Source organism: Schistocerca serialis, chromosome 3 (assembly GCF_023864345.2).
Source record: "Schistocerca serialis cubense isolate TAMUIC-IGC-003099 chromosome 3, iqSchSeri2.2, whole genome shotgun sequence".
Lineage (NCBI taxonomy): Eukaryota > Metazoa > Arthropoda > Insecta > Orthoptera > Acrididae > Schistocerca > Schistocerca serialis.
The window spans coordinates 831,349,512-831,421,600 of NC_064640.1; the positions used below are offsets into that span (position 1 = coordinate 831,349,512).

General features: G+C 37.8%; 1 protein-coding gene across 1 annotated transcript; it reads right to left on the reverse strand.

Moving 5' to 3' along the window:
- Nucleotides 1–3,799: 3,799 nt before the first annotated feature.
- LOC126470817 (coatomer subunit zeta-1) lies at nt 3,800–28,283 on the reverse strand. The gene is made up of 5 exons (XM_050098829.1): nt 28,032–28,283; nt 22,269–22,514; nt 16,467–16,600; nt 4,428–4,518; nt 3,800–4,142 (listed from the first exon to the last, which is right to left on the reverse strand). The coding sequence occupies exons 1-5, from the start codon at nt 28,047–28,049 to the stop codon at nt 4,095–4,097; spliced, it is 537 nt and encodes a 178-aa protein (XP_049954786.1). The 5' UTR covers nt 28,050–28,283; the 3' UTR covers nt 3,800–4,094.
- Nucleotides 28,284–72,089: the final 43,806 nt, after the last annotated feature.

Genomic DNA, 72,089 nt, shown 5'->3' on the forward strand with positions numbered 1-72,089 from the left:
TACCAGCTCTAGAGTGGTGCTTTATCTTTCCTTTAACTTTTTACAAACTCACTGACCCAAGGAGTTGTGTTACACAAGCAGCCTCTAAGAGTTAATGCATCACTTTATGATTGTAGCATTTCATTTATTGAGGACTGCTGAAAAAGATTAATGTCCACTGTCTTCCTGACCACCACAACTGCCTTGAAGTGTTTAGCTTCTTCCACATGGCCGATAAGTACCATTTTCCCCATGTTGCACAGAGTGAAAAACATCCTGGGGGCTATGATGCCCTCAAACTTCTGGTCATTCAGCCATGCAGCACTGAATTTCACCTTGCCTGGTTTCACCATGATCTTTGATCTGAATACTGCAAGAGCTGCCACAGGACTTACGAAGGAATGTTGTTTGTTTCAATGCTCCCACAGCAAGCAAAAGCTTGTGCATCTTCGAAGATGAGTTGAAACATGACGGACGGACAAACAGTGATTGCTATGAAGGGGAATACCCCCAGTGTTTCAGAGAGCCTTGCACCAGTAAAAGATAAGGAAAATTAGAGCTCGTACTGAGGCGTTCAGTCATTTTTCCCTTGCATGATCCGCGAGTGGGACAGAGGGGGGGGAAATATGACTTTGGTGCAAATTGTGCCCTCCACCCATACTGAAATGAGATTTTGGCAAATGATAGCACAGAAAGAGGAGAATATATTGCCATATGATAAACATGTGGAACTTTCTCATCTACCTCAATATACAAGGAACTGAAGACTTTTCCAATGGAATGATGTAACTTTTAAAGTCTTCGATAGCTGGTGGAATGAGAATTAGTGTGACTTTGCAACAAGATAAGTGAAGAAATTAAACATTTATATTTATACAAAGAAAGTGATTTTCCATAAGCTTTAGACCTGAACTGTCCTCAGTTTCTCATTTAATAAACCACTGTTTCAGGATTCTGTCACAACTGCTGCTACATTCAGATATTAGCAAGGTGATATTGTGCAAACTCTACTTCATTTTGCCAAAAGCAGCAATACTTTAACATGACAACTTGAGAAGTGTAGATGTTACTTGAAATTCGCCATTGATGAATGAGTGACAGCAAGTTTTAGTTGCTCCAAGTATAATGAAGAGGCTGGACCAATCACCACATCGAAAAACTTAAACAAATGTAATGTAAAATAACTTGTTTGTGAAAACTGTTGAATGACCATTACAAAAACAAGAATGTAAGAAATAGAGCATAAAAAGAGATGACTGAAACATTTCTAGACAGAAATGAAATTTCAGAAAAAAATCTTTGTTTGTGTGACCATATTGTCCATAGCTGCCTTACAATAACTAATGGTATTTTAAAACCATCTTTGCAACTACAGTATGAGAAACAACAGTGGCAAACAAAATTTAAAAATAGTGTTGGTAGATGGTGTTTCCTGATGTGATCGAATCAGACACAACATACCATAAGTAAGATCAATATATTTTGCAACAACCTCTTTTTACATGTAGGAAGCAAGTCAGAAAGTAAATGCGTTTCATTAGAGCATTGATGATATTTTATTTAAAAACTTGGTGGCAAAATTTTTCTTGTAGTTCAAAGATGGTTTGAAAGTACCTTCAATAATTTCAGAAATAAGCTCAGAACAATGTAGGCCTCTTAAAAGAAATGAAAAAGGGACAGAGATGAAATATATAAACCAACATTACAGTGAGCACCAATAAAATTTTGCTTGTACTATGTTCATTACTGTAGGCTATTACCCACTGTGTTACATATATTATTATATAGGTACAACCACTGGCAATTACCACAAGTTTCTTCCTAGCGTCATCCATAATTTCTCTCGTACACATAAACTACTTTCGAAGTCCGAACATGTACTAGAATAAATAAAACACTCATAAAATGCTGCACTGTACAGTGTACTTGTGGCGAGATACAGTCGCAACACCTGTAAAGTGTCACCCGTGGCCTCTGGCCTGTCGAGCATGCACCACAGTCCTGGGTCCATGGACAAATCACAGAAATCCACCAATTTACGCCACACACAAATGGGGCCAGCCAGTGGGCAAATTGGAAAGACCAGATCCGACGTGTGGAGCTTCCAAGTTAGTGGAAAATGATGGTTCTCAGATCGGTAGGCCCGATCTGTCATGTATGCCTGAGGTTTTCGGCCGTCACAGAAATCCATTCGTGTGTGGCTACCTATTCGTACCAACAGTCATGAGCCACCGGCAGTGTGAGGTTTAACAGAGACTATGGTGACCAATTAGTGCAACAGATGGTCTGTGCGAACACTTTGAGATCCAAACAAACCACCCCCTGCACTTCCCTCCCACTCTCGTCGGCAGCTGCTCAGCTAGCAGCAAGCAGTGGTGGTGGCACTGACTGCAAGCTGAGGGGAGGAGTGAGAGCTTTTCAAATTTCTCTAATACATTTTAAATGCCCTGATTTCCAGAACTTGTGGTAACCCTGGATATAAATTTCTTCACGGTTCACACAGTGTTGCCATGCTTTTCACAGATGTGCAAGATAAGTGAATGTACGGACATGAGCATGTATAAATGACCCCATAGGACTGTGTTTGTGGCTATCTGAGGGTTTTACGCATGATGCAGCTGTGTATAGGGACAAACAATCATCATTTAAAAGAGCAGTAACTGGTAGGTAACACTAAACACAAATGCAAACAAAATAGACCTATACAGTTTAATCATATGTTCAGTGACCAGAAAGTGGAATGAAAAACACATTACCTCTTCCAACATAAATCTTATGCAACCATAACAAACGTAAAAATTAACGTAATTCAGGGTTACACAAAATGGTACAAACAATCTTTTTCTTTCCCTTCTTACCACCAACAAATGGAACAGGAAAATCGGGTACATAGTCTATCATGAGGATGATAGTTTTTAATTATCCATCCTGTAATTAAAACTGTAATTTATATCCAATGAAACAATTATTTTAGTATGATACTACACAATGACTGACAGAAAAAGTACGGTACTAACATTTCCACAATGGTATATCAGTAAATTAGATTTGTATTTTGTCTTTTTTCCCATAAGGGCCAGTGAATGATAAACCACAAATCCAAACACATTACCACTTGCACCTATCATACAATATTCTGGGAATAATTTCATTGAAGAAATGAAATTACCAAATTTTACTTCTGATACTTCCAAATTACGCACTTTCTTCAATCAAATTTCATCTTGCCTATAGAGAAATAAAAAATACAAGATCTATCTCTTTTCTCCCCCACATTTTACTATTCTTCATGAGGTGCCTTACAGACACATTTTCAGAATGGAAATTTCTCACTAGTATCTACACAACACTGACGAAACTGTTCTACAACCACTGGAACTTAAAGGTGAACAATGTTCTTATTATAACAAACATTCTTTATCACAAATGTTGACACAAACATGACTTTTTTCAATGTGTTTCATCTGATTAATTCTTCTATGCTGCTTCACATTGCACTGTAATACTGTTGTGTACTACTAGTTATTTCACATCAAAATGGACATCACATACTCTGTCTTGAAAGCAAGTATAATGCAACTGACTCATATGATTACACAAAAAAGCAGCCCTAGCCAAAGTACTGAAAATGTGGATGGTGTATGCCATAAAACACACAATAAAATGTTACAGCTATCCAATGGGATTGCTTCATAACATCTGGGCATTAAACAAAACATGAATGGTATACAATGAATGCAAAATAAAATGTTGCAAACTTAACTGGAGTAAAACACTGAGTGAGAAGGCCAAGGGGAGGATAACATCTATAAAAAATATGTTTGAGGTAATGTCTATTTAATAAGGACCTTTCAGGGAAGGGAATGGCTGTTCAGAAAAAAAGTGTACATGAGCAACAAGTCACTCCAATTACAAGGCACCAACACTTTCAACATTACATGTTTCATCCACAAAACACCAAATGTTTGTTCACTGCAGCAAGTCCATCTCACTTCTACAAACATATACTTTTCATAGACTGTCAATCGTTTAATGCACAATCCCACTGCCTGTACACTTTCAATTTTCCTCTAATCACTTTTCATACTGGCTCTGCCAGCCTATGTCAGCCTCCATCATTTTAGAATGGGCCATTTGAACTGTTCTTTCGCTGACTGGAAGACCTGCAAGAAGTGATACAAAGCACAGTTTAACAAGTGGAAATATGTCTTCAGATTTATAGCTCAAAATTATAGACAACCGTGTATGCAATTCTTATACATGAACAATGAATAAATCTCCATCACAGCTAATTATGTGTCAATAACCAGCCAGAAATGGCAACAGAAATTCAAAGCGACTGATGGTACTGAACCTGCAAGTTGGCAGTGACACCACTTTGTCTGACACTTACACTGCCTCATAAAGAAGAAAGGTAATTTATAACTTAACTGAAAATTCAGATTTACCTGAGAGACAGTCTGATCACCAAGAGGAATGTCATCCACTCTCAAAGCAACTCTTGAAACAAGGGCAGATGGATCTGCTTCCATAATAATCCTGTACAGATTGAAACAATATACATAAATAAATCAGTCATTAAATATGTCAACATTTAAATGAAGCTGCTCTTAAAATAATAGCATGAAAACTTCCATCTGACTGTTGTATTAACATAAAAAAATGTTAAATTACTGCATTGGCTGAGCAGAAACAACTTTGTGCTGACGTATCACAGGACATGCTGGACTCTACAAACAGTGACTCACACTTCGTCAACACCATAATCACTGGTGACAAGTCCCGGGCGTATGAGTCTGACCTGGAAATCAAATCCAAGTCATCACAATGGAAGCATTCCTTGTCACTAAGACCAAAGAAGGCCTGTCAAGTGCACAGCAACGTCCAAGTCATGCTGACTGCTTTCTTTGACTCCTGCAGTTTGGTATACCATGTGTACACACCACAGAGCCAGCCTGCAGTTTGGTACACCATGCTTACACACCACAGAGCCAACCACCAAAGAATACTACAGGGATGTTTTGTCATTTACATGATGCTGTATGGTGCAAGACAACACACTTGTGGTCAACAGGAAACTGGCACTTCCATCACAACAATGCTCCCGCACATTCCTCACACTTTGTTCGACTTTTCTGATGAAAAATCAGATTCCTGTGCTTCAACAGGCTCCTTACGCTCCTGATACGGCCCCCTGAAACTTCTAGCTGTCCCCCAAACTCAAGAGGCCATTGGAAGGAACACAATGTGAGACAAGAGAACATTATGACAACAATGAAAGCTGAGCAAAACTACATTCTGAAACAGGTTTTTTTGGTATGCTTCCAACGATGGCAGCACCACTGGTAGAAATGTGTGGAGTGCTAAGGGAATTATTTTGAGGGTGATTAGGTGTCCAATGCTACAGGTAAGTCAGTAATTGGTACACATGGAAAGACAACACTGATTTTAATCTGACAATGGCACATGCCATGTGGGGGATCATGAATGTACTGATAATGGTTTGGTTTCAACATCATCCACCAACAGGTAGTGTAGTGGCATAGCTATGAGAGTGCCATCTGTATCTACCCTTTAATAAGGAATGCTCACAGCCAGAAGGCTCCGTGTGGTGCGGACGTGTGAAGCAAGCAGGCAACCATGCCAGAGACACACTCATGTTACCTACGGCCAACTGACAGTTTGAAAGAGGTCAAATTATGGCCTTCTATGTGGCAGAATGGTCCTTTCAGTCAACTGTCACACAAATTGGATATGCTGCATCAGTTGTGCAATGATGCTGGTATCAGTGATCACATGAACATTCTCATACCTGTAGACGAGGTTCTGGGATGTCCATGCAGCACAGATGCCTTTCAGGGTCATCTTATTGCAAGGGCAGCAGTGGCAGATCGCACAACTACCACAGCACAGGTAACTGGGCTTGCGAGCCCAGATATGTCAACACGAGGAGGAGACTAGTGTTTAACATCTCACTGACAACGAGGCCATTAGAGACTGAGCACAAGTTTGGATTAGGGAAGGATGGGGAAGGAAATCAGCCATGCCCTTTTGAAGGAACCATTCTAGTGTTAGCCCAAACAATTCAGGGAAATCACTGAAAACCTAAATCAAGATGTTCGGATGTGCACCATCATCCTCCAGAATGCGAATCCAGTGTCCTAACCACTGTGCCACCACGTTTGGTACACGTGAACACAAACTGTTGCATACCAGATATTAGCAGTAGGGCTACAGGCACGCACACCTCTAGCCCATCTTCAGCTCACGCCACAGCATCGATGTGCTTGGCTTGACTGGTGCCCTCAGACAATGACTTGGAATGTGGACTGGCACACTGTGGTCTTTAGTGGTGAAAGCAGATTCCGCCCGCACAAAAGTGATGGTCGTTTGTGTGTATGATGTAGACCTCGTAAGTGCTCTCTCGTAGAGTGCATTTGTCCAAGACACAATGTCTCCACCTCAGGCCTTATGGTCTGGGGTGCGATAAGCTACAACTCTCATTCACCTTTAGTGTTTCTGGAGGGGAAGCTAACCAGCACTCGGCATGTGCAGAATGTTGTTAAACCTGGTCTTGCAACAAGAAGGTGATGTGTTGTTCCTACATGATAACATTTGCCCACATACTGCCCGTGAAACTCAAGGTGCTCTGCAAGACATGCAGCAACTTCCCTGGCCAACACTATCTCCAGACTTGTCTCCAATTGAGCATGTGTGGGATACGAAAGGATGAGAGTTGACTTGTGCGACTCGTCAACCAACAACTCTTACAGAACTCTGTTAAAAGGTCAAGCAGGTGTGCCACAATGTATCCCAGGATAGTATTCACAATCTGTATGAGCGACTGGATGCCCAAGTCAGTACCTGCACTGCTGCCTGCAGAGGCTACACCGTGTATTAATGTGGGTGTTTCAGCATGGGTCAATACCCGGTACCACAGAACCACAGGTGCTATTGATCTGTAAATGTAATCATTTCATGTACTCGACACATACTGCTGCAACACTAAATCTCTAGTGAATCTGAAACCTCTAAAAGGGTGTACTAATTTTTTTCTGGCAGTGTATGTAGCCTATGTCAGCTTGAGTGTTTATTACAATATTGTGCAAAAATTTGAACAAAATCGGTCAAGAACTTTTTGAGCATTTTGCTAACACTTCCCTCGTGTGTTTTATATGTATATATACATTTGTGTACCACATATATTAAAGCAATATGTAGCCCATGTCTATCAGAAAATGTATTAGAGTATCGTGTAAAAAATTTGAAATAAATCAGTCCTGATTTTCCATTGTTTGAAATAAATAAGTCTAGAACATTTGAGATTTTTGGTAAGAATGTTAAACTACAAATTGTCTTTATACAGTAGTACAGAAGTATCGATAGGTCAACATACCAACATTTGAATTTTGGTTTTTGTATTCCACCCCCCACCCCCGTTAAAAAGCTGTAACGAGCATTCAAAGTTCTTAATTAACATAATAAATCGTGCAATTTGACTCCGACATGCTATTCTTTTATTTGTTCTACCCAACGCACAATGCATCACACAGCATGTCTTTAAATTCAAACCATCAACATATGAATCTCAGGACACAATAAAATCTCATGAGATTCGCATGTTTGATATGCACTGTGAGGAAACATTGCAAATTCTGAGTAGTATTACTTTTTTCTCTTCTCACATCACTGTAATACGGAAACACTACACACATCTGTGCTAGTTCATGTGTTTTATTCTAAAGTAAAAGGTATAACTGTGCACCACCCTTTTATTATGTTATGCTGAGTATTTATTATTAGTATGTTATTTTTGTGATTAAAGAACCATTCATGTATGAAATACAATAAATAAATAATAAATCACTGTTATGTTTTATTTTTGGGCATCAATATTTTAATTTTCTTGTAAATCTTTGGGATAACTTGACTGAATGTAACAAGTATAATGAACTGCTATACAAGATTGACAGAAAGAGCAATACAGTCATAGAGAATCAAACATTGTTGGTGCATGCGAGTTTGCCTGAACACAGAGATAGTAGCGGGTCTGTGCCATGTCAGAATATAAAGTATGCCATATATTGCAGAACACACAACTTTCATATACTGTATGGACTGTACTGCATGAAGAATGTATTAGAATGATTCAAATGGTGCGAGCTCTTTGAAATGCTACGGGCTATACTGACAACATATACACAAGAAAGTTGGGATTACTGCTTCACTAAGCTGAATTCGCTGGTACGAATTGAACAGCATGAGTTTTATAATTTTTATTTGCAAGATGATAAGTGATCCCTCAGGTTTTCTTGGTGTGATAAATTAGTGGTGTGCTTCCCAGGTATATAGCCAAGTTGTTGTTTGCACATTTTAAATGGATTAAGACAGTGAAAGCGCTTATAGCAATATTTTCATGCAAACAAAACCGTGAATGTTGACAGCCAGACCGCAAGTTGGTGGAGGTCACCCATCTGGCAAAGACAGACAAACTTCATATTCATATTTTGCTAGTTGATGTGATTCCACACACTTTCTAATCTGTGAACTTGACAATAAGAATTTTGTCATAGCAGAAATATTTGTTGTGGCTTAAATACCGACATTAATTAACTACAAGACTAGTTTCTTCTGACCGGCCTATTCATCAGAGTTGATGGACGAACGCTACTGCCATTAAACGGATTATACACAAATCAAGAGGATGTAATGTCAATGGACCTGCTACAACTTCAGAACCACCACTGATCTGTTGTTGACTCAGAACGGCATTATCCATCAGGCACAGACAACACTACAGTTCCGCATCACCATAAAGCCTTCCCTCTGCAAAGACTCTGAAAGCAGTTCAAATAATTTATATGGTAATTTTATTTTCACTGACTTCATCAAATGTTTCTCAATAAATTTATTTCCACTGTAACTCAAGTACCTATGTTCTAATTTTCCCAATACAACTGTTTGCTGACTTTACCTTCCTTTGTGTCAAAGGACGTGTTTCAACGTGTGTGTTCTGTGATGTTAAGGAAATTTGCATAGTTATATGTTTTATTTTGTGAAATGTGAGCGAGCTGCAGTGTCCACCATTATGGTTCTGACTCCAACCAGATGGAATAAAGTAGGTTACTTCCCATTGGTGTAAGGTCTAAAGAAAGAGAAAAGTTTGAAATCTGCAGTTGTATGATGTGAACTTATGTTTATGTCCTGGAACTCTTCACACTGCAACATTCCCAAAGTTGAGAGCGAGCTTGTTTCCTTTTTAGTTCTCTTTGGGCAATGTGACATGCTTGGCTTACTTAATGAAGATATTCACAGGATTTTCATAAATTGGGGGTTTTGTTTACCAACTGCAAATGTGACTTTTACAGAACTTTGATATCGAAATAGTTTTCCAGCTCTCAAGTGATTAAATGTTACTTCACTTAGCAAATTCACAATCGAAATTGGACAGTTTACTTCACATACAGTTTCCTAGTGACAGTATCATATTAGGAGTGCCATGTCACGGAAACTAAAAATTACATTATTTCCTTACATAAGACTATTGAGTAACAACACTTTGAAGTTTAATCTCAAAAGCGCTAATTTTGTAACAACTGTCAGATGTTTTGTACAGTACTCTGGAACTGGGATTCCTTTGAAACTTAAAATTATTCCATTCCAAGTGGGAGATGTACTCACATTATATTTTTGAGAAAACTGAAAAGCTAGTTCACTATACCTATAAGGTACGGTTATACACTGGTGTGTGTATTTAAGGTAAGTATGAGAATGAAAAAAACAAAAATGTAATTAAAGAAATAAAAACAACTTCTGTGGAGCCAGGTGCAAGTAAGGTTTCTACAAACTTGTTGCACCTGCTAAACATTATATACTGTATCAAAATATAATGCACAAGATTAGAATGTTATTTTTCTGGAATCAGATGTGCCAATGGCTTTATTAATCAGCAATACACAGAAATTAAATTTTAAGTGAAATTAACTACACTCAACTTTTTCAACACATTTAATATTTTACCCATGTTATCTGAAAATTTAAGAATGCAACTAAGATAGTAGAACAGATAAAAACCACTCCGAATAAGGTCACAGTATATATCAGAACGACGCTTTACAACAACATAACTTATGTTGCATTATCTTTTCTTACATACATGCAGTTTTTTCTTAATGGAACAGGCACAATCAGTTTACTAATGTTTACATAAATGATTTGAGGATTAATAATACTTATGTATCTCACATTTTGGTTACTGCCTTGACCAAATGACAAATGCAATAATCGCTGTAGCCAAAACATGCCATATGGAATTTTTCAGCAGTGATCTTTATCACAATTTTTATTTTACGAGCAAAATGGTCACAGAATAGTACACATTATTTCTTTCCTGAATTAATAACTTGCCCAATCATTCACGTAAGAGTTGTATAAGTGAATTATAACAATGCTGGCTCTGAAACGTTCAGTCATTTTGTTATATTACACATTTCACATTAAACTGAGTATTTTGAACTACAGCAAAAGCTGTACTAATAGTATGAATTGTACTTTTAGTTAGCAATTGTGGGACTGAAGTCTTTAAATACTATCTTCAATCATCCACACAATGCCACACTTTCCAGATATCTACAGATACAAATGTAACAGCTGTTCATCATATAACTGCATGAAATGTTCAATAATAGAGAATATTAGATTTATTTAACTTCTCAAAAAATTAAAAAATAATAATGAAAACCATTACTGCAGATCAACCTGAGTAGTAGCCCAATAACGACCCAAGTTTCCCCACATTCTCTTCACAAGCCCATGTACGAGACGGAAGTTCATTAGACAAAAGTGCAGAGGCTACAATTAATATCTCTGCCAATAAATTGTGATAGGGGCATGGTATAAGAGCAGATAATTAATATCTGTTTCCTACATTAGATGACCAATTTATTAATCTTAGAAAGATCTAGTGTATAAATACTGGAACAATGTGATTTATCCAGTATTTGCATTTATGAGGGGAAAAAATTCTGTATTGACTGCTTCTGTATCACATATTTCAAAAATTTAATTGACACACACAGAAGAATCTTTCACAGACACATTAAAACTATTAGTAACTCGTCTGAACTACTTCCTGGCACAGCAAGAGGACAGAAGCAGTTTTATTTGACTGGATCATATTAATCTTACCTTCATTATCATTCACTACTTAACTGCATGTTATTAGTAAAATTTCTGGCTCTGCATAAACAAATGCACATCACAGGGAAGTCAATTATTTGGACTCCATAATTTCAAACTAATGAATTGTGTCAACAATCATCTTCAATGACATTCCTCAATAGCAATGAACATTGCTCTGTCCCAATAATAACTCATTCACTCTATAATCATCCCTGCAGCTATGAAACTAAATAAGAGTTATATTTTTTTTGCCACAACTGAGCCTTTACACTAGCCCACATTTTGATAAATGAAACACAAATCAGAAGGGCTAAACTTTACAAGGAGCTTTCCACATGCAGCACCTATTCACAGTTTAGAGTTTATGTAGGTGACGTGTTTTCATATGAACTTGGATACAGCCAACGGGAGAATATTTTGTGGTAGCCATTAATGGATGTTAACTAGATACATCTTTATGCTACTATAAACAAATTACTGATGATGTGTGGAGAGCCCTTCACTTTTTCCTTTGGCCATATATAGGCTCTTACTGCTGTATACACACAGTACATTACAACAATATATGAACAAATATTATTAATGTTTTTTGACTCAAAGGCAGCAGCAAGAATGTGGCGATAGGCTGATCTGTAGTGTAGCCTGAGGTCTGATTGTAGTGTAACTGGAGGTCTAGGTTAGGATGGAAGACAACAGTTTGGGTTATGAGTTAGTGAAGCCCAGGTAAATGAAATTTCAATCTATCTTGGGTTGAAAAACTGATCTGTAGTGTAGCCCATAGTCTAGGTTAAGCTGGAGGGTGACAAATTCATTTTAGATTGTTTTCTGTTTACTTCAACAAAGTGTCCAACAGGATTTTAGAAATGCCATGGTCTGCCTGCACTTAATATTAAATTTATTTATTTACGGTAGAGCTGTCCACACAAAGTGAGTAACTTGAATGAGTGTTTCCAGTATCACAAGTCCATATATTAAATGAAGTAATTTGTATCAGTTCATCACTGAAACCAAGAAACTGTGTTTCAGATGAATTTACTAATGTTACAAGGGGAGGCCTCAACATTGTGATCACAGGTTTATTTAAAGCTTTTTAAACCTTTAGTGGGCCATTAAATCAACATAATGTGCAAGAGAAGTTTTATGCATCTATTATGTAACTAATGTATCTGTGCAAGGGGGGGGCTGGTCGTAATGAGTCGTGGTGGTCAAGCAGTTAGCATTTGCTGTTTGCAAGTGGTTTCCGAGTGACACAATCGTTCGAATCCCTGCTATCACTTCCATTTTTAATCTATATTTTTTTCCATCACTGGTCACATTATTTAATTTATATGACATTTGAGAGGTAATATAACAAAAAAATTACCATTTCTATTTGCATGAAGTTTCAATTTATGTTTTCCATGTGTCTATGACAAATTCCATCCTACAACATGTGATGTTGAGAGCACACCCGACAAGCAATTGTACATTACTCTTGTGGTCTGGCACATTGTAACTTATATTACTGATTGTGAATAACGTCATTCATATCATTATTTATCAAGGTTTGTCTTGGGCTTTCTGAGCCCATCCATCGTCCTCACAAAATGAATTACAAATAGCAAATAGTCAAATATTATGAAATTCATAACAACTTCATGAAAATGCATGTGTGTTTTCATTATATTACCTCTCATGTGCCAAAAATTAAATAATGTGAGCAATGGCAAAACAAAATATAGATTAAAAAAAGTAAGTGGTAGGTGGGATTAGAACCGTTGCATCGGCCACGAACCACATGCAAACCACGAACGCTAACTGGTTGACCACCACATCTTCTTACGAAAAGCCCTTTCACATCAGTTATATAACAGATGAGTAAAACTTCTCTTGCAATTTTCTTGGAATTGCCAGAGTATTGCACCTTACTAGTTGCAAATTATGTTGCAGTAATGGCCTACTGAAGGTGTAAAAAGTTTGAAGTAAATCCGTGATCCCAACATTGTGGCACCCCTTCGTTAGCATAAAAAGCCCAAAAAACTACATACATCGGTAATGAAAACCCCAACACGTGACAAAGACAGAAAATTAAAACTTGAGGTTAATTTAGTTAGTGTGTGTTACGCATATTTTCACCTGCAAACATAAGACTTTTCTATGAAAATTAAGTTTCACCTCATTCTTGCATCTGATATATCAACATTGTTATGTTACAAATTAATATATTATTTCGTCCACTATCTAAATGAAATTATCTTGCTATGTCATTAGCTATACAAATCAGCTGTTTAATTCTTATGATTTCTTACAAAATAGCCTGTCAGGTAAGAGTGTGGATGGCCCACTCAAACGTTTTACTTTAGCAAGAGCAAGAGTGTAAATTCAATATTAGCAAACTTTTCAATTCCTAACGATTCTTTGCCTGCTTGCTGCATGTAATTGCAGTACCATTTTATTAATTAACTTACATGTGAATGCAGAATTTACATTGCAGTTGTGTGTGTTAAATACTGACAACACAATCAGCACCGAGATATAATACAATCTTTATCATATTTATGTATATATTGGAGTATAGTACTATTCATTCCTCCTTTCATGCTAGGCACAGTGCAGCAGTACCATGGGCTAAACAAGGATGGAAAATTTATTATGAGCACTTTTCAGAAGCTGTTGTCAGGGTTGCCGGAGGGAAATCATATGGCATGGGTTGTGAAGTTGACATTTCTGATTGGCATGGTATGCTGTGTAGCATGTTTTGTCACTGACAAGTCAAAACATTCCTTTGGCCACAGTTTGGTGGCAGCCATTCATATGGATAACAGCTGGTTGGTGGTCATGCCTGTATACAACACTGCAGCAGATTGATAAATGATGTCGCAGCTATTACTAGTGGCCAGAATGATTGTAATGGCAGAATTCTTTTCACTCACCACAAGCATCTGGATTCTCGTCTACTAGTGATCTAGCTTTATTCTGTTACTTGCTGGTGGCTCAGTATGTACGTACCAGACTACAACTCAAAAAATCTAGCATTTGATCCCCACTGGATCCACATATTTTTTCCTCCTGGATTCAATCCCTAGTACAACTTTTGATTTTTTCTGTCACTGTGTGATTGATTCTTTCACGTCTTGTAATGATCATTTAATGTACAAAATGCCCAGCTGCACTCTGAAACAGAGTCTATGTTACACTGTAGGTCTCTTCGGGCTGGCTATTTCAGTTTAAAGGTAAGAGGAAAGCCAGGGCATATCTACTCCAACAGGATCATGTCGAGTACAGCACTGAGTTGTGGGCAGCTTTAGCTTTTTTTTATCCTGCCTTCCCAAGCTTACTCCCCTCTAACCTAATGCACAACAGCCAACTACTTCAGCTGTACCTGGTGAGACCTTTCTCCTAGTGCAACATTCCTATATTTCTCCCCTGCTGTCCATTCTTTTGGTCATCACTCTGACATCCACCCTGCTTACTCTATGCAAGGCAACGACTTCCTGTACAGCTCTTTATGTTGCCTGCTTAGTGAAACTTTCACTCTGCAGTTGAGTGCACACCATTTCTGAAACTTCCCAATAAAACTGTGTGCTGGATGGGGACTTGACCCTGAAACCCTGAATTTTATGGATAATGCTCATACTGACTGATCTATCCAGGCAACTTAAACTTTTTACTTAGTCTTCTCAGTACCATCATCACATGAAAAAAAGAGTATCGTTACCAAAATTTTGATCAGTTCTGGCTTATAATGCATAAATTCAATTATCTACCTTCCCAATCATTTTCAAAAAGATTTTGATTTGTTTGCAGATGTTCCACATGACAAGATTATTCATAAAAGTTTATTTTTCTTCACATCATCTACTTTTCAATCATCAATGAAGTAACAATCACCCCCCTAGACAACTAATATTTTTGTGTAGAAAAAGGTCACAAATTATGATTCTATGTACTGATTAATCACTCTGTACCTAGATATCTATCATTGATTCTAACTTCTCTAATTTTTCCAACTTTTCTTCATATGACTTTTTCCTATGTGATATTAAAATTAAGCATAAGAATGGTTCACTATGTATTAATTCCACTCCCTATGCCAGATGACTTTTGAACAAAAAATAATTGCATTAAAATACAATATTTCCAGTTTTATTTCATATTCAATTCATAAGCAGAATTCTTGGAGTCTTGTCTCCATTTCAAGTTTTTTTTATTGCTCCTATTCAATATTGTGTTAATGTTCATACCTCATCAAATTGACCATGTTGTAGCTTCCCATAATAATCGATTCTTTTCTCTGATATAGCTATTTCAACGACTAACTTTCGTCACGTCCTCCTTCAAGCACATTTTTCTCATCCTCTGTGTTTGCACACCACATAGATATTCTCATCTTCCAGCTTCTATCTGTCACAGTTGCTAATATTTCTTTTAGCACATTGTTTTCCACCTATGGCTTAGTTGTCAGCTACCTTTCCCCCTTTAACTATTCTGTTGCATCTCCCACAAGCAGCACAAGGCTTTCTTCCGTCATTTAACTATTCTACAAATAATTTCGAAGTTTTGTGTGTGTGTGTGTGTGTGTGTGTGTGTGTGTGTGAGTGATTAGAGAGAGAGAGAGAGAGAGAGAGAGAGAGAGAGAGAGAGGTCTTATCTTAATAAATTAATTAGGAAGACAAATATATTCTTGGCAGCACAATTTCCCCCTTTCTACACCAAATTATGATTACATAAGTAAAAGTGAGAGTCATTTTTTGTCCTAACACTGTGTTTGTTAATTCACCTACTGGACTTTTCTTTCCGAATTCTGAATGATTGCTAGTGATAAACTTTTTAATGGAGGAAATGTACTGGGAAGTTTTTAGCATGCAGCGTTGCTTAAATAGTTGTTTGTGGGAGGTTTTGCGAGTATGCCAGGTGTATTCATGTTTTGAAGGAATCCCCGTCACCTGTCAATTGCTCCCCAAGCAAATATCAGATGGCAGATATTAGAACCAACAAAATTAAGCAGTTACAACGAAGTTGGGTTTATGTTTTGTGATAGGGGCAACTGCTTGTTATGGGCCAAATTTCAAGAACAAAATGTTTTTTACTATAAGCACTGCAGATACAATACGGCACTGGATGTCGTACCCTACTGTTTCATAAAAGGTATCGAAACTTCATATTATTCTGAACACACCATCACAATATTTCCAGACAAAGCGCCCCAGCACCATGCAGGGGAAATAAAACTATGCTAGACCTCAAACACCATCTTTAAAAGTCAAAACAGAACATTACTGGAACTGGAAACAAAGTTAAGGACTAATATTTCTAATAATATTTACCCTCCATCACAAATTTCATCCAGAGCCAGCATTACTATATCCAAGTTTTCCAGGACAACTCGTTTTTCCACATTTTTTCTAAGGATCTGACTGACAGCGTCATACAGGCAATTCAGTACACTCACAAGAATTAACTGAAATGATTCAAGAAATCAAGAATCAGTGCGTATGATAAAAAAAGCATAAGGTTAGTACACTGAAATACAAAAGTATTTGTAATTGTAATCAAATATATAAGGAAACTAAGAAAATGCATTTAAGTATGCTACCAAAACAGAATTTTACTCAATTCATGTTTTTAGGTGTCTTATGGTTTTAGGTTACACAAAATAAAGAATGCATTAACAGGCAGACAACTAGCTCAGTTTTGGAGAGGTCAATTAAGGAATAAACTGCAGCCCTGTTGAAGCCAATTTGCTGTATCTCTCACCCTGTTGCAACTAAAATATTTGTAAAATCAAGTTGGCCATAGAGATTCCAGCAACACTGTAGCTCATCTGTTAGCAGAAGGCTCACAAACTGCAATGTTTTTATGAAATGAAACAGCTGATGGTGCACACCAATACATCAGACACAAAGGAACTCGTATAGTGTTGCAGCAAGCAAATATCTTTCTCAATCTGCAGACCACATAATTTTAAGCCACTCACAAACAATAACACACAAAACTGACAATTTTTTTGCTTCTATACTATTATTCGGAATGTGTTTTTGACGGACTGATATGTAGTGTAGCTCAAGGCATGGGTCAGACTGGAAGCTGAGTTTGGTTGCAAGTTGTCGAAGCCAATGAATGTGATTTTATGATAACAACTATATTCTTGTTATTATAGGTATTTTACACATATTTGATTTTTGTAAGTTGTTTTTGTCTGCCAATTTCACAGTATGATGCATCAACGAACTGGTGGTATCAGCAGGTTCGGTATCTCTGCAAACTATACGTACCCTGTTTACATGGTTCCAACATAAATGGACTTGGACTCTATATAACTTTCTCAAAGAAAGTCCTACAGATACACTGATCATGGAAATTCAATGCCTGTGGCATTGGCAGACAAGATGTGAACACGGACTGAAGCTTTTCTAGTTTCAATTCACTGTGTGCTTTTCAGACTATGCACTGGCCACAACAAGAAAGAAACACCTGTCTGCAGCAACCTCTTCTCCATTCAAAAATAAAGTAATGATTGAGTAAAGTCACACAAAATGTGAAACACAATATCTGTATCCCCCCCATGAACCATGGACCTTGCCGTTGGTGGGGAGGCTTGCGTGCCTCAGCGATACAGATAGCCGTACCGTAGGTGCAACCACAACGGAGGGGTATCTGTTGAGAGGCCAGACAAACGTGTGGTTCCTGAAGAGGGGCAGCAGCCTTTTCAGTAGTTGCAAGGGCAACAGTCTGGATGATTGACTGATCTGGCCTTGTAACAATAACCAAAACGGCCTTGCTGTGCTGGTACTGCGAACGGCTGAAAGCAAGGGGAAACTACAGCCGTAATTTTTCCCGAGGGCATGCAGCTTTACTGTATGATTACATGATGATGGCGTCCTCTTGGGTAAAATATTCCGGAGGTAAAATAGTCCCCCATTCGGATCTCCGGGCGGGGACTACTCAAGAGGATGTCGTTATCAGGAGAAAGAAAACTGGTGTTCTACGGATCGGAGCGTGGAATGTCAGATCCCTTAATCGGGCAGGTAGGTTAGAAAATTTAAAAAGGGAAATGGATAGGTTGAAGTTAGATATAGTGGGAATTAGTGAAGTTCGGTGGCAGGAGGAACAAGACTTCTGGTCAGGTGACTACAGGGTTATAAACACAAAATCAAATAGGGGTAATGCAGGAGTAGGTTTAATAATGAATAGGAAAATAGGAATGCGGGTAAGCTACTACAAACAGCATAGTGAACGCATTATTGTGGCCAAGATAGATACGAAGCCCACGCCTACTACAGTAGTACAAGTTTATATGCCAACTAGCTCTGCAGATGACGAAGAAATTGAAGAAATGTATGATGAAATAAAAGAAATTATTCAGATTGTGAAGGGAGACGAAAATTTAATAGTCATGGGTGACTGGAATTCGAGTGTAGGAAAAGGGAGAGAAGGAAACATAGTAGGTGAATATGGATTGGGGGACAGAAATGAAAGAGGAAGCCGCCTGGTCGAATTCTGCACAGAGCACAACATAATCATAACTAACACTTGGTTTAAGAATCATGAAAGAAGGTTGTATACATGGAAGAACCCTGGAGATACTAAAAGGTATCAGATAGATTATATAATGGTAAGACAGATTTAGGAACCAGGTTTTAAATTGTAAGACATTTCCAGGGGCAGATGTGGACTCTGACCACAATCTATTGGTTATGACCTGTAGATTAAAACTGAAGAAACTGCAAAAAGGTGGGAATTTAAGGAGATGGGACCTGGATAAACTAAAAGAACCAGAGGTTGTACAGAGATTCAGGGAGAGCGTAAGGGAGCAATTGACAGGAATGGGGGAAATAAATACAGTAGAAGAAGAATGGGTAGCTTTGAGGGATGAAGTAGTGAAGGCAGCAGAGGATCAAGTAGGTAAAAAGACGAGGGCTAGTAGAAATCCTTGGGTAACAGAAGAAATATTGAATTTAATTGATGAAAGGAGAAAGTATAAAAATGCAGTAAGTGAAACAGGCAAAAAGGAATACAAACGTCTCAAAAATGAGATCGACAGGAAGTGCAAAATGGCTAAGCAGGGATGGCTAGAGGACAAATGTAAGGATGTAGAGGCCTATCTCACTAGGGATGAGATAGATACCGCCTACAGGAAAATTAAAGAGACCTTTGGAGATAAGAGAACGACTTGTATGAATATCAAGAGCTCAGATGGAAACCCAGTTCTAAGCAAAGAAGGGAAAGCAGTAAGGTGGAAGGAGTATATAGAGGGTCTATACAAGGGCGATGTACTTGAGGACAATATTATGGAAATGGAAGAGGATGTAGATGAAGATGAAATGGGAGATAAGATACTGCGTGAAGAGTTTGAGAGAGCACTGAAAGACCTGAGTCGAAACAAGGCCCCCGGAGTAGACAATATTCCATTGGAACTACTGACGGCCGTGGGAGAGCCAGTCCTGACAAAACTCTACCATCTGGTGAGCAAGATGTATGAAACAGGCGAAATACCCTCAGACTTCAAGAAGAATATAATAATTCCAATCCCAAAGAAAGCAGGTGTTGACAGATGTGAAAATTACCGAACTATCAGCTTAATAAGTCACAGCTGCAAAATACTAACACGAATTCTTTACAGACGAATGGAAAAACTAGTAGAAGCCAACCTCGGGGAAGATCAGTTTGGATTCCGTAGAAACACTGGAACACGTGAGGCAATACTGACCTTACGACTTATCTTAGAAGAAAGATTAAGGAAAGGCAAACCTACGTTTCTAGCATTTGTGGACTTAGAGAAAGCTTTTGACAATGTTGACTGGAATACTCTCTTTCAAATTCTAAAGGTGGCAGGGGTAAAATACAGGGAGCGAAAGGCTATTTACAATTTGTACAGAAACCAGATGGCAGTTATAAGAGTCGAGGGACATGAAAGGGAAGCAGTGGTTGGGAAGGGAGTAAGACAGGGTTGTAGCCTCTCCCCGATGTTGTTCAATCTGTATATTGAGCAAGCAGTAAAGGAAACAAAAGAAAAATTCGGAGTAGGTATTAAAATTCATGGAGAAGAAATAAAAACTTTGAGGTTCGCCGATGACATTGTAATTCTGTCAGAGACAGCAAAGGACTTGGAAGAGCAGTTGAATGGAATGGACAGTGTCTTGAAAGGAGGATATAAGATGAACATCAACAAAAGCAAAACAAGGATAATGGAATGTAGTCTAATTAAGTCGGGGGATGCTGAGGGAATTAGATTAGGAAATGAGGCACTTAAAGTAGTAAAGGAGTTTTGCCATTTGGGGAGCAAAATAACTGATGATGGTCGAAGTAGAGAGGATATAAAATGTAGGCTGGCAATGGCAAGGAAAGCGTTTCTGAAGAAGAGAAATTTGTTGACATCCAGTATTGATTTAAGTGTCAGGAAGTCATTTCTGAAAGTATTCGTATGGAGTGTAGCCATGTATGGAAGTGAAACATGGACGATAAATAGTTTGGACAAGAAGAGAATAGAAGCTTTCGAAATGTGGTGCTACAGAAGAATGCTGAAGATTAGATGGGTAGATCACATAACTAATGAGGAAGTATTGAATAGGATTGGGGAGAAGAGAAGTTTGTGGCACAACCTGACCAGAAGAAGGGATCGGTTGGTAGGACATGTTCTGAGGCATCAAGGGATCACCAATTTAGTATTGGAGGGCAGCGTGGAGGGTAAAAATCGTAGAGGGAGACCAAGAGATGAATACACTAAGCAGCTTCAGAAGGATGTAGGTTGCAGTAGGTACTGGGAGATGAAAAAGCTTGCACAGGATAGAGTAGCATGGAGAGCTGCATCAAACCAGTCTCAGGACTGAAGACAACAACAACAACAACAACAACAACAACAACAACAACATCTGTATGCGAGAAATGATTCAATTCTTTTATATCTCAAGTTGCAATATACTTTTATTTCTTAATGTTTTCATTCCATTTGTATGGTCTTACTTCATGGTTTTTTTTATTTTTTATTTTTTTTATTACACTCTGTATGTTAATTCACCACTTTTAACTGTGCATAATCTTGCCAATGGTTGTATGCTCATTCTACTTTGATTCTGAAACAGTTTTGTATAAAATTAAATAGTGTAAAAAAATCTGCTGCATCCATGACTATGTTGAAAGAATTTTTAAAAAAATATTGTAGCTGGTCATTACATGTTAATTCTTACAAATTGAGGAATTTTGGAGGAAATGCTCAATAAAGTGAACATTTTGTCAGTAGTTCAGTAGCAGTGCTCTAGGGAAGGCAACAGAAATTATTTTAATTGTTACCTGATGATAGATCAAAGCTGCTGAAAGACACCACAATAGATAAGTAATAAAATTAATTACTGGTTATTGAGTTTTGTTGGTTAGGTATAGAGTAAAACCGGAGACACACAGTTCCCACAAAAACAAACTTGTAATTGAAGTGATTATAAACAACATAATCTAATAAATGAGAATAGGAAGTGAAAAGTTTGCAACAAAACATGGACCGAAATTAACCTTGATTAGAGATAAAACAGTGCCCAACTGGATACAATGGCTTATCTGTGTGTTTTTAAGGATGGAACCAAAGTTAGGGCTTAATGACTTGAGGTGAAGAGACAGTAGTGGAACTCAGAAGGCCAACTTTTCATGGAAAGCTCTTGTAAAAACAAGTGTGACGATGGTGAAAAATTGCCTGAAATGATTCCAAGAATTCTTCAACATTTCTCATGCAACACACTTCTACATAATTACAGCTCGCTCACGGAGTTACAACGATATCCACTGGGTTTCCTATTTTATACTGAGGCATGTAAGACTTAAAAGTGTCTTCCATTGATTCATATGCTGCATTTGCTTCTTTCATACTAATAAATGCAAAAGACTTTGTTCCACATCCAAAAGAAAAGACATTGTACATAACTTCTTTGTTTCCAGAGTAATAAAACAGCATTACTCATTTTCTTTATCTTGTAAAATTCAGTTTACAAAGTTAAAGTTAATTTTAGTAAGCATGAAATTATCCTGATCTCTCTGGTTATATCACTTCCTTACAATTGGCAAGAGGACTGAGGATATGGTAATATCAAATTGTCTTAGAAATATATGAAGAACTGTACCAAACAACCTGTTATACGCACCTCATTCTCTTGGGAACTGCCCATTACATAGAAAAAAAGATCAACGTTTGACCTGTACACACATGTCAAACCATCCAACATTATAATTTCTGCATTAGCCCTGTGCGTTTTGGTGAAAAGATTTTTTTCAAAAGTTTTTTGCTCTTTCGCAGATGGAAATATATTTTTGTCATAGTATTTTGCAAGGATCCTATTTCCATCATTGTCAAGTATTGCAATGCCTTTCACAGTGTACAGGCTCGGTTCCTAAAAAATCAGAAGTGTCGATTAATACAAATATGAAAACAAAAAAAATTATAATTAGAAGGTAAATAACACATTGGAATAATATGTACATACACTGTTGAGCCAAAACATTACAACCACCTGCTCAATAGCTTGTTTGTCCATGTTTCGAACAAAATACATCACTGATTCTGCGTATCAGGGATCTGGTAGGTTTGTGGAGGTATGTGGCATTAGATGTCTAAAGACATATTATGTAATTCACTCAAATAATGGGCCACTGATTTGCGTACATCAAGCGAAATAGATCACCAAGACATCAAGGCGAGTTCACTATAATGTTCCTCAAAGCACTATAGCAAACACAGTTCTGGCTCCAAGATAGAGACAATTATAGCAATGAAAGATGACATCATTATCAGGGAAAACATCAAGCATGAAGGGATGCAGGTGGTTCGCAGCTGTGTGTCAGTGACTTCCACTGCTTCCACCAGCATGCACCCACGGTGCATTGCACATTTCGAGCTGCTGTTCACCTCGATGAGTGACTGTGCGTACAACCATCGCCCTCGTGATGCAAAATGTGATTCACCCAAAGAGCCGACACTTCTATTGATTAACAGTTAAATCCCGGTGGCCCCGTGGTCACTGCAACCTTAAATGACGATGTTGTTGTGTCAATATGTGATCACATAGGGGTGGTCTGCTGCAGAGCTCCATGCTCAATGATGTATATGAACAGTGTGCTCCAAAACACTTGCGTGTGCACCAGCATTGTGATCTTTCAGCAGAGATGCCACAAATCACCATCTTTTCCACTTTACAGAGCAAACAAGCCTCCGAACCCCATGTTTTGTGATGAGCATTAGTTTCATTGGCTTACTCTTTCCATAAATGCTCACGGCAGCAGCACGTTAACATTCGGCAAGCTTTGTCGTTAACAAGATACCCTTTCACAGGCTCTGCATAATAATAATCTGCCCTTTGTCAAAGTTGCTTTCTCAATGGACCTGCACATTTGCAACCCATATCTTCGCTAGAGTGATCCTCTGTCGGTATCTGCTCCAATTACTTTTCTTATGTCATGCGCTACAATGTCAGATGACGAGATGGCAAAAAGTCATTCGTGGTCTTCTCAAAGGAACCACGCCAGCATTAATCCTGGCACTACCAAGGAAGGTGCTTTATAGGCCCACTGACTTAATAATTACACGTTGTATCAACGTCCTTTGATAAATGAACTTGAAATCAAAGCTTGTTATCCATTACTGCATTTACAACTGAGTGCTTATAGAATTTGTTAATTAAAATTCATTTATCTGATTTTATTCTCATACGCCTTAGAAGCCTCCCACCCACCAGTAACACTAGGGATAGATTTCAGGTCATTGTGGAGTATGTGGTATTAGATAAACTTAAATATTTAAAATTAAATGCTCTTTTGCACTGTCGTCTTCAAACATATTTTTAAGAAACCGTTTTTTTTTTATTTTCATTGTTTCTTGTACTGTTGAACAAGTGACATGAATAGACAATGTTTACGCTATAGTTCTATTGAAGGAGTGCTTGAAGTCTTGAATGAATCAGATGTAGATGAAAATGAAGTGGATGATGGTATGGAGATACACTGCCTGAGAATGAAGATGATGTTCAACCCAACCTACCAAATGCTAATAGCAGCTTTTATAAATTCATTGCCAAAAGTGGATGTGAGTATGTTGTAGAGCAATCTCGATAATATCAGTGTTCTGTACAAAATATAGTGCGGGGCAAAATGAGGCTAAGACAACAAAGAAAAACTAAGTCTCTGTAAGAGGCTTCTCGACCAGATATTCAACACACTGATGAAATGAGTTATTTTGTTATATTTGGCACTTCCTAATCATGGGTCAAATCATGATGATAAGATACCTGTCCAAGATTTATGGTCTATGCTTCAGGCCCGTCAAGTGTACTAAGGACCAATGAGCCCAACCAGATTTTTTGAACTGAGTAAAATGTTGAGGCCTGATGATAAGAATACAAGAGAATCCCGGGTCAACATGCTACAGTGAATATGTCTTTGTTCCATGGTCACTGCCCATTCAAAGTACTTCTAAAAAAAACTGAAAAATGTGGCATTTTAATTAGAATGCTGTCCGATTCCGAAACTAGATACGTGGTCAGCATGGACGTCCATACAGGAAAGTCTGGAAATGAACAGCATCTAAATGGACCAATGGATATTTTAAAGAGATCAATAATATCCATCAATAAATTAGGTTGCAGTGTTACCACAGGTGAGAAAGCAAAGTGACTGCTGTTGATGTTTTTGACTTATCACTGGGGTGATTAGCGAAGACTCAAAGACGACTAATCTTTTTCTTTTATAACACCAAAAAGGGAAGTGTGGACACCATAGACTACATGACAAGACATTACAGCATGAAGAGAGAACAAGAAGATGGTTCACATCCATCTTCTACACACACACACTGATGCAGCAGCAATAAATACTTATTCAACTTCCATCTAAACTTTCGAAATTGGAAAAAGAATTTGCTGAATCACAATAGAATTTTTCTCGGTCACTTTGGTCTTGAATAATAAGGCCTCATGTACACAAACGGGCCTGAAATTTGTACAGGCTTCAGAAGCGGCATTACAGAAGCATCTGATTCCACCTGTCTGATTTGACCCATGACATCAATATGGTGGAAATGCCTACTTCCAGTGTATGCAAAGGGGAATTTAGGGTAGGGACAAGCTAAATATACAAGAATGAAAAACACCCCACCATCCCAAAACAAATAATATATATATAAAAAAATTAATTTACAGCATTGCACTACAACAAAACCAAAGGAATCTGACATTTCCTTTGGCCTCTATAGCTCAACCACAGCTATCCATATCAGAAAACCAACACCTACTACCCCAAAAAGTGAACTCTGACATTACCCTTGCCCTAGATAACTCAACCGTAGCTACTGACACCAAAAAATCAACACCTACAACTCTGGAAAGTGGAACCAAAACCCCAACAACTCAAATACCCCATATTCACAACATAAATTAAAACACAACCGGCCTACCATAAATATACAACACACAAAATATTACAATTACTATGCAATAAAACCAAAACAAAAATTACTTACCAACAAATGCCTCCGGCAATAACAATTAGCTCCCCCCCCCCCCCCCCCCCCCACACACACACACACTGAAAACACAACATACACATGTCCCTGATCTGAGCTGCAGGCACTCTCCTCAAACTATGTTGTTGCCACAAACTTGACACCTAACATATTCAGCAATAAGACCAAACACCTGCAGAAACTTTATGACAGACACCGTATCATCGCCCATCTCAGAACACAATGACACAGTCATGAACTACTCTGTCATATCAATACCTTTAAAAAAGGAATAAAAATTTATACTTCTTTCCACACATCAAACTAATTAGACATAACAAAAAAGCCAAACACAGAAACGCCCTTAATAACGCACTGGAAAGAGATCCACATTATCGCACCAACTACCTAAACTCAAAACCATGTTAGCATGACAACCCAAACTCAAATGAACCCAATACTACACATTAAACTCAGCATGTCCACATCCACCACCAGAGGGCACCATCAAATACATCATCTACGAACACAGGGTAAAAGCACATGGGTGGACTCTTGATGCTTCCGTTGACCCTCAGAAGCCAGTAACAATGGCAATGGAAAGCACCACACAACGGCACCTTGCTGCACTATGGAACCTGTGCCATGAACAGCAGAGTTAGGAACATGTGGATGGTGCCAGATATTCTACCAAGAAGCTGCACCTAAAAAAAGTACAACAAGTTGGAAAAATCAACTGTTACCTGCTTTCAGTGCTGCAAACACATCTGTGTAAAACACCGCAAGAGGACAGTGTTGCGTGAAAAATATGTCTCAGAATGAGACAGCAAATTCTGTTTGCTCCATTTAGTGGACTGAAATTAATTATTAACAGTGCAGGGAGAAAATTGTACAAAGTGAATTTGTCCTTATAATAATTTAATATTTACCTGGTATACAAAAAATAATGTATAAGCAGTTCTAAGTCTTTTCAGTGAGATCAGAATAAAATAAACCTGTTGGTACTATATGTAACAAAAATTACCTAGGTAATGTTAGTGTTAACTTCAGCAAATTCGGACAAAAACCCAATCCAGGATGCATTAAAAGTTACACATCCCCCTTTCATTTTTCCAGTCAGTTTATCACCACAATCATATCTGCTACTCTCAAATTCAATGGATTTGCCACTCACAACTGAACTGCCACCTTCCAACCTAACCAAGATCTCATGCTGCACTACGGATCAGTCTGTCACCACAACCATGATTTCAGAAGCAGGGAGGCAGGGGTGGGGGGTCCAATATGAAACATAATTTAGCCCAGGAAGCCAGATGATGTAAGAATCCCCTCAATCCTGAATGAGAGTCCAGTGCATTAATATGACTTAGCACCTTACTCAGTACACGGTTATGAAAGGAAAGTGCCTACAAGGAGCAAATAGCATGCACTAGAAGTACAATCAATGACATAACTAGAATATGACACTGTAATATTACACTTCTGAAAAGTACACACACACACACACACGGACACCTCCCACATTATGTCCAGCTCTTGCAACTGAGTCCCTACCCTGAGGAGTTTTAATGTACTTCATTTGCAAAAGAAAAAAATAACACCAGAAACATTATTGTGCAAAGACATACACAAAATCTGGTAAAAGCTTAAAAAGTACTCAACAGTAAACGAGGGTCTAGTACTTACAAACATATTCATTTACAGTGTAGAAACACTGCTCAACTAGAAATGTTCTTAGCTCTGCTCTAAAATCTGTTCCCTTCTCCCAACTTCCTCATGCAAGTTGGCAGTGCATTGTAAAGAGTGACACCAAAGTGTTCAATGTCTTTCACAACCAGTTGTGAATGTTATAACTATGGTATCACTGCTGGTTTGCCAGTCTCCCTGTTTAGATTTTGTCATCAACACAAATTTTTGTAAGTATAGCGAGGGTACAGTAAACACAGCAAACCTATGAAAATCACAATTTTAGTACAATTTTCTGCAACTGGCTGTACATGTAATTGGTCTACGAAAAAATACATGTATTTTATTTATTTCTTTATATCATGGTAAGCTTCCTGTAATTTCAGCTCAAGTGAAGAACAGCAATTACATACCATGCTCCAAAAATATCACGAAAAACAGCTGCTACGGTATATAACCTCACAAATACGGAAGATCCGCTGTTAGATATATATAATGAATTACAATGCTTTGTTCGTTCTTGGAAACAACAAATTAAACGCCAAATGAAAAGGATTCTTTTGCATCAAACAAATTAACAGGGCACGACATTCACAGTAAATCCTACGGGTCGTGCGTATGTAAATAAGTAACTTCACAGATGAAAAAAAAAAAAAAAACAATATGATTTCACATACACGCGGCATCTGGAAAATTCTGATAAATACTTTAAAAAAATAGGTAAACATACCATGTACGAACAATCCATGGTGTTCTATCACCCAAAGTTCCACGTCAGTCGTGTTCGCTACAGAAAGCAACAAGACGCTAACAGTGTTATATAACGAATAACGAATTACACTTAACGTAAAAACCAGACAACGCTGAACTGCTAGCACCTTCCCAACTTAAAATTATGTTTACTTGTAGCTTATATTAGGTTTCTTCCAACTGCAACACACTTGTCCACAAAAAAAGCAACGATTTACATTGTCAACGTCAAGCGCTTTGACAAATCCAAAGAGGTACATTTGTATAGGTACTTAGTTATATCGATCCTGTCGATTGTCTTTAAGATAAAGTGTCAAACCGACGTCTGACCAAGTGTGAAACAAAATTTCAACAATAGTGTAATTATTTACTGATTACTGTGATTAATTTCTCTTCTCTTATCCAAATCTGAATTTGTGAAATAATTTAGGTTCTTCGTTATTGCGAGTCAGTCTTTTGTAAAAAAATATGTTTCAATTTTCAGAGACACGCCGGCCACAGGAGTTTTTCTTCAGTGGAGGCAACCAGCCCGCTGGAAAGTCTGTAGAAGGGTGAGTTAGCACGCAGCTGCATCAGCCGGCCAACTGCCCAGGGACCAAAACAATTTTTGCCAGAGGAAAGGAATAATGGCCTGTGTGTTCACCTTAAAAGCAAAACCTGCTGTAATGTTTGGGAGAGCCCCAGCATGTGCATTTTTGACGGACCTAGTGCGCCGTTTCACAGTTCTCACAGGTGGAGAGTAAATGCCTAACGCAGAGCTATATATTTCTGGATTGGTCAGCTTAAACAGAACACCATTCTCCTGTTTGTAAGAGTAACGCTTATTTGCGGACTATTTCTGACAGAATGAGCGGAGGGAATGAGGGAAAGACAGCGGATGATATACCCTTTCACTTTTTGCATGGAGAGGTGTTGGTCCAGTGAAGCACTTGAAGCGGGAACACGTAGCAGGAGCGAGTGCGCTTGTGCGTGTACACAGAGGGCGAGGAACAAAGACTCTACTCAGTACTGGACTGAGAGAGCACCTCTGGCACTAGCGAATCGGAGTGATATTCTATATTGAGTCGCTCGCGATTAAGCGTTTGTTCACTGTGTTGGCCACAACACTTAATGTGCAGTGTGAACACAGACAAGGTATTAGTTAGAGCCTGTGAGCGAACATTGAGTGGCATCGTGGTGGACTGGTTATCTGACCAGTGTACCACGCCAATAGTTAGACTAGGGCCAGTTAGGAATCCTTGACTTCATCAAGGCGTAGTGAGAGTTCGATTGGCGAAGGTCAATCCAGATAGAAAGAGATAGTATTGTTATTTTTCAGCAGCGAACAACGCAGGCAGCATCTGTTGCAGCTCACGGTATTGTGCGCTGCAGTGTAGGCAAGCCTCATCTTTCCTCCATTAGAAATAACATTCCTCATTCACGTCACTCCATTACATTTCTCAAACGACAGCCTCGACCATACTTATAAAATTCAATTGGATAATTATTCAAGATGAGTAGATGCGGCTCTCCGCCATTCTGCCAAGTTCAAATTGCTCTGAGCACTATGGGACTCAACATCTGTGGTCATCAGTCCCCTAGTACTTAGAACTACTTAAACCTAACTAACCTAAGGACACCACACTCATCCATGCCCGAGGTAGGATTCGAACCTGCGACCGTAGCGGTCATGCGGTTCCAGACTGAAGCGCCTAGAACTGCACGGCCACACCGGCCGGCATTCTGCCAGGTAAATAGCATTCTTAAAGAAAAGGGATAAAAGAGCTTTCGCACTCTTTTTATGTAAATTTCATTCAGAGGATTCCTGTCCATAAGAGGTAACCTGATATTCCGAAAATAACCCAGAAATTTGTGTATCAGCTTATAAATAAAGGTTTGACTAGATTTTCTCAGATTTTGTAATAAATAATATTTTCTGTTCATTTAATGTTTTTCTTACACTAACTAGCAATACTCCAGTACTGAAGTATCCCACTAGTTACGTAAGGAAATAGAATATTTTTGTGACTTTTCCTTACAGCAGACGACTCCAGAAGATATTTATTGCTGAAAGTTTTTCAGGCAATTTTGGTGTGTTAGAAGCGTCTGTCTGACTTCTGTAGTAGTGTGGGGTGGAAACTGCTTCTTGCAGGAGCCAAAGGGTAGTTGTCAGATCAATCTGTTGCACAACTCGTCAAGATAACATCCACAAACATACAGAAAATGGCGACCCTGCCAGGAGAGGTAAGATAGGTAGGTTACCAAGATAGGACAGTGTTAGAATAGGTTATAGATGATAGTTAGGTATTGCAGGTCGCAATCTTAGTAAAAAAATTGGGCATTACAGTTAGTTTATTGATATTTATGCAATGTTAAGTTAAGCGAGAAGCCAATAATTATAAAGTTTTTTTAACAAAGAAATTTAGTTAATTTGAGAAAAAATTTTTATGTTAGGCTGCATTATCACTTTGAAAAATTTTCCTTCATGTCTTAAAGAGTTATTTGCAAAGATTTAGGATTAGAATAGAAACAAGTAGTGAGGAAAGCAGAATTGTAGTTGAAAGGTCTTGTGTTATTGTGTTGAAAAATTTTTGGATTTTTACGATTTTTGAGTAGCTGCTAGGGCATATGATTTTCATGTGATAGGCACAGACCCAGAGTGACGTAGAAATGCAGAGACACAGAGTGATGCAGTATTAAAATCGTTAGAATTATGAAGTAACATTTTTACTCCCTTTGAAAGCGTACAGGTGGAGATTGGAGACTAGCAGAGCAGACAGAACAGTAGCCGATAATTCACGATGTTGTTGTTGTTGGTTCAACCAACTGATACGTGGTCATACAGTTTTGTAGATAGGGTTGTGGTGTGTTGAAAGAACTTCCAAGTTAATGAAAGCACAAGCCAAAAGGTTACATGATAGACAGCAAGTAGACAAGACGGGGGAGAATCAACCAGATAAACAGTAAGTAAACGAGCTCGTTGAGGATAGGACAGTTGGTGAACCAGAGAATAGGACAGTCGGTCAGCTGCAGAACCAGCAGGCTCAGGTAGATTTGGATAGAATTGAGACAGATCGGAGAGATGGGAATCGAATGGACAAGAACACTGAATTTTCAGAATACGAAATTCCGTGTAGGGCACATTCTGAGCCAGAAACAGATAGCCCACGCAGGAAATGGCAAAAATTAGCAGCGAAACGAGCTCAGGAAACTCGTTTGTTTGCTGCATATTGAGAGACAGAATATGTGTCAATACAGTCAATGAACCGGCAGTTAGTTAACATTCAAAGAGAAGTAGACAGTGAGGAAGTGGTGGAACATTTAGAATACGTCGAACCTCTTGTACACATTCTAAATATACCTCACCGACAGGGACAGAAGTCTGTGGAGTCTGTGGAGTTACCGGCGCCGCGAAAAGGCACCGTAACAGACGGAACTGTACCTGCAAACATAAGACATACACAATAGAGAGGGCAGTGTGTGGAGTTGTTTACACCACGAAATTATTCGATGACAAACGTAACTAGTCCTCAACATAAAGAGCAACACAGGGAGAACGGAAGACAGCACGGATTGTTGCAGTTATCGAACTTAGAAACGTTACAGCACAGTCCAGTAAACGACTTAATTGACCGAGTAGAAAACAATAGATCGAAAACACACATTTCAGCAGAAGGTAGTGTTCCAGAACAGGACGCGATCATGGAGATGTTACAAAAAATGAAGGATAGAACGACACAAATAGCGAAACAGAATCACGACACAAATAGCGAAACAGAATCAGTATATGAATACACGGATAACGAAACAGAATACACAGATGATGAAACAGTATCAGCAATTGAAACAGGATAATCAGGAATTGGGACAAAAGTTTAAGACACAGATTCAACAAGTTAAAATCCAGATGGAAAAAAGGGATCACCAGAATTGATAGTCAGATCACTCAGATAAATAAAGACGCGAAAGAATCTAGGGAAAGAATTCAGGTACTAACACAATGTCAGCAGCAATTATGCACTGACGTGGACAAGGTCCAACTGGACATCGTAAAAGTTGACAAAAAAGTGGAACGTTTTACGAAAAAGGCCACTCAAACAGCAATACAAATTTCAAAGGAACAAGCGATTCAAAGCAAGGTCGCAAACGTTGCACTGAAAAAATATGATCAGCGGATCAATAAAATCGAACTTAACAACAAAGATCAGTCTGAAAAGCTTCGAACGGAGTTGATACAAACTATCGAAGAAAAGATCGAAACCGATTACACCTGTAGTGAAACAACTGACACGTCAAGCATTAATTCAGTAGATGAACAAGCGCCGTCTAAGAAAGTTCAAGAAGACCAAAGACCAGAAGTAACACTCGCGCAGAAATCGAAACAGAAGGCCTCGATTAAAGAGATACATGATACGCCACAGAACCAGGCACAGTGTCTAGAAAAACGGGACACATACTCAGTCGATACCAATGGAACGATAGGCGACTGAACCAGTAAACCTGATGACGCAATATAACCGTGGCACAAGTACAGTACCGCGAACGACGAGAGTAGAGACAAACGAACAACACTTTTGTTAATTAATGTTACGATATGATGTGAATATGGGTCAGAAAATTTAGAATATGCAGACAGGCAGTGGATTGCCAGAGAATAGCAAGACAACACAAGCAGTGGAAGATTATTTGAGTCCATAAAATCAGCCTCAACCCGGATTTATGAGTAGATACGATACAGAACACTTCTTTACAGTTAGAAAATTCCAACATTTCAAGGAAGAAGGCGGTAGCTTGCATGCATGCACATTCATAGATCAGTTCCAGGTAGGCTTGCCAAATCATTGGAGCTTGGCTCACAAACTTGACTTTATTTGTGTCAGGGACAGTAGCGGAGGTGATGCAAAAGATCGCTTCTACCTGTACATCTTACCTACAGCTCAAAACAGCATTTCTCTAAAGATATTGGTCTAAGGAGGCGCAAAACAAAATTAAATACGAGCTACTTTAGATGACACCATATGAAAACTTAGGGGAGAAAATCGTTGTAAAATTCTTTGACACAATGGACAAAAAGAATCAACGCTTACATAAACCATATAGTAATGGAGAGCTGATACGTCCATGTAGAATGAAGTTACTGGTAAAGTATCAACAGGCCACCAAAGGAAAAAATGAAAATATGGAGGAATTCAAAGAGGTCCTAAGGGAGTTCGAATTCATGTTTAAAGAAAACGAGGTGAAAGAAAAAACAAAGGAAAGGGAATAGCAAAAGGAGAGGACTTGGAACGAATGTTCTAATAATAATAATACTAATCCCAATAATAATAATTTCAGGCAATTTAACAACTCAGGACAGTGGCATAATAGAGGTAATTGGCATAGAAACGGGAACCAGAATAATTGTCACCGAAATAGGAATGGTAATGGACACTCATACAGTATGGGTTTAGGAATCAAAATACCAATGGTCAAGGGTACTTTGAAAGAGGTCACGATGCCAAAAACAGCAACGGGCGAGACCAGGGCGCGAATAATTACAGAGGAAATCATAGTCCACAGAGAAGAACAACACAGCAAAGGAAACCAGAAATACAAGTTAGGCAACCGAATCCTGAAAAACGTAAAGATTGACGGGAAAATATGGAAGAGGTTAGGCAAACTAACGTCCACCCATTAATACAATCAAAACAGAACATTCATTTCTTTGAAGTAGATAAATCAAAATTAAAAATCTGACAATAGCCACAATTCAGATAAACAGGGACTTACGAAAATTTTCGATAAAGAGTCAGCACCACATAGTACCACAACTTATCCACCAATTGCAGTATTAAAAAATATAGATCCACCAGAAAAAATAAAAGAAATCATTAAATTTCCAATGATTCCCCGAAAGCAACACAGACAAATCGTCGCTTCTGCCTTACAGAACATTCGTTCAGCAGCAATGAGACGTAAGACCACCCAAGACAAGTCTGCCACAAAGAAACGCTTCACCTTGGGCCAGAAAGTATTCGTAAAGACTCATTACCTTTCACACAAGAGCCAAAATAAATGCCATAAACTTTTTGCAGTCTATAAAGGGCCGATGATAATTTCCAGAATCGCTCACGAAAATGCCGTAGAGCTAAAAAACCCAAAAAGAGGTAATAGTGTTGGCCTCTACCATGTGAGTCATTTAAAAGCATGTGAGTGAAAAGAAAAGGAAAGATACAAAAATCTCATATCTTATACTAATAACTAAATAAAAGATAATTAAGTAATCAACAAATTAACACATTAATTAAAAGAAAGGAAGAGAGATACAAAACAGACTAACAGATTTTCTTGTATCATTAAGTACTCTGCAACATGCACACAAACCATAAATGACACACAACTAATAAAAGAATGAAGAAGTGGTAGGCTATAAAAAAGACACACACACACTCACACACACGCCAGTAAACAAAGGAAAAAATCTACGCATCAGAGGGACATTGCCACCAACATCAATCGCCAGCTACCTCAACACCGGATGCTTCGAGATAGCGACGGAGAGGCTACAGACATGTTGAGAAAGAACTTAAGGCAATGATAACAACGTGAAGACCAATGTGATACTGGAAATGTAGGGTCACCCGGTTGATCTTCAGGAGGGCAACACGCGGCCCAGACATTTCATATGTCACGACACTGCTACTCAATGGACGAGCATGAGGAGAATCATGATACGACGAGACTACAGTGAAGGTACAAGAAATACTAACAAGGGAACCTCCCCATCGCAGCCCCCTCAGATTTAGTTATAGGTTGGCACAGTGGATAGGTCTTAAAAAACTTAACACAGATCAATCGAGAAAACAGGAAGAAGTTATGTGGAACTATGGAAAAAATATGCAAAATATACAAACTGAGTAGTCCATGTGCAAGATAGGCAACATAAAGGATAATGTCAGTTCAGCAGCGGTGTGGTCCCGTGGTTAGCGTGAGCAACTGCGGAGCGAGAGGTCCTTGGTTCAAGTCTTCCCTCACGTGAAAAGTTAACTTTATTTATTTTCGCAAAGTTATGATCTGTCCGTTCGTTCATTGACGTCTCTGTTCCCTGTAATACGTTTAGTATCTGTGTTTTGCGACCGCCCCGCAAAACCGTGCGATTAGTAGACGAAAGGACGTGCCTCTCCAATGGGAACCGAAAACATTTGATCGCAAGATCATAGGTCAACCGATTGCTCCACAGGAAAACACGTCTGATATATTCTATACGACACTGGTGATGGCACGTGCGTCACATGACAGGAATATGTTGTCGACTCACCTAACTTGTACACTTGGCGAATGGGTAAAAAGATTCTTCTACCTTGCCCAATTTAGGTTTTCTTGTGGATGTGATAATCACTACCAAAAAAGTGATGAAAACATGAGAGTTTGTCACATGAACTGCAACAACAGACGGACAGAATAATTGTCTGAAAATAAAAAATTAAACTTTTACTCTAGGGAAAACTTGAACCAAGGACCTCCCATTCCACAGCTGCTCGCGCTAACCGCGGGACCACGGTGCTCGTGAGCTTAAACTATCCTTAATGCTGCATATCTTTCACATGGACTACTCAGTTTGTATATTTTGCTTATTTTTTTCATAGTTCCACACAACTTCTCCCTGTTTTCTCGATTAATCTGCATTCATTTTTTCAAGGCCTATCCACTGTGCCAATTTATAACTAAATCTGAGGGGTATGCGATGGGGAGATTCCCTTGTAAGATCTACAAACTCATCAAATAAAATTTGGGAAAGGCAGGCAGATCCGACAAATCCTATATCTCTCCTACATTAAAATTCACATATTCCTGGCCCAAGAAGAACAGAAGAATGCAAGAAAGAAGAGAAGACCAGAAGACACAAGATGAAGAAGGGCAGAAGATTGGAGGATCCCTTTCTCACCTATACTAAAAATTGTTACAAACATCTATCCATGAACTATGCAGCATGGTAATTACTACAGCCATCTCTCAAAATATAAATCTTGCATAGTCAAAAGAAGGCAAACAAATGTCAAACAACATATTAATCTAGCACCAACAAACATTATCAAGAAATGGATTAAGCTAAATGAACATCATTCTCTCTACCACATCACCGAACAGCCATACTGAACCAGGTGTGGAGTACCAAGATGTCACACCACATATAATGGGTGACAGTCTTTGGCAATCATCGAACTGCCATACCTCACCAGGTGTGACAGAAAAGGAGTACAAGGACATCACTCCATATTCATTAAACTACAGTCATCAGCAACCATTAGTTAGAAGTACCACTTCATGATGACAACATCAACAAATAAGGCCCGGCATCACATGCTATAGTGTTTCTCACATGGTTTGTGACACCCTTCCAGTACTTCAGTGGGGATCGTCTAGTACAGAAACTGATAGAGCAGCACAAAATGAAAAGACTATTTCGAAAAAAAGAAAAAATCTCTCTACACTAAAACAAGCGTAGATTTATGAAAATAATATACGTTTATAATATGATATTTTTCATCTCTTTCTAGGTAAAAGTAATTATTTTTATAATATATGTACAGTCCATAATTTATAGGTACCGTAAAACCTTTTGTAAATAAACTTAGTTAGTATAGTTATATAATTTCACAAACTCATGGAAATTTTATTTATTTCTTTCATATGTAAAATTAGAAAAGGATTTATGCAGGATTTTTCTTCTTTAAGTAACATTCGAAAACACCTTTTTGGGGTAATAATATTAATACCGAGGATTGAATTAAGAGTAAAAGTTTCTTCATTCTTACACCAAAAAAAACAGTGACACATAAAAGTCAGTTTTACATATTTCCATTTAATAGATATGCAAATCTAATAAATAAATCACAAGTGCGCATCGAGATTAAGAAGTCCAGGGTGGCATATGCAAACATTCAAGACACAGCGGCCACAGGAGTTTTTATTTGGCGGATGCAACAAGCCTGCTACAAAGTCCGTAGAAGGGTGAGTTAGCACACAACTGCGCCGGCCAGCCAACCGCCCAGGGATCAAAACAGTTTTTGCCAGAGAAAAGGGATAATGGCCTGTGTGTTCACCTTAAAAGCAAAACCCGCTGTATTGTTTGGGAGAGCCCCAGCATATGCATTTTTTGATGGACCTAGTGCGCAGTTTCAGAATTCTCACAGGTGGACAGTAAATGCCTAACACAGATGCTATATATTTCCAGATTGGTCGGCTTAAACAGAGCAGGATTTTTCTTCTTTAAGTAACATTCGAAAACACCTTTTTGGGGTAATAATATTAATACTGATAATTGAGGGGGAGGTTACATGTGGCGACCTGGTGAGAGGACAATCTTCAAATTTGAGGTTGTTCTGGACACGAATTTTGCATTGTGCAAATCTCGTAACAAAGTACTGGTTACGAAATGGTCGATACGTCAGCAAGAATATTAGTGTGAGGAATCCTAATTAGATTTGAGATTTGGCATTTATATTGAAAATTGTTAAAATGAGTGAAGGTAACAATTACCAAAATTTGGTAGACTTGGTTAAGGAACAATCGGTCGAACAGTGGGAAACGCGCACCGCGGTACCCATTGTTCAGGGGCAGGCGGCTAGCATGAAAGACGCGACCGCCGAAACGCAACAAAGAGCCGAAATGGAATTCCAAACTTTAGAAAATGTTTCGGAATCTGAAGTGAAAATCAAATCTGAATCCCTTGATGACGAATACGGGGGGACAATTAAAGAGGAAGCCGCTACGTAAGTAAAACCGGTAGTTTCCGGGAATTTAACTGATTTATTGAATGTTTTGATTAATGAAATCAAGAGTCTGGCTGGAGTGGTGGAGTGGAGCAGGTGTGTTGTGTGAAGCTCCCACGAGTTGCCGCACTTTCGGGGTTTGGCAGAATGTAATTGCGCTCGACTTGCGATGATAGTTTCTGACATGGTGTCGCGGACGGGAAGCATTAGCTGGCGCACATCAAGAGCCTGTTTCGTCTGGTGAGCATGTCGAGAAGAAGACGCGCCAACATCCAGCTTCAGCAACAGCGACGGCCGACAATGAGTGACTGTCGCCACCTCCTCGATGGACGGCTTCAAACCTTCAATCAGCCAACAAGGAAGACTGGAAGCACGTAAAGTTTTAGAACTGTATGGCAGACCTCAGCTTTTCAAACTTTTAAAATTGTTGCATCACAAAATTACAGCAACTTAGCATGAACGTTTGTTGCTCATTGTCCAAATTGCATTACCAAGCAGGGTCCCTTCCTTTTCCGGAATGAACCCGAGTGTCGTTGAAATTCAAACGCCAGCATCATTCGATTTCACTGCTTTAATTTCAAAGTTCAGTTAAGGTATTCATAGCTGGCTACAATATTCAGATTACACAAGCACAAATTAAGAGTGCGAGTTTTGTTACCGTATTTTAGCTTACCTGTGACTGCAGCTCAGCTTGGTACGTACTAAATTTTACTACTGTTAATTGTTCAGAATCATTTAATTCAAGTTCAAAGTTAAATCCGTTATTTCTAAATTGCGTAGATTCAAGTAGCTTTTGAAATGATTGTTGAGGTAGTCCAAGACTAACCGTATTTTACTGAATTTCGATGTGCTTAAGAAAGAAAGCTCACTATTAACTTCAGTCACTAAATTAACTTTCGATTTTCCTGTTTTATTAATTCTTTTGCTAAATTAAGTCAAAGTGTAGCGAAATTTATTACTTCTGACAAACTTTCAGTTTTCACACTGCACGTGTCAACCTTCAGTTGCCACGCTTCTACTGCTAATTATATGTGTAATAACCTTTCTTTTTCAGTTACTATAGTGTTTGTCCTTAGGACTGGCGACCGTAATTTCCCCCAAATCTCAAATATCTAATTACCGCTAATTAATTGTTAACGTAACGGCCGCACATTTACTTTCTTTATTAACTTTACCCCTTTTCAAAATTAATTTCCACCTGTTTCATTAGCATTTTTCCTTTCATTTAGATGTAACCCTTTCCTCCCTCTTTGCCGACGGATTAACTTCGTGACGATTGCTTTTCCCAAATTTCCATTAGGTACATGTAATTTAATTTTTCACTGTCATTAAGGTCGATAAGTGAGGGGGAGGCAGTCCTGTTTGTAAGAGTAACGGTGATTTGGGGACTATTTCTAATGGAATGAGCTGGAGGAATGAGGGAAACACAGAAGATGATATACCCTTTCACTTTTTGCGTGGAGAGGTGTCGTTCCGGTGACGCTCTTGAAGCGGGAACACGTAGCAGGAGCGAGTGCGCTTGTGCGTGTACACAGAGGGTGAGGAACAAAGTCTCTACTCAGTACTGCACTGAGAGAGCCCCTCTGTCACTAGCGAATCAGAGTGATATTCTATATTGAGTCGCTCGCGATTAAGCGTTGGTTCACTGTGTTGGCCGCGACACTTAATGTGCAGTGTGAACACAGATAGAGTATTAGTTAGTGCCTGCGAGTGAACATTGAGTGGCATCGCGGTGGACTGGTTATCTGACCAGTGTACCACTCCAATAGTTAGACTAGGGCCAGATAGGAGTCCTTGACTTTATCAAGGAGTAGTGAGAGTTTGATTGGCGAAGGTCAATCCAGATAGAAAGCGACAGTGTTGTTATTTTTCAGCAGCGAACAACGCAGGCAGCATGTGTCACAGCTCACGGTATTGTGCGCTACATCTTAGGCGAGCACCATCTTTCCTCCATTAGAAATAGCATACTTCATTCACATCACTCCATTACATTTCCCAAGCGACAGCCTCGACCGTACATAGAAAAATTCAATTGGATAATTATTCAAGTTGAGTAGGTGCAGCTCTCAGCCGTTCTGCCGAGTCCATAACATTCTTGAAGAAAAGGAATAGAAGAGCTTTTGTATATAAATTTCATTAACAGGATTCCTGTCCATAAGAGGTAACCCCCATTTTCTCAGATTTTGTAATAAAAGGATTTATGCAGGATTTTTCTTCTTTAAGTAACATTCGAAAACACCTTTTTGGAGTAATAATATTAATACCAAGGATAGAATTAAGAGGAAACTTTTCTTCATTTTCCATTCATTTAATGATATTCTTACACTAACTAACAATACTCCAGTACTGAAGTATCCCAATAGTTACATAAGAAAATAGAATATTTTTGTGTCTTTTCCTTACAGCGGACGACTCCAGAAGATATTTATTGCTGAAAGTTTTTCAGGCATTTTTGGTATGTTAGGAGTGTCTGACTTCTGTAGTAGTGTGCGGTGGCAATTACTTCTTGCGGGAGCCAAAGGGTAGTTGTCAGATCAATCTGTTCTGCAACTCGTCAAGATGACACCCACACACATACAATATGACATCAATATTCACTTGATAAACTTTGTCTCAAACACTTAATGTAATATAAAAACGGTTTTGTGCAATAAATGTAAATTCAACTGTTTGTTTATCATGGATTTATCGAATTTAATCGATTTAATATGTGAAATTAGCTCTGTTAACGTTTATTCTATTTCTTTCTTTGTAAGGTAGTTGCTTAGTCACAAGCTGAAGTCAGCAATGGCTGATGCAGAGGCTGCTATGACTGACACTAATACCTGTTTGATAATATAATTATTGAATTGTGCAAGAATACTTGTGTAATCAGCCTTTGTGAGTATAACTTTTCATTGTTTTTCTAAATATTGGTTTCTAACAGCATCATAAACACTTAATGGATCTTTTCTACTGACTATTCTCCTTTCTTTGAGTTTAGTATAACTCTTGGTCATCAGAAAAATCTTCATTTTTTCTGAAATTGTTTAATCATATTTCCTATTTTCGAATCGAATGATTTTGTTTTTTGATCAAATGATTCTAAAGCTGATTTTATTCTTTATAATCCTTCCAATATGTCTGGTAACCTTTAGGCCATGCCACATTTCAAAAAATGTCCACATATATTATATTGCATTAGTGGGTAGCCGTGTGGTCTAGGGAACCATGCCATGGTTTGCGCAACTCCCTCCATCAGGGATTTGAGTTATCCCTCGGGCATGGGTATGTGTGTTACCCTCAGAGTAAGTTAGTTTAAGGCAGATTAAGTAGTGTGTAATTGTAGGGACCGATGACCTCAGCAGTTTGGTCTAATGGGAAGTTGCCACAAAACATATTATACTGAAAGTATCATTACACTTACAGTTATCTGACAATAGTTTTAGCAGAAATATACACAATTTACAGCATATAATTTTTAAAAGTTTGTGTTAGCTGGCCATTATAAAACAACTCACTTGATCCAAGCTATTAATCTAATTCTTTCTGAATATTTCTTCCAAATAAATCAAAAATGTTTTTTTTCTTTATTCTTTTTTGTTTGATATTCTATAATTTTTTTCACAGTAGGTATACCTGATGTTATGAGCAAGTTACCACCTGCTTCCTTTCCTATCTTTCTTTTTTGTGCATCAGTTAAAAATGTTCAGTACTATGTAACTGATTATTGTTTACTTCAGCTTTAATTGATTATGGTTTAGTCTTGCCAGTAGGTAGCAAAGTATAATCAGTGCTGAAGTTATTTATTTATATAGATCTAATTTTAGAATACAGATATAATTTTTAATGGTTAATATTTTTTATAGTCCCCAACCATTATCATGAACATCTAAACCCATGTCTAATTTTCTCTTTCCATACATTATTCCTCTAATTGCTGTAGCAACAAATTTTTCTCCAGTAGATGGATCAAAAGCACACATTCTTTCTTTTGCAGCTGGTTGAAGTTGTTTATCTGCTTCATGTCTTCTTTTATTATCTCTATAGGCAAGATCATGTGTTTTGCAAGCTTCATGCAGTGGATTTATTCCTGGATCTCCATGTACTAACCTTTCTTCTAAGTTAGTTTCTGGACTACAGTAATTATAACCAGGGGGGTGTATTTCGAATGGTAATCTATTAATTAAATCCTTTTCCATATTTACCACTTTTCCAAAAAGTGTCAATTTTATTTTATTTGGATTCTTTTCAGAATATTATGTGTATGAATGATATAATATATATGCATAATTTGATAACTCAGCAACATCAAACTTTTCTTTCATATCTTCAAAAGTAATGTGTGTCTTGGTTATCAGATTCATTAGTCCATCTGTACCTTCACTGATCATTAACTTATCTCCTTTAAATTTTTCTAGTTTATCGGCAATATATTTAAACATACCAACAGGTCTTGATCCAAAAACCTTATCTTCACTGTGATTAGTATATTCTAGCACTATTTCACTTATGTTTATTTATTTAGGGAGTTGCTTCTCTTCTATTTTCCTATCTTTAACTTTTCAATTGTATTTCTCCAATAAATTTTGTATATCCGATTTGCCTAATGTATAAGCTCTTTAATCACAGTCAAATTGCTTAACTGGTGGTATGTTATTAAATTCTGGAAATATTTATAAGGAGCCATCTGCTTTTCGAATTCTCTATTTTCTTCTATCACCTAAACCTTTGGTCCTTGTTTTACTTTTTCGATTATATCAATAATTGGCTGATCTTTTTTATGTTTTTCTAATTCTGTTCTTGGTTGTTTCTCATATTTTTTAAATTCCTCTTTTACTTGTTCCTTTATCTTTCTATTTCTTTTAGGTTTTTTAACTACCGTCGGGTTATACACAGAATGCATACTCAGCCCTTACAGATGATTGTGTTTAGGAAATATTTATTAAGAATAAACGACATTAATAATTTATTTTTTAACATTTAAGACTTACGTTTGACGTTGTTTTGTGCGTATTACTAAGTTAAACTTTTACGTTTAACATCTATAGTTACGTTTAACAATTATTTTTCATATTTATATTTTTAAAGGTTTTTTAATACTATCACTTTACATACAATTACAAATTTTTCTTATCATTTCTTTTATAATAAAATCAAATTTATCTCCATTCCAGCCTTTACCACACTTTTTTAAAAATTATCAAATGTTAAATTTCTACTGGTAAACTTGTGACAAATGTTATTTAAATTTGTGTTGCATTGTTCACAAATATTTAAAAGAATTATAATACCTCTTACTAGTTGTTTTGGTATTTTTGAATATGTCTGGGCTAACTAAAAACAATCTATTTCTTTGTGACGTCCTTTAGTATAGTATTCTCTAAATACATTCTGATTTTCTAGAGTCAAATCACCAAATACTACAGCTCAATTATCTTCACAGTCATCTAACGATATAATTTCGTATTATTTTCCATAAACGTCGTTATCTTCCCGTTATTTTTCTCTTCAACTTTTTTACACATTTTTACCCTTATTTATTTTATTCAGTTTTGCCATACTGGAGCTAAAATATAACTACCAATGGTTGATGCCACTGTTCCATATCCACTTGGATGCTATTTGTGCGCATCAAGTAGAGCTAGACAAGAGTTTGCCGTGTTTATTCCTTGGTCTCGTCTCTAGAATTCTTATTTTTGGATCTCAGTCAGTTTTATTAATTTATTATGTAATCTTTTATCAATATAAATGAATCGCTTGTTTCAAGTGAGTGGCAAGTCATCTGTTCTCAAAAAAAAAAGGTTGACAGTATCTATAACACATAGCTGCAGTAATGTTTCACAAGTTCATTTTTACACATTTCTTATGTCAAAAATCGTATCGAAAAACAGTAAATTGTAATATGATGGGGAAACGATAGAATCTCCTGTTGGACAAGTTAGATTGAAAAATTTAGAAAAATTTATTCACACAAAAAGCTATATACTCACATTAAAAGCAGATGAAATTTTAAATAGTGTTAGTATTGAGTGTAACATTAAATTATGTATGGACATAAAGAATGACACTGGAAGTGTATTAGGATTTAATAACCAAATTATTGAAGCCAACGAAGAACTATTGCTAATAATGTGCCTAAAATCGAACTATTCCAATCAATGAGTATTAATTTTAATTGGGCTGATGGAATGTATGTTAAGCATGGTGATGTCTTTTTTAGAGAAACTAATATTATTGCTTCATTCAAACCCAGTGCAGAATACGGTGGATCGACAATTCATGAGCCACATTACCTAGTACCTAATACTAAACGTGATTTACAAACAACTGTAACTTACAAAACCGAGAATTTGATTGACTTGAATGGTGCTAGTGTAACAGTTGTTTTAGAAATATCTTAATAAATTTCATCCTTCTTAAATAAAGTAGACTGAGAGCTATCTGTTTTACTCATTCTCTGTGAATGAGAAGACTGAAAATAATTATATATTCCTAATAAGAAGTCAGAGATTAATATTCGAATTGGTGATGGTTGGATTCATCCTAAATGTGGACAACTGTGCCTTAGCTACAGTAATATTGGAGCTGATGGTACAGATTATCCAATATATGATGGAATATCAAATAAAAAATGGATTGACAGCTATGTGACAAATAAGTTCGGTGTTATCACAATAAGGAAAGGGAACAATATTTTTTTCCACAGTTGAGTATACTTTCATTTTTTTGTCTGTTTTTGTACTATTGACATCAGCTGTAGTCAATGAGTTAACCATGGAAGATCATATCCTCAGTAATGCGAAGATAAAAAGTAAGGAAAATGAAGTAGTCTTTCCACTAGATTTGCTTCATGCATCCTTTAAAGACTAGAAAGAAATTTTGTGGGAACGAGATTTAACTGTAATTTTTACATAGAGTTCTTGTGTAGACAATGCCATTTCTTGATAGTCAGGCTGTAATCAAACTCAAGCTGAAATAAAAGATACACTTCCAAGGAAGGTAAAATTGTTGTGTAATCGATGGAATTTCGTGTTCCTGTGGTTGCATATGAACTAGAGTATTCACTTGTGCTGGAGCAAGAAAGACAAAAAAATCCAAAAATTCCCGTATTTTATTTGAATCATAAACCATTGATATTGCCAGATTAAGTAGAAAAATAAGTTTTGCATTAGATGTCAGCAACTACTAGAATTCTGCAGAAATTGATATGCCTTATTTTATTTTTGTTGTTTTTCAAACAAATCGAAAAAAATAATCATCTGACTGATCCTTCTTTATTCAATCATGTTACATTAGAGAATGTATATGTAAAGGATAATAGAAATGCAGTTTTTCCTCAAGAGATGTGGAATCTAGGTCCACCAACTAACGTTTTGAAGGCTTATGATGTTTTCCGAGTTTTTTAAGTGGGTTACACAATTAAACACCAACGTGAAATTAAATCAATTCAATTTCACAGAGAATTATCCTTTGTTTCTTGTAAATAAGTCTAGAAGGATGAATATGTTAACTACGCAAAAAACTATTATGTAATTATGTGCCCTGATCAATGACAAAATTCTGGATGATGCAATTGTTTATATAATAACATATGGCAAGAAAAGTTTAACATTTGATACTTATGACATAATATTAACTGAAAATTTTTAAATCAGTATGAAAATTATCTTCTATTTTTTGCTATTGAGTCACAAACTTATAAAAATAGTATATAAAATTCTGTATAAGCTTCTATCATATTTGGGAAATCAGAATATTCACAACATTTTTTTGAAAAAACTAATTATCACAATAAAGTTGTAATAATGAATCATTAAGTTTTTTATGATGATTTGGAATTTCTAAAGTAATAAAAAAAGAGAAATTAACTTTTCTGTTTCTTTACAAATATCTATAATTGGTTCTATACAATTAAAAACAAATTCCTGATCTTCAAATTAATTCTCATCATTATAATTTTGATTATTATAAATACCCTCCTTGTGTTTCTTGTTTCTCTGAAGTTGTATGATTAAAGGTGGTTTAAAATCGGTTTTTCAAATATTATATTTGACTCTGTTCTCTCTTGGTTTATTAAAGATGTTTTTCTCTCTTGGTTTATTAAAAATGTTTTTGTCAAATTTAAATTCATTGCACACATTAGTCATAATTTTTAGTTTAATATAAATAGTCTCATTAGATTTTTGAAAATAAAAATTTATTAGAATTTTTAAAAGTATTTTTTCCATTTACTCACAAGTTTTTTTCGTGCATGAACATTTGACATTTTTTATTCAGTTAAAATTTGTAGTTAACTGATTTTCGTTAGTTTTTTATGTTTCGTTAAAATTTACAATTAATTTATTTCCTTTCTTTTAAAAATCTGGGGTGGTTGAGTAATCAGGAATTGGCAGTAGTAAATGGATATTGCTGGTAGCCTCTAGCTTTGGGCAGAACAGGCTACATCCACATACTAAATATATGGCTTGATGTAGTTCCCCTCGTGTAAGTGCTCCATGTCAACTATTGATAAGAATCCATAAACACTGATCTGACACGAAATGTCATCTCTGTGGCGCAACCATCTAAACTATTGAGGCAGTCAATTTTTATCATTTCATGTACTGCATTATCTAGATGATCAGCTACAACACTGTCTGTTATATCTCCTTTTTTCTTGTCATTGTGTCCTGCATTGGAGCACAGTCTGCCTGGTTAGTAAAGAATTATTCATGGCTAATTTGGTTAGTTTAAAGAATGGCTAGATGCCCTTTCTGTCACCACCACACTATCCCCCTCCCCCCCACTCCCTGCCCTTGGGACAGAGTTTACATATGCCAACAGATTGTATTTAGTGTTATTCCTGTGAAAGGGAGCAAACGTTTTTGAAATGTTTACAAATCGTGTAACAGAGGTGGGACTTGGGTACCTGCTAAGTAGTCACCTAGTGAGACGTGGAAAACGGCCTAAAAACCACATCCAGGCTGTCTAGCACACCGACACTCGTCGTCAATCCTCTGGGTGAACTCAGTCTGGTCCCAGTGCACCTCTCTGTCCTAGAAGCAGTAGTTTAACATGCATTACTTTTGGGTGGGTAATGTCTTTTACAGAATGATCCAAAACGCCTATAACCTTTATAATTTTGTCGACGTTTTCCAGAACAGCATTTTTTCCTGAGAAATATAATTTAAATTTTTGTGTTATTAACCCACAAGAATTTTCTGAAACTGCACTAGCTCAGGGATGCCCAGCATTGAAAATTTATTAATGGACTTCGATTTAGGACTTGGACAAAGCAACTATATTTTTAGAGGGAAAGCCCCATCCTTTACATTTACACTGATGGCCATTAAGATTGTTACACCAGGAAATCACAGGAGATAACGAAATTTTATTTATTTTACAAATGCAGTATAGTAGGAAGGATGTGTGAGTAAATTTGTGGGTGTACATAGTGTGAAATTTAGTATACAGAGGTGTCACCTCTCGAAGAAGCAGTGCCCACAATCGGGCTGGGTACTATGTCAAACTGAACTTTGATAACAGATACAGGTACATCATCCCATGCTGATTGAGCTATATGCCAGTGGTCATCAGTCGTAGTGGCTGGCAGCTGGCAGCACACTAGTTTTTTGGCAACCCATGACCAAATGTTTCCAGTTGTGTACCTAATTGTAGTATCCCATACCATCATGCCAAGTGCTGGGCTCAAATGACGATGCTGAATGTAATCATTAGGGTCCTCAGAGCCCCCACCTAATGTGTAAGTCTACTGTGATGCTATACACAGAACGAGGACTTCTTTGTTAAGATGGTATGGCGCCACTCTTTTGTCCAATGTTGTTGGGTGCACCACTCTCTGCTACAGAAGTGGTTGCCATGCTGATAGTCAGTGAAGCTCCAGACGTCATTGCACTGTCTGGCCGGACATTTCTCTTGATGCAAACAAGCCCATTCCCTAACTGAAAATACGTGATGTGGCTGTACGATTCTGCATGGATGTGTGAACAATATGTCTGTTCTATCAGGCTCCAGCTGAGGTGGGTTCTTGAGGTCCTACATATCAATGAGTATGGCGCTCCTGAAGCCATCGATTCCACATTCCCATGACAGTCGTGGGACCTTGACCTATGCAAGTAGCAATCTGGTGGAGTGATAAAGCATGGTCTTTATGGGCCATGATCCTGCTGTTGTCGAATTCCGTGCTAATATACTTATCAAAAGTTTGTTAATCGGTTCTCAGCAAGATACTGTTGTTATCAAACAAATTTTATGCCCTTCGTTCTTTGAATTTTGTGCATGCCTGTGAATCAAAATACAAATACTTGCTCTTCTTTTAGACTGCAAATGCCGAGTAAGAGGGATTTGATGTAGAGACCAAAAGAAAAAAAATAATGAATAAGAAATCAACAAATGGTTAGTCAGTGTACTTCTTCGTAGTCTGCAGCGATTATCCACAGTACTCCTTCAGGCTGTAGATGACAACCAACAACATCAAAGAGGTGTTCAGGGGCACATTCTTTGTGTTTGGCTTCCCTGCAGAAAATACACACTTTACCTTTTTCTGTTCAAAAGCTGGAGAGTGAGGGGCCACAGCAGTCTCATTGGCAGCTGCCTAGTATCTAATTGCCATGTCGATAAACTACAACGAGTAATACACTTGCTTTCAAGCTGAGTGAGTGACAGAGAATGAGCCACTGACTCAGTCACACCAAGAAGCCTTGGTAGCATGAAGACATCATGGTATTCGATAGCCTTATTTTAATGAATAGGACACCATCACAGATATCTTTTCATAACAAACTGACGCTACACTGCCTAGTGATGACATTATGTGAGTAGACTTTGTCACTGTCAATCATTATCATTCCTTCTGGTGTAGACTTGGCATTGCCAAGTAGTGTCATGTGGAAGAGAAAGTGGGAACTGAGTAAAAGAATATTTTAACAAAGCTTGAAACACCAATTACAATATTATTTTGAGTATAGCAGGTCAAGTAACGAGAGAAGACCCACATAGGCAATGAATGGATTGCTCCAGATGAAGTTAATCAAATAGAAAGTAGGCTTAGCAGAGAAGAAGGGCACATGGTAAATTATATATCAGATTTCAGTCCCAACTATCAATATTTTGCAAATTGTTTTTTAAACAAATATTTAAAATAACATTTGGGTTCGTGTTCATAACCAGTCACTTAAACCTTTTATGACGTTTGTCTCCCATTTGTTACTTGTCATACATACAAAGGATGATTTTCAAAAGCGTATCTACATTAACAAATCTACTATGTTGCCGCCCATACGTCATCATGTGACGTTTAATTGGAACAAATCGTTCCAAGAATGAAGTGTTTTTATAAATTTTCAATGTGCCATTGCCTTGAAATGGCATATTTTTTTTCATACGTGAATTAAGATGTGAAATTACGGAATCCAGTATGGAGTTTTAGAAGCACGCAGGAGCCTTAGGTCTTCGATAAGTACATGTGACATCAAAATGACTTCATGTTTGCACAAGTCTTGTGAACTGTATATTACCCAAGGGGCAGTGGGGCAGTAGTGTGTGACATATATGTTGACTTCATTTTTCACAAAAGACAGGGATCATAAATTTGTGGTCAGCAATTGCCAATTATATTTACTAGGAGTGGCAATTACATAACTGGTACAATTACATAACTACTTCAATTCCATGATATTTTGACATTTCATGCAAAATTTGCAGCAAACCATGTTCTCTCAAAAAGTGTTTTCCTATCATTATTTCTGTCTTTATTTCTGCTCCAAAGATAAGAATATTCTACAAAACCTGTAAAGTTTTTACATGCCACTAATACAGTTTCTAAACTAGCAATACTCATTTGCAGCAGATCGTTTTTTTATTATCATACAAATAGTGACGTTTTCTTGTCTTTCTTTATCCAAGCACAAATAGTTTCTTCCACTTGCAAAATCTGAATATTCGGCACCGTGGCTAATAATAGAAAGACTAGACTGGCAATTTCCACTCACATGAGTAATTTCATTGGAACTTGTCGAGAAATTCTGCCATCTGACCATTCAGTGCTGCATGACGTCCCAAGGTATGAGCTTCTTCTAATAGAGGAAAGTGGAGACAATGTCAAAAATTACCCAGCAGCCACTCTTGTAAAGGATATTTATCCAACAGTGATTGAAAAGAGGGGGATAGCAAACAGTCGCTTTGTGGTGCCAGTTTTAATTTGGAGAGTCACAGTCCAAAAGAAGATTCAAGAAAACTGGAAAAAGGCCGAAAACGTATCACTTGGTCAGAAGAAAACTGGAAGTTAAGAAGGCTTTCGTAGCAACATTACACAAGCTCTTTGACATCCGCAATATCGCAACTATGAAATTACGCTATGTTCAAAGTTTGGGGGTTCATGTCTAGGTGGCGCTGACTGTAAACATAAAGTGCACATCTCTTGATCTTCTTCTAAGGTTGTAGAACTGTCAAAGAACTAGCGGCCAAAGAGAGAAGGTTGGATCTATTGGACAGCACCAGATTGGTTTACCAGATCTACCTGAGCACATAAGACGAATCAAAAAGCAGAAGAGACAAGAAGGTGAATTAAGAATAATTTCTAAATAAAAGCAGAAAAGGAAGGAAGAGTTAACAACGCAACCAAATGAAATTCTTTTCTACAAGGAAGAGGAAGAGATACTGATGTTAAAGATTAAGATTCTGAGGATTCTTTGCAGGTACGATTTGTTGAGTCTAATGCACCTTCTACTTCAAGTACAAGTCAGTATAATTCCTTACAATTGCGTACTGTTGCATTGTAAGGTATCAGGTATTGTTTCAGTCTATGTTTTACAGCTACATATTTGGATGCTGTATTAATTATTGAAGTAGACAGGGGACCTATGGTTGACAAGAATAAAGTAAAAAGGACCAAGGAAAAGTTAACAACCCACTTTTTGAAGAATTTCTTTACTGATTCAGGGTAGGCAAAACTGACTGTATCTTTTTGATGGAAACCAAGATTCCATTAAGTTCTGTTACAAGCAGAGAACTCAAGGCATTAGTTTTGAAGTGTTGTGAAAGAACAGCATTACACTGTTTGCAGTGAGCCAGGTGGAAAGTAAAGACTTAACGAAAGTAAAACCTGATGAAGTTATTGCTAACCATCTTGTGAATTTTTTAAAGAAAAACAGCATTGATAAAAGTCTGCAGCATATTGGTGGTGACTCAACGAATTTTAACACTGGGTGGGAAGGTGGAGTCATGGATTGGGTTGAGACAAAGCCGAATCTGAAACTCATCTGGTTGGTTTGTGCTCGTCATACTAATTAGCTACCTTTACAGCCCTTGATCAAACGGTTGGGTGAAAAAACCTTGTCTAACAATAGGTGGAGTGGTAAGATTGGCAAAATACTTAACAGTGCATTAGTAGGATTTGTCGCAAAAAATAAAAAATAAAAAGTTGAAATTAATGTGTCCTTGTCAGAATATTCTTTCCAGAATCTTTGGTTCCATTGAGTGACGCTGATGTCAAAGATCTCTCTACAGGCCAGGCTTATGGTTACAGGATAACTCATTCTATAAGAACAGGTGCATTTCCAAGTGATCTGGCATTACTAGTGTTTGGTCCTGTGAGCCATGCTCAGTGGATAACAAGTACAAGTAGGATTTTTCATGCATGGATTTTAAGAGGTGGCCTTAAAGGCAAAAACTTGAATACATTACAACTGCTTATGGAATATATTGTTGGCATTTACTATGCCTGTTGGTTTACAATCAGATCAAAATTCTGTTGGGTGGAAGGACCCCACCACATTGTCTATCAACTGAAGCACCTAAAATCCCAGAAGAAGGCAGCTAAAGATATTATTTTACCAACAATCCAACGTTCATCAAGTTTCACATTTAGTGTAATGGTGCTTCAGACTTTTTTTTTTTTTTTTGCTTGGAAGACCTAGAAGAAAAGAAAGCAGTGATCCAGGAGATAACTGAACTGAGAAATAAAGAAGATGATGCACCAGGAGACCTACCTCTACATGTAAACTCAAAATATCAGAAATAAGAAAGATTATTAAGAGTCAGTGCAAGTTCCAAAGTGACCATGTCATGGACAGTCCATAGAGAGATGTGTGAAACAAGTAACAGAGACTTCTAGTTAAGTATATACTCACAAGAAATGAGAAGGATACATTAGAAGGCAAGAGGCAGACAGAATAATGATGTCTAGGAATGATTCAAAGGAAGATTTGATGAATATTGTTGACTGAAGCATTTAAAATTTTTTAAAATGTGTTTTTAGTGTTTGGTAGAAGAGACAAAATGCAAAGAAAATTGTTTGAGTTGAATAAACTATTTTTTGAGCAAATTTTGCTAGCTCTCATATTAATTTATGCACTTTTGTCATAAATTTCAACTTACACTATAATCAAGTGTGAATTTACCAAGCTAAATGTTTATCAATAAAGAAAAATCTTTTAAATTAGGAGATTACACATTAAAAGGCACATTTTTGGGCCACCTCATTCACAAAAATTACGAAAATTTATTTTTGCCCTCTGCAATGACACACCCTAGTGGGGCAGGAGCCGGCGATATATGGTACTTCCAGTGTGGTGAGCTTGCATGATCCCGCTCTGCTCATGAGTCTCGTGAGACATGTAGACACTTGAGTGCTGTTTGTCACAGTGCTAAGGCGATGAAGGAACACCTATAAATGATAGCAGACGAGACATACATTCTATTAGACAGGTCCAGAAACTGAAATAGTTCCAATACTGATAATTTCAAGCTACCAGTTGTTTAATTTCAGTAAGAAGTTGTGTCGTTTGATGTTAGATTAAAGAGGTGTCCGAGACAATGTTATCAGATTTTCCTGAAGTATCACTTGTGTACTCATACAACCGTTTGATATAAAAGTGCTAAAATGTTATTTTCACATGTCCTTCAGCTTCTGAACAGTGGTGCATTAGAATTATGAAAAGTGATGCATTTCTTTATTTCATAGTCTAATGTATGTTCCACATACAGCTGGAAAGCTCAGTCACAGACAAATGTTCAGGAATATTACCATGTGTTTCAGTCTCAAAAAATTAAAACGATAAAAAATTTTTGGTAATGGAGTTGAAAAAAGGGTTTCTTTGATTACATCAAAAATTATGAATAAAATTTATTATTTTCCATCAAGTTTCAACTTGGTGCCATTCTGAGACTAATACAGCAGTATTTTCCACTTTGCTTTTTTCTTGTCCTCCAGTTTCGGAAAAATCATGTCCTTGTTTTAAACAGGTAAGAGAAGAAGAAAGGAGCTGTATTCGACAGAAAATATGTTTATTACCGCTATTTTTGATTTCGGTTAGTAGCTGTAGGGGTACTTGTGGTCCTAGGGGCTATTTTCAGTACCAAAGAGAAGGATGTATAGCGTTACTCATATACACTGAGGTGACAAAAGTCATAGGATACCTCCTAAAATCGTGTCGGATGTCGTGCAGCAGCTCTACATGGCATGGAATCAAGAAGTCGTTGGAAGTCCCCTGCAGAAATATTGAGCAATGCTGCATCTATAGCAGTCCATAATTGCAAAAGTGTTGCTGGTGCAGGATTTTGTGCACGTACTGACCTCTCGGTTATGTCCTATAAATGTTCGATGGTATTCATCTCGGACGATCTGGGAGGCCAAATAATTTGCTCGAATTCTCCATAATGTTCTTCAAACTAGTCCCAAAAAATTCAGACCCTGTGACGTGGCACAACGTCAACCATAAAAACTTAAGGTCATGAATGGATGGAAATGGTCTCCAGGTAGCCGAATATAACCAATTTCAGTCAATGATCGGTTCGGTTGGACTAGAGGAACCACTCCTTTCCATGTAAACACAGTCCACACTATTATAGTGACACCACTAGCTTTCACAGTGCCTTGTTGACAACTTGGGTCCAAGGGTTCGTAGCATCTGTGCCATAGTCGAATCCTTCCACCAGCTCTTAACAACTGAAATCGGGACTCTTCTGACCAGACCACTGTTTTTCAGTTGTCTGTGATACAACCAATATGCTCACGAACCCTGGAGAGGCGCTTCAGGTGATGTCATGCAGTAATAAAAGACACACGCATTGGTCGTCTGCTGCCATAGCCCATTAATGCCAAATTTCGCGGCATTGACCTAACAGATACGTTCATCGTATTTCCCACATTGATTTCTGAGGTTATTTCAGATGGTATTGTTATCTGTTGGCATTGATAACTTAACGCAAGGAGTATAACGAAGTATGTATAGCCCCACTCTCCATTGTTGCCAGATGTATCCAATATGGCGACGATTACGTAATCCAAGACGGCGGCCTGTAGACTTACCAAAAGCACATGACGTCATCCAAGATGGCGGGTTTTGGCGGGAAGATAGGTCAATTGGGCTACTTCCACTAACCTAACCCACCTCCCCTTCTCTCCCCCAGAAAAATGGCGGGAAGTTCAAATTCCAACAGGATAATGCATCACGCCACGGTTATCTCTACTAACCTAGGAAAATCGGGGGAAAATAACTCACTTGGGCTATCTCCACTAATCTAAGTCATCTGACCATCACCTCTTGCTAGGAATTGCTGGAGAAAGGACTCAGCCTGTGCTGGACATAAGTCTTTATTTTGCAGGCTGACTTTATTTAAACAATTTCAGGCAGTAGCTCCATCCAGTGTGTTCTACACGAGGCCTGGACTCCAACTGACCTAGTACACAGTAGCACCACCAGAGGGTACTCTCATCCATGACATAATCCAAGATGGCCCCCATGACGCGGGTACCGTTATCCAGGATGGCGGGAAACAGAGAGTGAGATCTTGCCTAAAATAGAGGAAGCCATTGAACAGGACGAGTGTGCTATGACGTGCAAACTTTGGACTGACAATTGTCGCAAAATACATTCTCTCGCTGTCACATCCATTAGACTCTGAAGACGGGTGTGAATGAAGAAACAATATGCTCTTCACAACAAAGTTTCCAGCTGTTACAAAAACACGTGAAAATAATCTCACAGGAAAATGTGTCTCAGACAGATATATCTCCTCTGGAACTAAACAAAGTAACATTTGTATTGGGCCAAAGGCAGGACATAAATAAAGGTCTTCAACTTCATAAATGCATGTCATATGCAGTCAGTTGCATAAACACAGCAATTAATACACCCACTGGAAGAAAATTCCTTAGTGAAAAATTGCCTGACACTTATAAATCCATCAAGACAGTGAGCAGGGTTGAAGGTGTATGAAATGTTCTGGTTTGATTGCAAGATTAGAAAAATATTACATGAAAACATTGGAAATAATGGACTAGCATCTACATCTCATTCATAAAAAAATTACACTGAGAATTTGCTTTTTGATAGAAACAAGCAAGAAATGATACATTCATATCAGCCTGATGTAATCGATGGCATAATGAAATTTCTGGAAGTTTTTAAAGAAATCACAAATGACCTGGAGGGTAAAACAGAACTGACCCTTTCTTTTATAGTGCATTGGGAATCCAGTTAACGAGATTTGTGCCAAAGTGAAGCTGACAACATAATATTTAAATTGCTGACAGGGTGTGCAGAAACATTCCTAAAAGAGAAAGTCATTAATGAACTACAGGATTCTAATTACTTGGCTACTTTTGTGATCCATGTTTCACGGAACACATGGTCGTGTTGTTCTGTGTTGTTTTGCGTCTTTATTTACGCTCTAAAATCAAAAAGGCATTGCAATGTTGCTAGTAAATATTAACATTGTCTTTTCTTTAGATTTGTAATAGCCAAATGTTTTAAAGCAGAAACTGTCTTTATAAGGAAGTTTGCACTCCATGCTGAAGTCTGGGTTAAAGCCCATACAAAACAAGCAGTGACACCTCACGTTAAATACATAAACCATAAAACTCATCCCTCTCAACAACGTTGTGCGACCTGTCATCGGGCGAAAAAGGAAAGGCATGATGATACTTCTCCCATACATCCTTATGGTGCTACACACTTTCATGTTAACCCTTTGGCAGGGGTAGATGATGTGGACGGTGAAATCGAATAAACAGACATGCTCCATTAGAAAGCCCCTTGAAATATCGACATGACAAGAATTCCATTTTAAGAAATTTCCACATTTAGAAACTACAATTTATTTATAATCCGTTGATGAATGCACTGCTGAGCTATTGGACCGACTCAGTAGGTAGCATTCTAGTAATTAACAACAATTATTTTAACTCAATGTGTGAGAGAAAAGTGCATAATGGGAGCAATAAGTGCAGACTCACATTTACTGGGTCACATTGTGTTTATGTTTTAGAAGTAAATTGCAGTTATAGAGATTAAAAGACAGTGTATTCCTTCTCAGGTATTCAAGTTAACCAAAACGTTTATAAGAAGAGTGCTACAACTCTTGATTTATACCACTCTACCTTTCACAATTCGTAAATCTCTGAGAGGAAAAGTGGTACTCCAACTTTTAGGGACTATAAAAAGGAATTTAACGTACAAATAAGTAAAATGTCTGTAGTGAACGTAATTATAATATTTCATTTGTACATTTCATCAAATGAATCATGAACTATTGTAAAGCATGAATTTACACCAAAACAAGCGCAATATCCCTCATTTCTCAGAAGTAGGAAAAATGGTATTATACCAATTTGGCTTTCAGCGCCTCATACATACATATATATGCGGCGCATGGTGAATGAATTATCAAGATGGAACGGAAATCGGTAGATGTGCTGTATATGTACAGGCAAACAAATGATCCCAATTTCAGAAAAACTCGATGATTTGCTCAGGAGAATCAGCTTCAATATTACGACAAACGTGACTTCAACCATGATCTGGGCACTGAAATAAGTCAATGGTGAAAGTTGAAAATTTGTGCCAGACCAGGTCTCCAACCCAGATGCTGCCCTTCTGTAGAATAATTGCGTTAACTACCTTTTTCTACCGATTTTTTTGGATCTCTTGCTTACTTCTTAAATTGTTTAGATGGTATCCCTTTTTTCGTTATTTTGTTAGAAGTAACAAACTGATTACAATTTTGCAACGGTAGGAAACGTCCGCCCCTGGTAGCTGAGTGGTCAGCGAGACGGAATGTCATACCTAACGGCCCAGGTTCGATTCCCGGCTGGATCGGAGATTTTCTCCGCTCAGGGACTGGATGTTGTGTCGTCCTTGTCATCATCATTTCATCCCCATCGACATGCAAGTCGCCGGAGTGGCGTCAACTCGAAAGACTTGCACCAGGCGTATGGTCTACCCGACGGGAGGGCCTAGCCACAAGGCATTTAAATTCCAACACTATGAAACAAATAAAGTATCTGTCTTTTTTAATTGATTTTTTAAGAGTCACAAGCAGCTACAGGCTGGAGGACACAATGTGGGGATGGGTCGAATCCCAAGGCCTGATCATGATGCAGAAATAGATTGTGTGGAAGGCAGTAGTAATGCAGTCAACTATCTCCTCAGTCATCCGTACACACTTCATAACCTATCCGTATTCTCAAAACATCATGTGCAAGTAGCGCCCCTTTCCATTAGTTCCACTGCTTGTAGTATTCATTAAGTCCATCAGGGGTGTGGAAGATATTGTGCCTCTGCACTGAAAGTCCCTAGAGGCATATTTGTTCATATATACGAAGGGCGTCCAATAAATGATGCAAAACATTTTTTGTCGACCAGTTTCGGTTGAAAAACTGGGAAATTTGTTGTGGGACATCGTGCAATATTCTCACTTCATACCCTATGGTTTCATGAAGTTCCGGCATGTAGCGGCGCTATACATAACCTTCCAAATGGCGTCTGTAATGGGGCTGCATTCCAAGCAGGGAGCTGTAATTAAGTTTATTTTGGCGGAAAATCAGAAAATCGCGGATATTCACAGGCTCTGGCAGAATGTCTATGGTGGCCTGTTAGTGCACAGAAACATATTGAGTAGTTGGACGAGGCGTCTGTCATCATCGCAACAAGGTCGAAAATAGTAGTCCGATCTCCTGAATGACGGTCAGCCACAAATTGCTGTACTACCCCTAAGAAATTGAAGAAACGACTTCAGCGTGAACTTCGTCACAAAAATGCAACCAAACCTCCCCTTCGCCACGACAATGCAAGGCCTCACACATGTCTGCGCATCCAAGAGTAGCTCACAAAACTTCATTGGAATGTTCTTCCTCATCCATCCTATAGACTGGATCTCGCACCTTCTGACTTTCATATGTTTTGCCCAATGAAGAACGCACTCCGTGGGAAGTAGTGCGTGGATGATGTGGAGGTTATTGATGCAGCAAGACATTGGCAGTAGAATGGCACCATGCAGGCGCAGAGGCCCTCACAGTAAGGTGGCGCAGGGCCGTCGCATTGAACGGAAATTACGTTGAAAAACATGTTTTTGTAGCCAAAAGAGTGAGGAATAAGATGGTGTATTGGAATCCTGAATAAAACGAAACTGTTTTCAGGAAAAAATATTTTTTGCATTACTTATTGAAACCCCTTATATATATATATATATATATATATATATATATATATATATATATATATATGTATGTATGTGTGTGTGTGTGTGTGTGTGTGTGTGTGTGGTGCCTGTTCTGTTGGATATGCCCTACAGAACAGACATAACATTTCAATAGAAAAGGCTTCACAAATTGAGCAAGTCAATAATGCCTTGGTCCACCTCTGGTCCTTTTGCAAGCAGTTATTTGCCTTGGTATTGATTGACAGAGTTGATGCACGATTCCTGAGAAATATCGTGCGAAAATATTGTCAATTGGCACTTTATATTGTCAAAATCTCGAACTGGTTGGAAGGCCCTATTCATAATGCTCCATACGTTTTCAGATGGGCAGAGCTTTGGCGACCATGCTATCCAAGGTAGAGTTTGGAAATAATGATGACAAGCATTAGAAACTCTCATTGTGTACAGCCAGGAATTATTGCGCTGAAATGTAAGCCCATGATGGCTTGCCATGAAGGGCAACAAAACGGGACATAGAATATCGTCGATGTACTGCTGTGCTGTAAGGGTGCCATGGGTAACAATCACAGGGCTCCTTCTACCAAATGAAATGGCATCCCAGACCATGAATCCTGGACTTTGAGCCGTTTAATGGGTGACAATCGGACTGGTATCCCACCTTTCTCCAGGTTGTCTCCAGATGTGTCTTTGCTGGTCATCGGGGCACAGTTGGAAGAGGGCTCATCACTGAGGACAATTCTACTCCAGTCTATGAGATTCCAGATCGAAGACGGAATTGTAGACGTCCTAGACAGTGGTGGGATACCAATATGAGTTCTGTCGGCCATATGGCCTTGCAAACCAGAAGAGATGCCATGGCAGGACCCTTTTGGTTGCACATGTGCCACCCTTAGAGCACAGTGTTATGTCGACGATATTCTGCGACCTGTTTCGATGCCCATCGTGGCAAGCCATCCTAGTCTTCTATTTCAGCAAGATAATACCCACTCGTACACAGTGGGAGTTTCTACTACTTGTCTTCATGCTTGCCACATCCTACCTTGGCCATCTCCCCAGTCACACAGAATTTGACACAATATCCCTCGAGAGGACTTCCGATAACTCTGTCAATTAATGTCAAGCCAAGTAACTGCTTGTATAAGGGCCAGTGGTGGACCAATGCGTTATTGACTTCCTCAATTTGTGAAGCGCTTTTTCTTTTGAATAAATCATTGAATTTATCTGGAATCATAATCATTTGTTTGTCTATATATGCACGTCACAGTTTCCAATTTCCATTCAGATAATTCCTTCATGGTGTGTCGATTTTTTTGTCTTGGAGCGTATTTTAACATGTGGCCCAGAAAATGAATTACAAAGATTTTGTCATGGTGGAAGACCAATGCCTGTGCCTTCCTCATACTTTCAGAGTGGTGAAATGCTGAAATGCGTCCTATGCATTACCACCAGTAGTGCTGTAAGTGAAATACAGTTTAGCTTGAAAAGCTTAGTTGTATTGGAGAAGCACTGCACACACATCCATATCATACATGTGATATTTTGTTAATCCACATTTGTTAGAAATGCAAGTAAATTACTTTATGAAGGCTATCGTATCTTATGAGATGAAACAAAGCGAATCTGTGTAAACAGCCTCTAATACACAGTTTTGTATTTAGCAGTTACTTTTATGAATTCTTTTTACGTTCTAGACACATAGCTTTCATATACTTTGTTACATTGCCTTCAACTTCTACTGAGTTAAAATAACTGGTTCTGTTTTATGATTCACTTATATAAATTGTTATTTTATTACAATTTTAGTAAATATGGGAATAAAAAGGTAATTTTAATGTTTCTATCTTATAAATACAATTCTACTACAGCTGATTTGACTAGAGCTCTAATGTTATTTAATATAAGATAAAATGCAGTGAGAGATACATACATCAACCCAAATCAAATATGCAGTTTTAAATCTACATGTATTTCACATAAGGGCAAAAATGTGCATCTTTCAAAGTTTCTTAAGTACTTTATTGTAGTTTTAATTGAAAAACTGTATGATAACCTGTGAAATATTGATGTTGCTATTGGATAGTCTTTCAAGAATATAAGGCTGTGAGTATATCGTTCACTATAATGCTTACAGTGGGGAATTTGGAAGCAAACTCATTGAAGATAAACAGAGAGCAGTAGGTTACGACTATGATAGAGGAGAATGTATGAATGGGATATGAAGACTACTATAGTTTACGTGTATGGTATATATTGAGGAGGGGGAGAAGGAGAGGTGATGAGAACTGGAGAAAGGTATGAGCAATGGCAAAACGGTAACAGTTTCTTAATGCATTTAGAATTCTGTTATGATATAACAGACTGTTACAAATGTAGCTAAGACTATTTGGAAAGAAAAGGAATTAATAACTAAGTAATTATTAGGGTGCTTGCTTCAGGAGAAATTAAGAAATCAATGAACGAAGACTGGGATTCAATCTTGTGTTGATGACTAGGTTAGAAATAGGTTTCTGCAAGTGACTAAAAGAATACAGTTTCAGAGGGCTCCCACAAACTATAGAAGTGTCTGAAAGCATTATTAACTTATTTCTACACGAAAATGACTAATGTTTGTAACTGAAAGACAAAATTAATACCCTGTCATGGACACACTGTAATATCTTCGTGACTTTGAAAGCAGTATAGCAACCATCGTTTCTTATCTATGCAAATGTGTATTAATACTGTTCAGTATAGTAGTTTATCAATCTATCATGTAGCCTCCACTTTTGACAGCACAAATCATATTAGCATTAACAGCAGAAAATGACAGAAGTTTCTAACTGCAGGATAAAGTTACTGCCCTAACATGAGGCTTACTGCGATGGTTGGAACTATCAGTAGAAGACGGCAAATGTTTTTACTGCTAGATAAAGTTAATAACTTAGTATGGGATCAGTATAATGTTTGACACTGATAGTGGCTTCAGAGACGAGTTTTTGATGTGGCAATAACATAATTTGCATCTGTGAGTGTATTTTAAGTTGCAAATTAGATCAGCATTAGTACTCATGTCGGTTTATGCATTGTGATGAATTTAATAGATGATATAAACACATAATTCAAAGATCAGACTATGCTCATTTACCAACTTAAATTTATTTCAGTAATACCAATAAGTGAGCCATGTGTATGTCGGCAAGTAATACAGACAATTTAGATGTGGATATATTTAATTTGAGGGTGTATTGTGTTTGTAAAGTGTGGTACAAGAGTTAAACTTTGGTTACTAACAAGTTCTGCTTAACTAAAAGTTTCTTAAATTGCAAGGATCAAGCAGTGTGAGGAACCTTGTTCAAAATTTTGAGTACATTCACTTTATGGGAATATTCTGTTATTGCTAGCCTGTGCCTTGGGATGTCAATGTTCTCCTTATTTATAGTGTATTATTTGTGAATTGTTTCCCTGCTAACACATTCCTTAATGTCCTTCCTTGTCAAAGAGTGCAGACTTATAAATATACAAATTCACTGATGTTTGTATCCTAAGCCTGGTAAAAGGAGGGCGACAGTGTCCTTTAGGACCAATTTGCATATTAGATGGACCTTTTTTTTTACCTTTTAAATATTATTGATATGAGTAGAATGTCCCCATATGAGTAGGCCATATGATATAGGTGACTAAAAGAGCGCAAAATATGGCATACAGAGGTAATTATTGCTGATCATATCTCTGTTTCCGCATGAAGTAGGAAACTCCTGAAATCTTTTTAGAGGCTTGTTTGATACCCTCCTTCCAATTGAGTTTGGCATCGATATGTGTTCTTAAGACCTTGACTCATTTATTATCTACATTCTTTGGCAGTCCCAACATAAGCTTTTGGGTGTTGTCTGGATTACAAACAAGTTTATTGGCTGAAAACTAATTTAATGCAGTGACAAGAGCTTCCTGTATAATCTTATTAGGAACTGGGATGTCGTTATATGAGTTAAGATAAGTTGCATCATCACCACAGAAGATAATTGACTGTGATACAAAATGGAGCAGGTCATTGACAGCCACAACGAAGAAGATGGGTCTGATCACAAAGCTCTATGGAACACCTATACGGATTTGTACTAAGGGGAGTGCCTATGGAGAGAAACTCTCTTCTGTTGTTCAGCCAGGAAGAAATTGCTGCTAATGTAGATTTTTGTACACCATAATACTCTAATGTTGTTAGAAATGTGTTAAAGCAAATGTAGTCAATTGCTCTACTTAGACCATGTAATAGAAGTGACACTATCTCCTTTTCGAAAGCTCTTAAAGTCTGAACAACAATTTCTGGAAGAGCTGCAGTGGTATTTTTACCTGAGAGAAATCCATACTGACTTTTGCAAAGGAGGTCATACTTTTCGAAAGAATTTTGTAATTGAATGTACATGTGATTCAAATACCTTCAAGACTATTGGCACAATAGAAACTGGTTGGTAGATCTGGAGAAGTTGTTTAGCACCCTTATTGAATATAGGGATAACTGTTAAGATTTTTGAGTGAATCCAGAAAAACTTCACACTCTAAACGTATATTAAAAATGAAACTCAGTGGCTTACTTACCAAGTGAACTGTTCCTTTGACAACATAATTAGACATCAGTAGCAGTCCACACCTTAGGAATTAGGTAATTTGGAGACAGTTTTACAGATATCTTTGTCTTATTCCACCATTTTCTTTGTATATATTTCATGTCTGTCCTGTTCCATCATCATCTTTTCTTGTGTTCTGTAATTTGTAAACGTTTTGTATTCTGAAGTCCTTCTTGTGTATTTGAAAAACATGTAGTTTTTTTGTAACATCACTCTCATAAAAACACCTTCTTCCGTCCTTCCTAAAATAGTGTTTGGTTGGTTAGTTTGTTATTTGAATAAGTTGCATGTGCATGTGTTTTTTTACATTATTTATTTTGATATGATTTTTGGTATTACTTATTAGTTGATTATGGAAGATACAGTTTTAGAGAGACTTGGCACCATAGTTCCCACTAGTAAATATTGCAGCCTTCCTCGAATGTTTGTTTTGTACATAACCTCAAGTAGAATTCGTTCAGATCCAAATAAAAATGCAATATCTGCCTATTAATACAATGGATTATATTTTTCTGGACTAGAGCATGATGCACTATCTTCTTCCCTCCTAAACTAGTACTTGTTACAACATTACTGAAAAACTTGTTAAAGCATCAGGTGATGACTGTTCATTCTATGGACCACCAGTAACATAGATGCAGACTGAAATGAGAACACCTTTAACATATTTTAGGCTTTGATGCACCACTGTAATACTTACTATACATGAATCATGGAACAATTCAGATGTGGAAATTCTTAATTTGAAAATTCGTTGTGCCTTACACGAAGTGTAAGCCTAAAAAATAGAATTTAATACATTCTTCCAGTAGCTGGTAGTAGTTCAGACTGCCTATTTGTGTCTGTGCCTGTCTCCTTATGACATTCTTTTAGCCAGTGTTTGTTTTCTGCAGTTATAAGCTTTGTATGGTTAGTTTTGCTACATTGCCACATTTAGGCCTAAAAATGAAATTTACGTCTGTTCTGCAGGTTATGCTTTAGCCACAAGTGTTTAGGCATTGATATAACATTGGGGCACTTAATTTAAGAGAAGAAAACCATGTTGTACACAACAATTTAGACAGGAGTGTGTTAAATAATATTTTGACGCACTTCACTTTTTTTGCTGTTGGTTTATCATTGCAAACGTTTTAGTCATTGAATATACTGAGGTACAGGGTCCTTCAAGCATTGGGAAGCGTGGCTGTAAAACATTGCATGAAATCAGGAGAAGGAATCACTTGTGAATTCCGAAGTGTTACCATGAGTCCAGATAGCACAATGACTATGCATTAGGAGTTAAGAAGAGTGGGGCACAATGGTCGAGTAGCTCTTCACAAGCCACACATTTCTGTAGTCAATCCTAACTGGCGATTGAGGCGGTGTAAAGACTGATTCCACTAGACAGTGGATGATTGGAAACGAGTAATTTGGCGTTATGAATGACACTATACCCAGTGGCAATACGTTTGAAGGGTTTAGATTTGGTGAATGCCTGGAGAGCATTACCAACTATCATGTTTAGTGACAACAGTGAAGTACAGACGTGATGTTAGAGTGTGAGAGTGTTTTTTACGGCTAGGATGTTGTACTATTAAAGTGCTTAAGAAAACATTAAATGCAGAAGGATAGAATAGAATACAATAATTTTATTGTGGTTAGGCCACTACGGCAATAGATAAAGTCATACATTGCAATATAATTCATACTGCAATAGAGTAACAGGTTTGTTATTACACTGTAATATTACAAATTATGAAATCCTAGAAAGTCATACTTATAACAGAATATAATTCCTGTTGCAACAGATAGATTACACTAGACAACTTACCACTATGATACTTGACATGTAAACCCCAAGATAAATTGTCATCCAAATTTTTCCCCTTAAAAACATAACTTAACTAGGATCATCAGATGGTAGCTTTCTTTTAGACTAAATACTATCTGCTGAGTTTTATTTTCACTAAGCAAAAATCCATTTGCTTTAAACCCGTATGATGATTGAGCAATTGTCTCTGTAACACAAGTTTTAAGGCTATTGAGGTCATTACTACTGTTCAGAAAAGTTGTATCTCTGCATATAGTACAGTTTTTGATTTAAATCATGACAGCAGGTCGTTAATCACTATTAGGAACAGGAAAGGACCCAGTACAGATCCCTGTGGGACACCTACCTTAGCTAGTTCTACACTGGACAATTCTTTGCCAACACAAACAGCTTGCTTACCGTTCTGTAAAAATGATCTTAATAGCTTAACACCACAGAAGTCCAGTTTTTCAAATGGTAGTGTATGTTCTACACAGTCAAAAAGTGACTTTAGCAAATTCTTTATCTTCAAATACCTGATGGATGTATTTTACAACAGCATCTATTGCATCAATTGTTCCTAAAACCATAATGAGATGCACTAATAATTCTTATATTATGAAAGTAATCAGATAATTGTTTGTAAATTGTACATTCCAGAACTTTAGAAAAAGATGGGACTATGGAAATTGGTTGGTAACTTGAAGCAGAGTCTTTATCCCCTTTTTTATAAACTGGAACTATCCTAGACATTTTAAGCTCATCAGGAAAATATCCTACAGCTAGACACTTGTTTATACAATGTGTTAAGGGGTACACTATACTGCCTATGACTTTCTTCATTATGTTACATGATAAGTCATATATGTATACACTGTCTGATGAATTTAACTGTTTCACTATTGTTAATACAAAATCTGGTGAGACCTCAGAGAAACTGAAGATACTTGTATTTGTTGATAATCTAAACTATTTTTTGACAGTATCTGTGATGAACTGATTTCAGGTTTACCAATACTACTTCCTATTTCATCAGTTGTTTTAACAAAATAATCATTGAATTTTTAGGGACAGATATTAATTGTAACATTTCTTTCATCTTTAGCAACATTATTTATTAGCTTCCAAGCAACTTTGCTCTTTTTGGTGGATTCCTCAATACTTCAGAGATTGTGTGCTTTTTTGGCTTCTATGATAGCTTTTTGATATTCATTACTACATATAACATTGGCTAGTTTAGCTTGATTAGTCTTCTATCTACAATAGACATTGTGCAACAACATAACTTGGTTTTTCAGAGTGGTCAGCTGTTCTGTATACAACATATTTTGTCTTTTCGGAACTTCAGTTTTCAGGACTCAATCAGTTAGGTGTACTTTCAATTTCTTTGTTTGAATGCAGTCATTAAAGTCTGCCAAAAATACTTTAAAAAACCTATCAAATAGTATATTTGCTGCAAATTGTTACTTAAAGTATAGGGTGTGTCTCCATAACACTGGCCAAACCAGCCTCAGTCAGCAAGGGAATTACAAAATCTATGAATTTTTTCATCTGAGACAGGTCTGGTGATCACAACTTTTGGGACAGGCTTAGTTATACTTGTCTTATCAGGAGGGAACCTACTTGTATAATTTAAGGTTACAGAACTACGATCAGAAAATGCAAATTCTGACACATCACATGATTCGTCTGTTATTTTAAAATTCACAAAAATATTGTCAAGGTATGCTTGTTCTCTTGTGTGCCTATTATTGACATAGTGTGGGTTGGATTGTCTTAGGAGATTTTGAAGTTCAGTGACACTACGTTTGTGTGTTATTACATCAGAATCTGAATTCAGATCACCACCTATAACAATATCATAATTTATTCATCTAGTTTTGCCAAGTACGTGTAACAGCTGGTCCAGTTTCTCTAGATGTACACTGATGATGGCCTTAAGTTATCTATACAGGGATATTGTCAATAACTTAAAACTGTCTAAAACTATACTAGCAGCTTCAAAGTTCAGTTCATCACACAAAAAATCTAGATCCAGTCTACTGATTAAACATGTAAGTGACTTGTTAACATAGATTGCTATACCACCTCTTAAATGCAATTTTCTGCAGTAGTTATTGGCTATATTATAATTATCAAATTTAACAAATGATAGGTCACTCTCAGTAGCCCAGTGTTCACTCAAATACAAAATATCAAACCCATTTTCTATTCCAAGATTATTGACAATAAGTTCCCTATCCCTCACTCCTTGAATGTTAAGATAGCATATTTCAAGATCAAACCTGTCTTTCCTCACAGATGTACCATTATGGTGAGGGGCTACTAAATCTTATGCACTATTTGCCTTATGGGCTTCTTCTCCTTGCTGTCTTAGAGTAAAAAATCGTTTAGACGGAGAGGAGGAACTGTTTTTCCTTTGCCCACAACACTTGACACTGCTACTGCTCATTGAACACTCTTCCCTTCCTCATGTTCATGTCTTGATCTCGAGGACTGGGTTCCCCATGTGGGTAGTTCAGATGTTGCTGCAGAATGGATACCTGTACCACTTGATGGAGCAATAGTTTTTGTAGCTGAGTATGCTGCCAACCTTTCTGTTTCTGTTTTCTCTGTTCCTTGCTGTGTTGTTTCATCTGTTGTAGCTGTTAATATGCCTGCTTCTCTCCCACCACGTTCTTCTGTAATCAATGTTTCTTCAGGTTGTGTTGTTGTAGCAGCTGGAGTAGTTGGTAGGCAAGATGCATTGCAGCTCTCCTTCACCATCGGCTATGGCATTGGATTACATTTCTTACTTCTAGGAGAAACACTTTCCAATAATGCCTTGATCTTCTGATTGAGTAGCGATTTGCCCCATTTATTTAAATGCATTCCATGTGTAATGAAGTGCTTTCTCTCCAGGTCATCAATATTAAGGAAAAACGCATTTTAAGTGGCCTTGCAGATCTTTTGGTAAATCCTGTATGCTTTTTGCATCTCCCTGTTCACACAAGAAGATTCAATAAGATCATACCTGTGTGGTATGCCTACCACGATGACGTTTTGATTCACTAATGTACATAGCGCATTTCTTAACACAATGTTTGCCACTATTAGTTCATTCTTATACAAATCATTTGCAGCGCCCATTATACTATACATTCACTTTGCGACATGCAGCTATAGTTTGCACAGTTTTTAAAACTTCTGTCAGACCTGCTCCAGGTTTCACAACACTAGTAACAGAGAGATCTTGCTGGAGGAGAAAATACCTGCAGCACCTCTCCCGTGGCTGTCAGCAAGCAAAACTGTAGGCCTATTAAAGTTTATTTTTGTCATTTTACTTGCATCATCACGGCAGTTACGTTTTTCCGACATTTTGCGTTTAATTCCCGCCAATTCAGATAAATAGTCTTGGTGTGAGTTGCCGGACTCGTCATTATTAACTTCGCAATCTGTTTCTTAACGAAACTTTAAAATTGTTTGAGCTGATTTAGGATTTGCACACTTCTTTGGTTCATTGTGCTCCTGAAATTGTCCGAGTTCTTTAAGTGATGGATCAGACAGGCTTTTAACCATGTTTTCAAACAACTGCACACGTTCTCTTGTTCATTCTGAAGTGTTTCTAGTACTATAAGTTCACGATTTGCACGGTACATTTCAGTTGCGGCCAAATCTCCGTTACACTTTGTTCCACAAACACGCGAAAGGTTTTCTTGATTTATTTTCGCGAAGCAATGTGAGTGATACCGTGTATGCATCACCGAGCCAGTTCTAATACCACTTGACACAATTTTGTCACATAATATGCACCTTATAGACGCTAAATACTCGCAATTTATGGAGCGATTTACTGCCACATCTATACTCGCCGCCATCTTAACTGTGCATATGAACACATTTTACAGTGCTGTGTATTGTGTGCAGTTGAAGAGCATTTCAGAGACGATGGTTGTTTTGTATCCACATGAGAATTCACTCGGCCACTGGTGGAACCCACACTCACCGGAGGGAATGTCTCACACTAGACAAGTGTAACCCCTATGTTTGTGTGGTAGAGCAATGGTGGTGTATGCGTACATGGAGAACTTGTTTGTGCAGCAATCGCCGACATATTGTAGCTGAGACGGAATAAAGGAAACCAGCACGCATTTGCCAAGGCAGATGAAAAACCACCTAAAAATCAATCATAGACTGGCCGGCTCACTGGACCTCGACACAAATGCACCAGGCGAATTCGTGCCAGGGACCAGGCGCTCCTTCCCAATCTGGAAAGCCGTGCGTAAGACGGCACGGCTAATTGGGCGGGCGTAGTCACCTAAGTTAAAGCATATGTAAGTAACTTTAAGAACAAAATAAAAATCGAGAGAAAAATGAATGCCACTTCATTATCATATTAGCTGATTTGATGTTTTGTATTGGCATATGAAGACTAAATATTTTAAGGCATTAGATTAAGCTGACTTGCCCAATATTTTTTTCTGTCTGTCTGTTCGTTTAACATTATGTTAAACTAAGAAACCAATCTAAAAAAAACAAAAGAAAAAAATCTAAAATTTTTCTAGTACACTTTAAAGAAAACACATATCTTTGTTTGAGTATGTACTGCTATGGCATCTCGCATGCATGTGTCAGACTTTGGTATGGAGCTATAAAAGTGGCTCAAGAGGATTTCAAAATTGATTTTACTCATTCGAAAATTATTTTCTAATGGAACTTCGTCCTCGGCAGATAGCTTCCTTATTGGTGAATTGGTTGTTCCCAGATGATTCCTGCAAGATACCTACATGCGTACCCAACAATTTTGAGCTAGTTTTTTCTTCGTCATAGTCGCTGTAAGCTCTTTGGCTACAAGCTGTGCTGTTCCTGTGTGAATAAGTTCACTTATCGGCATCTTGAGAGTGGCGTAAATAGTGTCCCCAGCAAATGGAAACGTTAACTTAGATTCAAGGGTAGATAGGGGGAAGGGGATGATGTATGTGTATGTAAATCATGCCTGTGGAAACCCAGTTTTATAACAGGTAGAGATTATTGTTAAGTATCTTTTGTAAAACATGTATAAATCATGAGATTCTCACTTTCAAAGAAAGAAAACGCAATAACAGCTTCAGAAATGGTAGTGAATGTATCAACTGAAGATGTATTGAAATGCTCCTTTAATTCGTCTACGAGAATACTTACCACAGGTTAGGATCATGATACCATGACAAGAAAGTCCTCTATTGATGCCCTTGACAAAGCCAGAGTAGAGCCACTCGTAAAGTTAAAGACGGTGGAACACAAGCTGTGAGCGATTTCTGGCTTGACTATAGGAAGAATGCCGCCTTTTGTCCACCATGTCATTCAGAGGGGGACAGTGGCAAGTTCATTGCCAAAGCTGCCTTTTACCCCCAGAGGAAACTTCTGGTACTCACGTAATAGCAGTCTGCATGGTGCCATCCTGAAATGACAAGAATGGGGAAAATCCGCACTCTTACCTATGACTGAACCTTTGACCTCTAGTCAGGCATCTAGCACACATCCTGCTAGACCGCCATGGCCAGCGCCACTCGTAAAATATATACATGGTATTACAAAAAGATACGGCCAAACCTTCAGGAAACATTCCTCACACACAAAGAAAGAAAATATGTTATGTGGACATGTGTCCCAAAACGCTTACTTTCCATGTTAGAGCTCATTTTATTACTTCTCTTCAAATCACATTAATCATGGAACGGAAACACACAGCAACAGAACGTACCAGCGTGACTTCAAACACTTTGTTACAGGAAATGTTCAAAATGTCGTATGGAGTCCCTGATGCAGCCCTGGAGAATGGCGTATTGTATCACAGCCGTCCACAATACGAGCATGAAGAGTCTCTACATTTGGTACCGGGGTTGCGTATACAAGAGCTTTCAAATGCCCCATAAATGAAAGTCAAGAGGGTTGACGTCAGGAGAGCGTGGAGGCCATGGAATTGGTCCACCTCTACCAATCCATCGGTCACAGAATCTGTTGTTGAGAAGCGTACGAACACTTCGACTGAAATGTGCAGGAGCTCCATCGTGCATGAACCACATGTTGTGTCGTACTTGTAAAGGCACATGTTCTAGCAGCAAAGGTAGAGTATTCCGTATGAAATCATGATAACGTGCTCCATTGAGCGTAGGTGGAAGAACATCGAGCCCAATCAAGACATCACCAACAATGCCTGCCCAAACGTTCACAGAAAATCTGTGTTGATGACGTGATTGCACAATTGCGTGCGGATTCTCGTCAGCCCACATATGTTGATTGTGAAAATTTACAATTTGATCACGTTGGAATGAAGCCTCATCCGTAAAGATAACATTTGCACTGAAATGAGGACTGACACATTGTTGGATGAACCATTCGCAGAAGTGTACCCGTGGAGGCCAATCAACTGCTGATAGTGCCTGCTGATAGTACGGAAACAACTGGTTCTCCCGTAGCACTCTCCATACAGTGATGTGGTCAACGTTACCTTGTACAGCAGCAACTTCTCTGACGCTGACATTAGGGTTATCGTCAACTGCACGAAGAATTGCCTCGTCCATTGCAGGTGTCCTCGTCGTTCTAGGTCTTCCCCAGTCGCGAGTCACAGACTGGAATGTTCCATGCTCCCTAAGACGCCGATCAATTGCTTCGAACGTCTTCCTGTCGGGACACCTTCGTTCTGGAAAACTGTCTCGATACAAACGTACCGCGCCACGGCTATTGCCCCGTGCTAATCCATACATCAAATGGGCATCTGCCAACTCCGCATTTGTAAACATTGCAATGACTGCAAAACCACGTTCGTGATGAACACTAACCTGTTGATGCTACGTACTGATGTGCATGCACCGAAGTCAACATTACCTTCCTTCAATTGGGCCAACTGGCGGTGAATCGAGGAAGTACAGTACATACTGACGAAACTAAAATGAGCTCTAACATGGAAATTAAGCGTTTCCGGACACATGTCCACATAACATCTTTTCTTTATTTGTGTGTGAGGAATGTTTCCTGAAAGTTTGGCCGTACCTTTTTGTAACACCCTGTATAAAGAGCAAAGCATAAAACCGTATAGAAATTTTTGTCTCGTTTACCAATACAACGACGAAAAAATAGGGTGAATCAGACTAATAATACCAGTAACTACACCACTTCCATTAGTTTCTGAACACATCTTGTATATTCATTCACTTATTCATCAGCTAACTTTCTGAGAATGAAGTAGTATGAAAACTTAGTCTTAAACATTATAAGGGATTCTAGAACTTACAAGCTATGTTTAATAGTGGATATTTTTTAGTTTTTTGTGCTCATGCTGCCAACAACAAATCCAATACAGTTCAAGAATCCACAGGTATAACCATCAAATAACAGAAAGTAAGGAAAGATCAAAATGGAAAGCCACTTACAAATGATACCAAACTTCCTGAAAGTAGGCGAAAACGAGTCAAAGAACCAGCATTCTCCTCATTTTTATACTCATGCAGCCATCGTGTGCAGAGCAAAGTTCA

Bases quoted from the DNA above. Each gene is read 5' to 3' on its own strand.
- LOC126470817 (XM_050098829.1), bottom strand. The intron at 16,601-22,268 runs GTGCGTATAACA...GAATCATTTCAG, and splicing joins GCAGTTCCCAAGAGAATGAG to TTAATTCTTGTGAGTGTACT. The intron at 4,143-4,427 runs GTAAATCTGAAT...CACTTCTTGCAG, and splicing joins GTGATCAGACTGTCTCTCAG to GTCTTCCAGTCAGCGAAAGA.